Genomic DNA, 53,095 nt, shown 5'->3' on the forward strand with positions numbered 1-53,095 from the left:
ATCGAGTTCCGCATCTGGATTCTTGCTCAGTGGGGAGCCTACTTCTCCCTCTGCCTTCTGCTCCCCCTGCTTATGTGCTCTCTCTCTGACAAGTCAATAAATAAAAATCTTTAAAAAAATAAAAATATCGACAGAGCAAAAAGAATTTAAAATGTGTTTTAAGGGGTGCCAAATTTCTAACCTCCTGCAGCATCTCAGGTGTCTCCCTGCCCCGGGGACATGTCCATATGCCGCAGATGCTCTGGGTAGCTGTTTGCGTGCCCTCCCCATGACCACCTAGGGGCACGTGGACAGCATCTGACTGCCACTTTGCATAAGTGAGCTTGACATGCCTGCAGAGCAGCCCTTAGCCAGTGACAGTGGGGGCTGGGCCACAGTCAGCTCCCTGTCCCCTCGGGTGGACCGGGCTGCGTGGCTCACACTATCTCCCAGAGGTGCCACAGCAATGACCTGCTCACCACCCCTTAGCTTCCTTTCTTTCCCTGGCTAAACTGTCTGCTTTGTCATAGTGCTTCTGGGGGTCACCTCTCAAACAGAGCCCTCACGCCCACGTCCTTGTCTCTGGCCTTGCCTCTGGGGACCCAGCCTCAGCCCTGTGTGTGTGAGTGCTGGTATGTGGGTGTCCCCCCAACCCGCACCTCCTGCCAGCTCCTCTTGTCATCATTCCATGATAACGCATTTATTTCTGCACACCTGTTCCTCAGTGACAATCGTGTTAGTGCTGGTATCTGACAAGTCTGTCATTACTATTGACAGTGAGTAGATAAAGGGGGTCCTGGCTGGGACAGAACTTAAAGGTAAACCAAAGGCAGGGCAGCAGTAGAAAAGGTTTGCAGGGAAGCTATGGGAGAACTCGAGGAGGCTGAGAACGTGAGGGTGAGCTGGGTCCTGGAGCTGCAGGGTCCTCCAGGTGCATGGAGGGGAACTGGGAAGATGCCTCGGCAGGAGGAGAGCCCAGGCCCCGTGGGGGATGCCCATCTATGGGATGAATTTGCCCAGAGTTCCCCAAGCACTGGAGTCACACATTGCCTCAAGGATCCAGGTGGGGCTGAAGCATGGGTGAAGCAGTCTGTATCAGACAGCTGCAGAGGTGTAACACAGAGGAAGGCCTGGTCTCTGTGTGGCCAGCTGCAGAACAGGTGAGTTGGGAGAAGGCAGACACAAAGGGCAGGGCTTGTAAAGATTGTGTGTTTCTCAGTAACACTGTGATTTGGGTCATGGATATTCCATTTACCTAAAAGATAGCTTTTACTGTTTTATTTCAGTGTATGCAAAAATACACAAAGGGTTCTGTTTGCCCCCTTTGCCTGGAGAGGCCTATAGGTTACTAGGCTCCTGTTTTATCAAGAGGTTTGCATGGAGCCCAGCCCTCGGAGGTGGGGAAGAAGCCATGTGAGGGCCATTCTCCACGTGGGCAAGTCGTGGTGGGGAAACCACCACATCTATTCTGCCTGTGAGATTCAGGCATCCCCGTGCCACTTGAAGGAATGCTGTCCCCATGCATATGTGAGGGCCAGGAGATCCTGGGAGCCCTGTCGCCTGAAGGAGGAGAGGGGGGCAGGGCTGGGGCTGTTTGGAAAGTTTGTTTGCAGAACCAGAAGTGGGGCTGGTGGCACAGGGGGTCCACTGTGGGCTGCACTTTAGGGTCTGTCTATGTGCTACATTACCCCCTGATTAGCCCACCTCTAGACTGTGCCACTGAAATCCAAGGTCAAAGCAGACTTGTCTCCCTACTGCTGTATTTCCTGGGAAGCAGTAGTAAAGTTTCTGGAGGATCAGGAAGTTTTTCCTAATTCTACCAGGACACACTCAGGTGGGAGGGAATGTTCAGGGGGCTTCGTGGCAACTCTGTGATGTGCATATTAACAACCTTCATGTGGTGAGGCTCAGGGAGTCTACCCATGCAGGCCAGAACCAGGATTTGCAGCCAGGTCTGAGCGGGAGTCTGCTCCTTCCCTGCACAGTGCTGACTCCCACAGTCTCATGTCTGGTGGGAGGGAGGAGACCTCAGTAAAGAAAGCTATAAATAAAACGAAAGCCCTTTTTATCCAAGGTGTTGGACTCAGGTGTGCATTTACTCTCCTTCTGTCTCCCAGTCCCAGGGAAATGACAGGAGGGAGGTACAGAGTGAAGAACTTTAAAAAGCTGTTTGGGCCTGAGCAGTGGCCACAAACTGATGGAAGATCCTAACAAGATTCTGGGAGACCAGTCTCTGCTGGGAGCAGAAGGGTCACAGCTGAGGGAATGGGCCAAGGGAGCCCCGAGGTGCCAGGAGAGCCACCTGGGTTCACAGAGAAGAGGGGGAGGAAGGAAGAAGATGGAGGCCTGCTTACTGGTGAGCTGAGCTGGTTGCAGAGGAAACCGTCCAGCTCCTCTGCAGATGTGAAGTCTCCAAGGCAGGGTGGCATTGCAGAGGAAGTTCTCTTCATTTTGTCAGTGGGGTGAGGATCCTGGCTGCCCCATCCTGCAACCCTCAGTGAAGACTTCCAGGAGACACAGAGCCCAGGACCCACTGATCATGGCCCGCTTCTCTCTCAGCAGAGAAAACTGCCAGCTATGATGCACTTCCATTAATTAGCCAAGTCCCTAAGTCACATGTTCCAGCAGACAAACAAAGACCAGCTGATACTAGAGGAGAAACAGCAACAGCCAGGAGAAGGATTGAGGTAGAGAAGCAGAGTTGACTCCAAAGAAAATGGAGTTCACTCTGTTTTCAGAGAAGTGACCTAAAAACATAGTAATTACTCTCCTGGAAGGATTTGGCATCCATAAAACAAGAACTGGTTACTATAGGGAAAAAAAAGGAGTCAATTTGAGAACAAGAAAGATTTTTGGAAGAGTTACAGAGGATAAATTAAAAGAAAAGTCAAAGAGATCTTCCTGAGTTTAGATAGCCAAAGACAAAGAAATGGAGAGAAGGAGGTAGTAGAGGGGTGACAGCTAGTGACATATTTTGAATGTGTACCCTGTTCCAGGCACTATGTAAAGTGTTTTAACTATTTAATCCCAGGTGGGAATTATGATTATCTCCATTTTATAGATGAGAAAACTGAGGAATGAGAAGTCACCTGGTCAGAAAGAAAGTCGTAAAGTGGAAATGCAGGTTGCAGATGCAGGTTGTCTGGTCCCAACTCCAAACCCAGTGTGCAGCATCACCTAAAAGGATTTCCAGAAAAAACAACCTGAGTGGGCAGCTGAAATAGCATCAGGGGGAAGTCCAACTTTCTAGCACATATATTGAAAAATGGGGGAGGTCAATGAAACCCAAAAAACAGAGTAGAAATTATAAGGGTAAGAGCAGAAATGAAATAGGAAACAAAACAAATACTCAATGGAAAGGATCAACAAAACCAAATCTTGTCCTGTGTGTGTGTGTGTGTGTGTGTGTGTGTGTGTGTGTGTGTTTTAAGTAATAAAATTTATAACCTCCTGGCAAGACTAAGCAAGAAAAAAAGAGAGAAGACACAAATAGTGATGTCAAGAATAAAAATGGGGACATAACTATAGAAACTGAAGATAGTCAAGAAATAAAAAGAGGAGGGGCACCTATCTGGCTCAGTTGGTGGAGCATGTGACCCTTGATCTTAGGGTCACAAGTTCGAGCCTCATGCTGGATTTAGAAACTACTAAAAAAATTTTAAAAATATAAAAAAATAAAAAAGAGGAAATTATGAATAATTTTTGCCAATACTTTGAAAATTTAGACGAAGTGAACACACTTTCAGAGAAATACAACTTATCTTAGCTGACACAAGAAGAAATAGAAAATCAAAACAGTCCTGTAGCTATTAAAGAAAATGAAACCATTATTTACGCTTTCTCACAAATGTAACTCCAGGAATAGATTTTATCACCATTTAGGAGAGAAATGCCAATCTTACACAAAACTTTTCCAAAGAAGAGAAAGGGAGTAGGAACTGCCCAAGTCATAGAAGGCTGTTTTATGAGCAAAGTCCTTTGTGGACTTTAGGAAAAAGGGATTGCAGACCTAGTACATTTATGAACACAAAACCTCAAGCAAAATATTAGCAAGAATATAAAAAAGGATAAGATATCACAATAAAATTCTGTTTTGTCCAGTCATTCAAGGCTGGTAAAGTATTTCTAAATCAATGCATTTCTCCACATTAACAGAACAAGGGAGGAAATCATTTAATCATGTTAGTAGGAGCAGAAAAGTCTTGGTTAACATCAGCATTCATGCATAATAAATCCCTTAGCAAACTAGGAATAGAAGGGAACTTTATTAAGCTGACAAAGCATAACTACAACACACCTACAGAAACATTATTTTTAATGGTGAAATGTTGAAAGATTTCCCATTGAGATCAGGAACAAGATTAAAATGTCCATTCTCATTATTTCTGCATGACATTGAACTAGAGGTTTAGCCAGCACAGTGAGGCAAGAAGAAGTAAAAGGATTGAAAAGAATTAAATTTTGAAAAGGGTTGAAAAGGATTAGGATTGAAAAGGAGTAAATAAAATTTTTTTATTTCATTATTTGTATGTGATATGACTGAGTATGTAGAAAATCCAAAATAATCTACTGTGAGAATTAACAGGTGATTTTGGCTAGATCATTGTCTATAAGGCCAGCATAAAACATGATAAAAAAATAAGAAATCTTAAAAACAAGCTGATACACCAGCAAAGTGGAAAATTAAAACAAAAATTAAAGGATACCATTTTTAATATCAAATGGAAGCTATTTACACAGAAAACTATACATCATCTGGAGAAATCAGTGAAAATGTAAATAAATGTGGGGGACCCACATTCATGTATTAGAAGCCTGAAGCTCATGTCACCTTTCTCAGAACTGATGTATAGATTCAATGTGTTTCTAGCCAAGTTCACAAGGGGTGGGACTTGGTAAATTTATTCTAAAACGTATGCAGAAAAGCTAAGAATCAAGGATAGTGATGCACTCTTGAAGTACAGCATGGAGGCTTTATGGCATTGGATAAGAAATTCCATCATAAAGCTGAAATAACTAGGATGGGGTGGCATTGGGGCAAGGACACAGAAAAAGATCAGTCCAGACACACATATACATGCATATGGGAGCTTGGTTATGGCAAAGGAGGAAGGACGTGCCTTTCAAGTAAATGGCTTATGGGATACTTAGATATCCATAGATCCACATGGAACAAGTGAAACTTACCTCTCCTATGCTCGACACCCTAGTGTCATCTTGTGTAAAACATGAAATAGTCAAGCGTCAGGAAGCTAACAGGAAGGTAGGGAGCTGGGCCAGGAAGACATTTTCTAGATCAGACATGAAGACATGAGCCATAAAGGAAAAGATTGGTCAGTCGGGCTATCGAAACCAACCTCTCTGTTCATCAAGGGACACCATTTGGAGAGAGCAATGCAAGCAGCAGAGAGGAGGAAGGCATTTTCAGGGCATAAAACAGAAAAAAGCTCATTTCCATGGTGTGTAAGAGAGCTAGCCAGCAATGAGGAAGAGGTAGGTATAGGGAACAACCTTGACTTGAAGGGTATGCCCAAGGACGGGTGCCTAGAGTTTGATGAGCACTTGGAAACTCACCCGAACTCTGAGGGGCCGTGGAATTGCACACTGAAATCACCCTGCTCTGTACCCACAGACTCTCAACCTCCAGGCTGATCGCATACCTTGTGGCCGCTTAGTAAAACCACTCTGAAAACCTTGTTTTTCCACCAAAGCTGGGTACCCACATACCCAATGACCGACAGCTTCGCTCCCAGGCACACGCCCAACAAACCCTCACACAAGACACTGGACATGTACACAGAGTTGGGCATGTCTTCACAGCGTGGCCATGGTCCCCTGCTGGGGCAGCCCGGATGGCTGTCAACCAGAGGCCGGGGGGACGTGGGCCGGATGTCACCCAATGATGAAAAGCAACACTCCACCGTGACACACAGCAGTGTGGACAAATCTCAGGCTGAGAAGCCGAACCTCCGTGAGGACATGCTACGTGACTCCATTCACAGCTGTAAGAAACAGGCAAACCCCCCGCTCATGAGGAGTGTTGGGCACACCAGCCATGGAACACGAAGGGGCCTGAGGGGTGATTACCAACGAGCGGGGCTGCTGGGAGCCTCGGAGGGGGGGATGTGGCAGTGGGGAGGGTGCTGTCAGCACCACACCTCTCGACTTGGGGGTCGTGATGCGCACGTTGGCTTTCTGATGACCCTTAACAACATGGGTCCGACTGCAAGGGTCTGCCTAGACACGGAGTTTCTTTGAAAGACACGGAGCAGCGCTGTAAATGTATTTTCTCCTCCCTGCGACTGTCTCAGTAATATTTTTTTCCCTCTAGCTTATTTTATTATCCGGTATAAGACATGTGTAACGTACAAAATATGTGTTCATCTCTGTGTTCTGTTATTGTCAGGCTTCCGATCAACAGTAGACTATCAGTAGTTACGTTTTGGGGAATCAGCGCCTCTCACACCCACTATGTCCGAGGGTCAACTGTACATTCACAGGTTCGGTTTGGGCGCTTTTCTGTGCGTGGGTCACACTTCACAGTAAAAATGATTTTGAAGAAAACAAAAACGTTGTGCGCATGTCAGCCCTTCCCTCATCATCCCGCCCCCACGCTCCTTTGTGAAAACATTTCCTGGAGGAGACATTTCAACCCAAATGAGAAAGAAATGTATAAAAGAGGAGGAAATTGAATCCAGGAAATGTAGGTATCATCCTGATGTGCGGAGTGAAAAGAAATGTCCCCAGGTAGGTGTCACACCAAAAATGGGTACAGCTGAGAGCCGAACAGTTTTGTGGATATGTGTCATGTACGTGCAAATGTGCCACGTGCTGACGTCAGTGTTGGAAGGTTTGGCTCCTGCTGGAGGCTCCAGGGCAGAACCCTTTCCTCCAGCTTCTAGAGGCTCCCTATGTTCCCCAGCCCCTTCCTCACATCCCGCCAGCTTCTGCTTCTGTCCCTACGTCTTCTGCTCTGACCATCCTGTCTCCCTCCAGTCGGGACCCTGTGACCCCGGGTCCTGCTTGGATCATCCAGGATAAGCTCCCGTGTCAGGAGCCTTCACTTGACCATGGTTGTAAGGTCTCCCTGGCTGTGGATTGTTATACAGACAGATGGTCAGTGAGAACAGAGCCTGGGAAGCGTCCAGGTAACGGCTGGAGAAAGCAGGTGGAGTGGAAGGAGAGAGTGCAGAGCTGGATTCCAGAAGACCTGAAGACTGTGGACCAAGAGCAGGGCAGCTGGGGGACAGGCGTGTCCACATAGACATGGGGCCAGAGCAGGTGTCCCCAGGCACTGTTCAAGCCAGGGTAACAGTGGCAGGTGTCCTGCTGTTTCCCTGGTTCTGACCCATTCCAGAGCTTCCATCTCTGTCATCCGTGTTCTGGATCCAGTAATCCCCTTGGGGGTGGGGAGGGGCCCTGGAAGGAGGAGGAGGCCGTGACCCTCAAGACCAGCCCCTCCTGGAGATCCTGGCCCAGCCCCACGAACTCAGGCAGCGGATGTTGTCCTGTGCAGCTGTGGCCACAGCTGTCTGCTCCAGCCCAGCCCTGGTCCCCCAGAGGCCAGCCGGGAGCTCACATGTGATCCCATGTCCTACTCTCTGGGGCTCAGTTCCCACCCCTGTCCAATGGGGCATTTGGAGCCAGGGACGTGTGATACTCCTTCTGGTCCTGTCCTTCCTGGGTTCCAGGTGTTTACAGGGGCCCCCGAAGCTGGAACGGTTGCTTCTCCCTGAGGGCCCTGCCCTTGTCAGCACCCCGTTTACAGCTCCCAGGACAGAGAGTGGAGGGGTGGCCTGTAAATCCAGCCACTGGGGCTTGCGTCAGGAGCCTGCAGGTTGCACAACATCTCTTGGCAGCTGGCAAGGTCTGGAAAAGTTGTTTTTAGCTGGGTGCAGCTGGAGGACCATCAGGGAAGTCGGCTTCTCCCAGCTGGGGGGTGGGGGCAGGGCTGGGTGGCTGGCGGAGGACAGAGGGCTTGAACACCACAGAGCCCAATTCCACTGCTGCAGGCCCCGCATCAGGGGAGAGCGCCTTCCTCCCCAGGGAGCGGCAGGCATAGGCCTCCCTGAGTGCAGCAGCCCAGAGCTGGAGTCCCCAACACGGGTTGGCCAGAAAGGGCAAAGCCAAGACCACAGCCCAGGCCTGGCTGACTCCTGAGCTCAGAGACCCCCACATCCCACTTCCCACTTCCCAGATGGATAATCTGAGACTAGGGGGGATGGCCCTGGTCATCCATGGGGCTGATGGCAGGGAGTGAGAGGGTGGGAAGTGACATTTTGGGACACCTTGAGTGTCCCTGACACTCAGACCCTGAGTCGGGAGCCTTGATGTGACTTTTAATTCAGTGTTAATTGCAGCAAAGCAAGTGCCTTCTGGCCGAACCCCGTTCTTCTCTGGGCAGTGGCCACCCCCTTTCTGGGTCCTGCTCCTGCCCCCTTTCTTTCTTTCCCCTCCAGACTCAAGGGTTTCAGGGTGGCAGCAGTTGGGGAGGGGTGAGGCTGACAGTTTAATTGCCACTGAGGCCATTTTCAGGGAGCCCAGTCCATCCCAGGTGCAGACCTTGGGGCCAAGGTCCTGAAATGCCCGAGATCCCCAACAGCCAGGGATGTTGGTTCCCTGCCTGCAACCCACCCCTCTGCCACCTCTGAGGTCTCCTACAGCTGCAAGGGACAGTTGTGGGCTCGCTATCCGTGGTAGCTCATGTGCCCGGGGCTCTCTGCCCCCCAGCCTGAGGGTTTTCCTCAGCACAGCACAAGGTGGCTAAGCCTTGCACAGGCCAGCCGGGTGCAAGGACCTCACTCCCCCCACAGTAGACCTGCAGCCTCATGGTAGCCTGGGTGTGGAGAGAAGTGCTCAGTGCACATGGTAATTGGAGCCCAAGGATTGCGAAACTGGGGTGTTGAACCACAGCACAGTGTCCTCATTAAAAGCTGCTTGCGACAGTTCCTGGTCCTTTTCTGGGTGTGGATGCCACGTGCCCTTTGGTCTGATTCTCCCCATCTCACTGGCCCACCGCGGGGCACACACGCGCAGCCTCACAGATGCCTGGTATGCCCATCTCCAGGAATGTCCCATGAGCCCCTCTAGGTACCACACGGAATTCCCACTGCTGCCACGCTAGCTTAGGCCACCTTCCAAAACTTCCCTGTGGGGGGCCCATTTAAATCTGGACCTGTCAAGCCTCAGGCTCTCAAAGTGTGGAAGGGCATGAAGACTGGCAATTGTCCACCCCTCCCTAAGGGGAAGGTGGCCAGTGGTCACACGGCTCACTGGGGACAGACCCTGTTACCCTGTGAGGCTTAGATCAGGGAGTTCTCTATCTTCCTGGACTCGAGGGTCCAGAACCCAGGCCTGGGCCTCTCCCTCTCAGATCAGCTAGGTGCCCCTCACCCTCACCCTGGCACTCCCACTTGCTTCCCCGGGGGTGGGGGCAAGCGCTTGCCCTGGGCAAGTCAGAACTCTCAATGCCCCCTGCCCCCGGCTGGGTCCTGGGCAATCCACTTTGTCTCTTCCTGCCTTGTTTCCCCATCGCTGGGTGAGGTGACCTGTAGCAGACACAGAGAAGCTTTGGGGGATATGGAGCACGGCTTAGCTGGGGCTCGCTGCAAGCCGGGCACCTTTTCAAGCACCCCCCACCTCCCGCCTTGGGGGCGGTGCTATCTGCGTCCTGTCTACACCCGCAAGAGGATAAGGCCAGGGCAGGAAAGCATCTTGCCTGAGACCACAGACCAGGAGAAAGTTGGGGAGCTGGCCCGATGCCCCTGTGCTCAGCGTGGTTTCCCCTGGCCCTCAGCGGGCTGATGTGTCAGTTCTCCATTCAAGAGAAGCTGTGGCTGGTGGGGGTGGGCTTCCCGGAGCGCCCCTGCTGGCTAAGGACCATGTGCTTGTAAACTTTAATTTCCATACAGTAGAGAAACATACAGTACAAGCAACACAGGGAATCCATTGTACAGCAAAGCTCACATGTACACCTCAACACACACATGCCCCCCTGCCGCTCTAGGGGTGATTCCGTGAGTCCATGCCCCTGCACAGAGCAGCACAGGGGAGGCGAAGCCGGCTCAGTCCTTGCAACCCCACCCCTGTCAGGAGGCATCCTCTGCCCAGCACCCTCTGGTCACCTCTGGCGGGGGACAAGCAGCCTTCCAGATGGTGTCAGACACTCTGCTCCTGGCCAGTCTCTGTTCCACCCCAGAAGGTGACATCATCACCAGCCACAGGGCTTGGCTTGGGAAGCCAGGGGACATGCCCTCGGGGCCTGCTCTGAGCCAGGTGCCCACATTTGATTCCCCAAGGTGGTCAGACATGGCCGCCCTCCAGGGCTTCCAGCTGGTGGATGCCACAGCCCTGGTCATTCAGTGTGATGGGCACCATGGGGTCTGGGGCAGGAGCTGGGAGGCCTTCCAAGGGGAGGATGGGTTGGGGCACTGACCTGAGCAGGAGACTCGGAGGGGAGGGTGGGGTAGGAGCAGGTTGGGCATTTAGACAGAGGTTGGACAGGTGTAAAGGCTGGGACTTGCGGGGAGCTCCAAAGGAATGTTCAAAATATCCTGGGCACTTGGAAGGTGGCCCTCAGGAGCATCTGTATGAGGGGGATATCCTGCTGCCCCGTGGTACTGTGATCTGGAAGCCAACTTTCCCGAAGGCTGAGGTGGGTGCCTGGCCAAACCCTGCCTGTGACTCTGCCCCTGGACAGCCAGGAGGAGGCCAGCGGCTCTGTTGAGGACCATCCATGGTCCTTCGTCCTGACCCTGTGGGAGGCAGCAGCTCTGGATGGGACCTCTGGGTTAGCACCTGTCCTGGAATGCAGGCTCTGGCACTCAGCGACGTGGGCTCCCACACTCACAGGACCACCTCTGGCGCGATGCTGAACAGGAGGTCATCATTGCCCCTCCGCACCTCCAGCAGCAGAGGGGACTCAGTCAGGACGGCCTCCTGCAGCTCGCTCGAGTCTGACAGAGGGCGCCCGTTGACCTTGACAATGATGTCGCCATCTTGGATTCCCCCTCTGCCAATGGAGAGACACCCAGTCACCGCACATCCCTGCGAGGCCCAGACCCCGCTCAGGGGACAATCTGATCGAACAGGAGTGGTTTAAGAAAAATCACTTCAATGGGTAAGAATTACATCCTGACTGCAAGGTGTTTATACCAGCCGGAAACCCATGTCCTACCATAGGCTAGTGCTTTGTAAGCCTGCTTCTTCTCTACATTATGAGGGTTGGGTTCAAGTTCTGGCTGCAGTCTTTTTGGCTGGGCTGCCGCAGGGCAGGCCTTGGCCCCTTTGAGCCTTAGTTTCCACCTCTACAGTCCCACGTGGGAACACGCTGCAGATTCCAAGGTCCAGGCTGCAGTGAGGGCTGACTCATTAGGCAGCCTTGGTTGGCAGCGGCCACCCTTGCCACTGAGCCCACCACTCTGGCTCTTAAGGAAGCCTGCCCATGGTCCCTCCCCATAACTGCTGAAACCCTGAATAAGGGGACTGAGTTTGGTGGCTATTCATTGGTTCACAGACCTATGTTTCAACAACTCTACTACAGGCCAGCTGCGGACCGAGCACCTGTGCTCCAGGGTCCACCTCTCCCCATACAACCTCTGAAGCAGCACCACAGAAAACAGGAAGAGGGGTCCTGCTTGGTGGAGGGGGCCCTGTGAGGCTGGAGGCCGGCCTGCCTGGCTCCTCTCTACCCCACTCCCTGCCCTCGCCCTTCACGGACCCCCGAGCACGACCTCCAGCTCCGGGGATCTCTATGAAGACTGCTAACTGCAGCCCACCCACCACTCAGACACAGAGCTGGGGCCTGGATCAGCTGTACAAGCATGAAGTATCTGCACTCCATGGGCTGCCTCAGCTCATGGTGCTGCAGACAGTCAGCTGTTCTCTGGCAGTTTCAAAGAACATGGTACTTTGTCTCATTTGATCTTGACAAAGCCTCCTCAGTGGAGGAAGAGTAGGCCAACTGCCCATTTTGCAGATGGGGAAACAGGCATAGGAAGACCCAGGTGGGCCCACTGCGCTGGTGGAAGTTGGGCTGGATTGGGGTTTGAGCTCTAGGAGGGGGGTGCTCTCCAGTACTCTGTCTCTCAAGACCCAAAGGAAAGGACATGCTGGGCTAAGGAAGGGCACTGCCAATTCTCTAAGGGGGTACATCATCTCTCCAGCCTGACTCTGGCTTAGGTGATAGACCAGAATCCCACCTGCCATTTCTGTGCCATGTCATGTGCTGGGACGGGGCTCAAGGTCATGCAAGGTCACCGAAGTGGGCCCACCCTAGGCCTCATGCCCACGAAACCCCACCCTCCTCCTGTCCAGTGTCCATGCTTCCCATAGGGAGGCCTACCTCTGGGAAGGTGAGTTTGGAACAACCTCTTGCACGTAAATCCCACTGCTGACTGATGGGAAGTCTGGATTGCTGGCCTTTAGTTCTTCCACCAAACTGAAAAAGAAGTTTCACAATGAATGCACTTTTTCTGAGCCTCTAAACTAACTCTGTGGCACAAAACTCTGCCGTTCTCCCCGCAACCACCCAGGCCAGAAGAGGCATCTCCTTTGGACCCTGACACTACTCTGTTTTACCACTGACCACTCTGGGTTGTCACTTGTTCTTCTCAGTGTTGCCCACTTGACATGGGCTCCTCAAGAGAAAGTCTACTGAAGGTGGTTGATTAGAAATGTGGATAGGGGAGGGTGTTGGATAGATGGGAGGGTGGGTGGAAGGAGGGATGAGAAAGAAGGAAAGGTAGAAGAATGGATGAACTAATGGATGGATGGATGGAGAGATGGGTGGATGGATGGATGGACGGACGGTGTGATGCATGCATAGACAGATGGTGTGATGGGTGAATGGATGAAAAGACAGAAAGAAAGAACACATTTAATAGAAAGTTTGGTATATTGGTCTGGATTACAAATGGCTGTCAAATTTAATTTCTAGATTAAGAGTTGATTAAATGGGAAGAATGATCATTTTAGGGACTGTATAGTTTTGAGGGTATAATCAATTGAGCATGCTTTAGTTCTCCCCACAGTGCACAATGCTCCTCCTCCTTCTCCAAATCCTTGGACTTGACTTGGCAAATTTTTCTCGCCTTGCTTCCCTTCCTTCTCCCTCTCACACTCCACCCTTTATTTTACTATCAGTGTTTCCAGCCACCCACTCTGCTACAGAGGTGATACCAATGAGTAGGACACAGTTCTCACTCCCAAGGAGTTCAGATTCAAAGTTGAGGGGAGCAGGGCACAACAGGTAATTCTGTCCCCTGGGACCAGTGCAATGCTTTGAAGGGAAGCACAGTTATACAGGGGGGAAAGGTGGTACTCCTCCCACTTGAGTTTCAAGGGGAGTAGAACAGTGTTCCCCCAAAATTCGTGTCCACTGAGAACCTCAGAATGTGACTTTGTGTAGAAATACGGTCTTTAAAGTTCTATTGGTTATGGATATCTAAGTAGTGTCATCCTGACTTAGGGTGAGACCTAAATCCAAGAACTGGTGTTTTTATAAGAGAAAGAGGCCACGTGTGGATGATTGGGGTGGTGTGACTACAAGCCAAGAAACACCTGGAACCCCCAGAAGCAGTGAGAGGCAAGGAAGGACTCTCCCCACAGAGCCTCCAGTGGGAGCACTGACCTGCTGATGCCCTGATTTTGGACGACTAACTTCCAGAATGTCAAAAGAATGGATTCCTATTGTCTAAAGCCACCAAGTCCATGGTAATTTGTTATGGTAGCCACAAAGGCTTGCTTCCTGGAGGAAGGGGCACCTGAATGGATTCCTGAGGGAACTGAAGGAACCTATTAGACAAAGTGGGGAAAGGTATTGCAGGCAGAGGGCTGGCCTGAGCAGAGGCTTGGGAATCTGAGTGTTCTGGCCCACAGAAACACCTGTAGGCAGCTGGACATAGCTGGGCGGGGTCTGGGAGGAGAGGGGAGGGATGAGGGTGGATGGGCAGCAAGGCTGCATCCTCAGACACTCACTTCGATGTGATGGTCCGCATCCGTATGCCGATGAATCGCTTCTTCCAATCTGGGAACAAAACATGACAGGACCCTGTTAGAGGTACTATTAAAGCCTCTGCCCTCCCTGAGGGGCCAGGTGGGATGGGAACCCCCCCCAGGAGCAAAAAGCAGCAGGATCCATCCCATGTGGTCACAGGCATAGAACCGTCTTTGTCCTCCAGGCTGCTGTTGATGGGCTCAGAGATGTCCTGCCTAGTCTGGTGACTTCCTGCTCACCCTTGCCCACAGGCCCCATGCAACCACAGCAGCTCCCACAGCTGCTCTGCCACTGAACCCCACACCCAAACCCCAGCAGCCATTGGAGGTCTCCTCTCCAGCCTCCATCTCGCAGGCTCCCCAAACTTGCCTGTTCAGATATGAACTTGTTACCTTCTCCTGCCTTCCCCATAAATGATAACATTAGCCAGTAATGCCCAGTGAGCACTGGCCATGTGCCAAGCCCTCCAGTTGGGAGACTTAAACACACAACTTCCCAAGCTGGCAGCTCTATCCCCTTGGCTCTGCCAGTCTGTGACTTAGGAGGTGTCTCAGCCCCAGAAATAACATTTTCATATTTGGAACCACAAAACAAGTCTCAACATAATTAAAATGGCTTATCATGAAAATCAGTAATAGAAGGGTATCTAGAAAATTTCCAATAACTTAGAAATGAAATAACACACTTCTGAATACCTCGTCTTCAAAGAAGAAATCAAAAAGGAAATTAGAAAGTATTTAAAACTATATAAAAATGAGAAAACAACATATCAACATTTGTGAGGTGCAGGTAAAGCAGCACATGGGGGAAATTAATAGTACCAGAGCGCCAATATCAGAGAAGAAGAAAGGTCTCACATCAGTGATTTCAGCTTTCACCATAAGAACTAGAAAGAGAAGACTGAATGAACCCAGTGTAAGCAGAAGAGAGGGAATAATAAAGACTAGAAATCAATGAGATAGAAAACAAATTCAAAACAGAAAATAAATGAAAGGCAGAAGCTTATTCTTGGAGATCAATAAAATCAATAAGGATTCAACCAGACTGATTAGCCAAAAGAAGAAAAAATAAAAAGACAAGACAATTATCCATTTCAGGATCAGGCATGGGAGAAGAGACATCACCACAGAGGCTACAGTATTGCAAGGGTAAAAAGATGTAATTATGAAAAACTGGATGCCAACACATTTGACAACTCAGATAAAATGCACACATTTCTTGAATTTTCCAAACTGCCAAACCTCACTCAAGAAGAAGCAGATAACCGCAGAAGCCCCATCTCTATTTTGTAGTTAAAAATCTTCCCACAAAGAAAATGTCAGGGCCAGGTTGTCCCACGGGAGAACTCTACCTAATGTTTAGGAAAGAAATAGTATCAGCTTTGCAGAAACTCTTCTGGAAAACTGAAAATGAGTGAATACTTCTGTGATGCTGTGATTTATAATAAGAAATATATGTTTTGGTTTTCATTTATGGTTCCCAGCACATGGCCCCTAAAACTTCTGTAATTCCCTGTGACAAGCACTCTGGGGACATATGTTTGCTGCCAGCTCCTGAAATAGCCTCACGGTGATAAATGTGCAAAGGGTGTCTTCTGTTACTCATAACACAAGCCCCTTTCAACCACTCCCAAGTGTATGTTACTGAGGTGATTTTGAGAAGACCTTAAGGTTGGGGCTGGTTGCCAGGAAGCCTACAATGTGATTAGGGGGTTGAACTTTCAGCCCCAACCTCCATGCCACCTCTGGGGAGAGGTGAGGGACTGGAGGTGAACATAATCACAAATGGCAGTGATTGAACCAATCATGCCTACACAGTGAAGCCTCCATACAACCCCAAGAGGGAGAGTCAGAGAGCTTTCAGGTTGGTGGACATGGAGGAGCTCTTTGTCCTTTCCCAGACCTACCCTGTACACCTCTCCTATTGTTCTTGAATTCTACCTCTTTACACACAAACTGACAATGTAGCAAGTAAACTGTTTTCCTGAGCTGTGTGAGCTACTCCAGCAAATGATCAAAACCAAGGAGGAGGCTGTGGGAACCCCACATCTCCAGCTGGTGGGCCAGAAGCACAGACGAAAGGCTGGACTTGTAATTGGCACCTGAAGTGGGGGTGGTTTTGTGCAACCTTAGCCACGGGTTCTGACACCCTCTCCACATAGACAGTGCCAGACTTGGGTGAAATGGTAGGACAGACTGCTGGTGCAGGGGATCCTTTTGCATTTGGTCACCAGAATGTCAGAAGTGAAGCTGTGTTATAGCAGAGAACTGAGGACAGACAAGAGGCACAGGAGGGGTGTTCTTCCTAAAAACCACCCAACCATCATCCTGTACCCAAAACTGCGAAAGAATACTAGACCAACACCCCTCATGAAGATGGCTGCAAAAAACACTTAAACATTTTCAGCAAATCAAATCCAGCAATATATACTAATGACAATACATCAATATGGGGGAGCTTTATCGCAGAAATGCAAGGATGGTTTAACATTCAAAAATCAGCCAACGCAATTCACATTAACAGACTACAAAGGAAAGCCATCATCTCAAATGGCGCAGAAAAGTGTCTGACAAAATCTTCTAACCCCATCTTTTCCTAGGAAAAACTATGAATTCAAGGGGACTTTTTCCATCTGATGAAGGACACCTTCAAGAGACATTGAGTGAGCATCCTACTTGTGGGTAAGAGTCTCGAGACTTCTCCCCCAAGGGCAAGAAGGACGCCAGGCATCCACTCTCACCACCTTCCTATTCAATATCTTAGGAAGACTCCAGCCAGTCTAGAAAAGGCATCTAGACTGGAAAGAAAGATGCAAAACTCTTTCTGTGCGCAGACTGCAGAACCATCTGTGTGCAAAATCTGACGGAACCCACAGGAATTCCTACCAGCATAATCTGTCAACATCATGGGATCTCTTATGATTAACTGATATATGAAAATCACCTTTACTTGTATATCCTGGTAACGAACAATCGGAAATTGAACTTTAACATTGAACAACTAAAACAATTGAAATCGAAATCAGGAATTGATAAGCTGATTCTAAAATCCATTTGGAAATGCAAAACCAAAACAATGTTGGAGGCAGGACAAAGCGGGAGGACTGTTGTCGCCTGACCTGAAAACACAGCAGAGAGGTGATATTCAGGACAGACAGACAATTGGGACAGAAAGGGCTCATTCTACTTTCTACAAAGGAGCAAAAGCAATTCAGTGGAGAAAAACACATGATGTTGGAATTGACTCTCCAAGGCAGAAAAAAAAAAAAAAAGAAGGAGAACTTTGATTCATACTTTGCACTCTTAAAAAATTAGTTAAAAATGCATCATTGTCCTAATGTGAAGACCTCAGAAAGTAAACTGCTGGAAGAAAACGTAGAATATAGTCCTGACCTTTGGCTAGCCAAGATTTCTTAGATAGAATTCCACACACATTAAAAAAAATTGGCAATGGAGACTTCATAGAAATTGACAAAACACCCCTCTTTGAAGGCTCCATCAGGAGAATGAAAAGCAGGAGGAGACATTTCAGCTCATCTCTCTGACAAAGGCTCCCATCCAGAATGCATCCAGACCCTTCTCAAAACCTGGGAAAAACACAAACAACTCAACTTTTTAAAGTGGGCAAAATCTCAACTGACATTTTTGCACAGAAAATCGATGGTCGATGGTTGGGATCGATGGCCCCGAGTGAGAGGAGGCTAGGAGGTTTGGGGGTGGGGAGGGAGGGGAAGCTGCCAGCTGGCGGCTCTGCTGGATTGGTGGCTCTGGTGTTTACCCCCAGCAGGTACAGCCCCAGGACACTTCCCAGCAGAGATGGGCCCATGGTCTGCCCTATATTTTGAAAGGACCCCTTGGCTGGGAAGGGTCTTTGAAGCAAAGGCAGCTGCATAACCTGGTGTAACACTCCGCAATGGGGCCAGGCTGGAGATTGGAATCTGGGAGTCACTCCCTAAATGGCATTTTCATCCACAGTTAGGGTGAGGTCCTCAGAGGTAGGAAAAAGACCCGGGCAGAAGCCTTGGTGCTGGCCCCTGGTCAGCATTGCCCAGAGCCCCAAGGTCACGCTTCAGAACAGGAAGGAGCCTGAGCTTCCAGTGCTTGTGCGTGAGCAGCACCCTGGCCAGGCCAAGGTGCAGTCCTGCCCCCTGTGAGGCAGAAGCCATCCCATTAGGGCCTTTGTTTGGAAGCCCACTGCACACCCCAGAACCAGCAGGTTTGGCCAGATGTGGCTTCTCCAGAAACTCTGGGCAGTAGGGCTGGGGCACGGTGGCCTGATGGAGTTTCTGGGTCAGCAGACAACCTTGCATCTCCTCCTTCACAGGGAGATCACTCAAATGTGGAGGGTCCCGCATGCTGGGCTGGGAGCCTGGAGGTGGTGGGCTGGGGGGCCTGACTTTGTTTCCTGTTCCACATGCTAGGGACTGGTGTGTGGTTCACAAAGCCAGGGAACGCTTGCCACTGGTCCCGACTGCTGGGCTGGGGCGAGCCAAGCTCAGGAGAGCCTCCGGCACCTTGGAGAAGAGACAGTGGGCTTCCAAGCATGGGTGCTGTCCCCTCACACCCGTGCCTCTGGCTGCTGCCTCCTGGTCCAGGGGAAACAATCTCACCCGCCGGTGTCCCCAGTCTGCCCGATCCTGGAGGCCAGGGAATGTGCTTTCCAGTGCCTCCCCACAGCTCTCCCTGGGCACACATGCCACAGAGACCCCCAGGGCAGGAGACAAGTCATGTTTCCACTCCCCAGGTTGGATGGGACCCCACTGTTCACAGAGGGCCTGACATCCATAACCACCCAGCCCCACTGACCCAAACGCCCCCGGGGGTGAACCCCCAAACCCTCCTGGAGCCTGAATCTGAGGTTCCCTTGGACCATCATGGTGTTCCCTCTCCCCTCCAGAGACCCCCGGAGCCCTCTGTGCTCCATAGCCCTACACAGGAACAAGAAACTCCCCTTAATGTCTCCTTGGTTTAACTTAAGCATGCCTTGTTTTAAAGAACTTTAGATTAACCTGGTTTAAGTATTTTGATGATTTTATTAAGACAAAACAGCAGAAGCGAACACCAACTTCAGAAGGGCTTTAAATTATAGATTCAGTCGTCCAGCTAAGATTTGTTGGGCTCTCTGACCAGTCCACATGTCCTGGGGGAGGAGACAGCTCTGGGGACAGGGGCTGAGTCTCCCAGGGTGTCTGGGGTGAGGTCAGCACTGACAGGGAGAGTCTCTGCCCAACAAAGGAATGGGCCCTGCTGGCCCCTGGTGGGTTCTAAGAGGGGAGAGGAAGTGAGGCAAGAAGCCAGGGGATGCTATCATCTGATTTCTAACAAATAGTCACCCAACATCTCAGTCTGTACAAAAGGCAGAGCCACCAATTTCCTGGAAGGGAGCCAAAGTCAAGGACACCCTTATGGGGGAGGATAATTACACTAGAAAAGCTCAGTTATTAGAGAAAGCACCAAGGCTATGACAGGTAGGAAGATGCAACCCTGGGTTAAGTTCTGAGCTTCCTAGCAGCCAAGGAGAAAAGATGTGGGGTTAGATGCCCCTCCCCCACCCGTCCAAGAGAAGAAACGTTCAGCTTCTGCAGGGAAGACTGGCTCTCCAGGCCATCTTCACATGAGGGACACCGATGAGCCCAATGGAGTTCTCAACAGGGGTTCTTCACGTGACCAGTCCTCACGGCACTGGTCTTGGCTGCACTGGGCTCCATGCGCTTGGCTGGTGGGATCCTGGAGGATCAGGCAAGCATGGGGAAGCCCCCTGCTCTCAGTGAACTGCTGGTGAAGGGGCTGGGAGAAGACATGGAAGCAATCTGAAGGTGGCACTAGTGGAGTGGCCCAGGTCTGGACGCTGGCCAGGTGGGCACGGGATACAAAATGGTGGGAGGGAGACATTCACTTGGGCTAGAATGAAAGGCAGGAAAGTGGAGGGCAACAGGACAGCTCCTGAGATCAGGAGACATAGGACCCTCCTCTGGAAGGCAGCTGTGACCACCAACCTTAAGAAGGTGATGGGCAGGCCCTCACTGGGGAGAGTCAGCCATGCCTGGCCTAAGCCTCCCCTCAGGTGGGTGCTCACGGCCATCCAGGCCTGGCTAGGGAGAGCCGGACATCCCTACGTGGACAGGGAGATGGAGCTGAGTGGAAGATGCTTTCCAAGGACTGGGGGCTTGGGTTCCACTCCCCTGGAGGAGAGACTGTCCTCCTGGACAGGCTGTATGACCAGCAGGCGGAAAGGGGGAGTTCTTGGGGATGAGCAGAGTGTCGGGTGGTAGGAAGGAAGGAGGGAGGGGCGACGGGTGAGTGGCTGGTAGAAGGGTGGGAAAAAGGGCAGATGGGTAGATAGGTGGGTGGGTGCATGCGTGGATAGAGGCAAGGGTGGGTTGATAGGTGGATGGATGGAAGGAAGGAAGGGAGGAGGGAGAGAGGGAGGAAGGACACACCAATTCTGTCTGCAGCAGCCCAGAGAAGTGGAGCCTGGTGGCCCAAGCCACTGGAGGTGGGAGGTGGGAGGTGGGTGGGAGGTGGGTGGGAGACCCCTCCCTTCCCCGCTAGAAAGGGAGCATCGGGAGGGACAGGGGTGCCCGGGGCCAAGAGGTAAGGGGAGGAAGACAGAGGCCACAGCTGAGAGGTACGGGCTTCTGGGGACTTCAGGACGGGCATGGGGTGGGCAGGGAAGGAAGGGGTTCCCAGCCTCAGCAGCCCCCAGAGCACCACTCTACCTTTGACGTGCTTATCCTGGAACTCTGCGAGGAAGCGCGTGATGCGGTCGGAGGGGATGGCGAAGGAGATGCCGGCGGCCACCTTGAGCGTGTTGATGCCAATGACCTCGCCGTCCTGGGCGGGGAGGTCAGAAGAGCCGTCACCCCGGAGCCCGAGTACCGAGTACTGTGTCCACCCCTGGCTCCCAGGGCCGAGCCGGTCATCACTGCCCCTGGAGGAGGGGCTCCCAGGGCAGTGCTGAATCTGACCTGGAAAGGCCCTCTGGGGTTCACCTCACTTCTCTCTCCAAACCCGGCCCGTCCTCTCCCTGGCTCAGGGAGCTCATGGTCTGCCCCTCAAGTAGTGCCCACTGAGGAGGACACCCCCAACCCAGGGAGGGGGTGATGAGGCCCCTGGGACCGGAGCTTCTCTCATCCATCCTTCTAGAAGTGGGGCTAGGAGTGTGTGGCCAGGACAGCTCCCCAGTCCCCCACCCTCTCTGTCCCCCAGGAACTGGCCTCCCACTCCACACTTACCTTGCACCCCCTCAATGCCACAGCCTGGGTCACCAGACATAGCCTTGTGTGCACCCGTTTTCCGTCCTCCAGCATGAAGCCCAGGCACAGAGAACACCCATGCTGGGGCTGTGGTTCCCACTCAGCGCCTGCAGGCCGCTCAGGGACAGGGTGAAGCACCCTCTGAACCCTCCCACTCCGGCTGTGCCTTCTCCCCAGACTCGCTTTCTCCTGCATGTCCCTTCTCCATGGCCCAAATGAGGTGTTCCCGCCTCCAGGAAGCCTTCCCTGCCTGGGTTCCTCCAGAATCCCCTCATTGTTCTGCATGTCATGTGGGCACGCTCACATCTGACACACTGCAGCATGGACAGGAGCTCCCGGGGTGGGGATGGCACACGAGATTTTGGGGCCCCAGGAGCTGAATGGATTTCTGACCTGAACTCCTGGTATATTCTAGAAATCTCACCTGGGATGAGAATGAGCCTGACCTGGCACCCAGGGTGGGCATGGGATCATTGGGGGGGGGGGCCCAAGGGGACTGGGAAAGGACAAGGATACCCCTCAGCACACACGTAAATGCAAGAATGGGGGACCCAGAACAGTGAGCAAGCCTGACCTGTGTGTCCCCTGCCCCAGGTCCTTACTGAGCCCGTGGCCCTGCCTGGCCACAGTTCTGGGTCATCCTCCTTCCTTGGGCAGCCCAGCTGCTCTGGGGGCCTCAGGAGGCCAGGGCAGCATGTGCATGGGGACACATCCTCCTCCCGGGCCTCCAGCCCAGCCATTGGGTGTACAGATCCAAGGCCCCTCTTTAGGGTTCCATCCCTGCCTTGAGGCTGTGCTGTCATGTGAGCAGAGCCCCAGAAAAATAGAGGCTTCTGCCCTTGGGGACACTTACCAGGTTCACCAGTGGTCCCCCGGAGTTCCCGTACTGCAAGGGGAGGAAACTTGATGTGAGCTGAGCCCTGAGCCCACCCGAGGGTGCCTGAAGTTCTGTCTTCTGATCCTCGTTCCAACCGGCACAGAGATGGGTCATCGAATTTCACCCCCAATGGCAGGGAAAGGCCTCACTTCACCCCCATTTCACAGGTAAGGGAGCTGAGGCCCTAGAGGCCACATGGATGGCTGTGGGGTGACCTGTGCACCCCACACAGACTAATAGGCTCACTCCAGGCTCAGCCACGAGGGGCCTCTGCAAAGGCTCCCATTTCCAGAAGGGCCCAGAGCTCGGCAAACCCACAAGGCTTGGCACTCTGTGAGCTACAGTGACGATAATAACAGCAACAAAAGGAATGCTGGGGTTTTGGGGGTGACTTGGGCAGAGAATCTGCATCTCTGAATGTCTCAGCTCAGGGCAGCAGCTTCTAATGCCTCTGGCAAACCTGGCACCCCCGTGCAGAAGTCACAGGGAGCCCGAGATCTGCTGAACTTAAAGAAGGAGCGTGGTAGCAAGCGGAAGTGCCAAGTGATGGGTCAGTCTCTGGGGACAGGGACTCACGTTGATGATGGCGTCCGTCTGGATGTAGTCCATGTCTGAGTCCCGGAGGCCCAGCTCCTTGCCGTCCCGCTGGGCCGTGCTGACGATGCCTGTGGTCACGGTGTTCTGCAGGGCAAAGGGGCTGCCGATGGCCACCACGAACTCGCCGGGCCGCAGGTCTGCAGAACGGCCCAGCAGCAGTGCCGGCAGCTTTTTCTGGAGGGGAGACATGGGGAGGGAGGCTCAGCTGTCAGCCTTCACTGGGGCCAGAGCCAGATCGACGCCAGGCCCCCAGCGGGGTGGTCCCAGGATGGCGGGAGCAGCTGGACAGAGCTGTCAGGGGCCAAGGCCAAGGCAAGTCGCCAACTCAGAAAGAGGCCGGGCTGGCCTCCAGCTGACCCACAGTAGGAGAGACCCAGGCCAGGGTCCTTGCAATGGAGGCTCAGCTGCTCTGTGACTGACCATGGGTTCCCCAGGCAGCTGTAGGGGTCACACACAGGGAGGGTGCCCGGAGGGTCCAGCTGGGCATGGCCTCTGAGGTGATGGAGCCTAGTGGTTCGGTGGTCACAGGTCCCTCTGAAATCTGATGAGCTCTGTGAATACCATCCAAAACGTATCACACACAGATTAAAGCGTGAGACTGAAAGTCCGGCAGGAAGTCTGGAGCCCAGGTGAGGACATGGAACCCTACTGCTGGAATCCTTGATTCAACTCAACCTGATCTCTCAGGGGCCGAGAGGCAGATCCTGCTTCAAGGAGAAGTGTTAGCTGCTGATGGTGCCTGCGGGCACCAGGGTGCATGGGCCTTACTGATTCCACCGGAATCTGTGGCCCCCGAGGAAGGCCGGGGTGCACCCCGCCCTAGGATTCGGCCACAGCCCTGGGAACGGGAGAGACCTAGCAGCAGCCAGACCCAGGGTCCTCGGTGGGGGAAGGAGGGGGTATGCTGCATTCTGTGGCCCTTGGGGTGTTTTGTAAATAAAGTTTTATTGGCACACAACCCTGTGTTTGTATCACCTGTGGTTGCCACAGAGCTGGAAGGTGTCCACATAGCGCTCAGGCCCCACAAAGCCCAAGAGCATTTCCTACCTGGAGCCTCACTGCAAATACTGCCACGGCCTGTCCTTGAGCATACTGTCCCCCCCACACACACACAGCCTGACTACCCTTATCCCTAGAACAGGCATGGCGTCCCCCGGCTCAGTAACTACTGTCAAAGTGTCAAATGTGGGGAAGGGTCCATGCTGGGGTAAATCTCTTCTCCCTCCATCAGGTAAGAAGGAAACTCCTCATAAACGATTCATTATCACCAAAACTCTCTGGTTTCATTCAGAAAGAGCAGAAGCCAGATTCAAGGTCATGCCAAAGTCACCAGCACAGACGGCCTCACGGGTTGCCGACCTCGTGGCGGGGCTGGCCTGTAGCGGCCCTGTCCAATGGTCCTAAGTACGACACTGGACAAGCTCTGTCTTAGGTCAGCATGATCTTGGGAAGTGGCCTAACCTCTCTGAGCCTTTCCCTTCTGAAATTGAAGGACACTGACATCCCTTCTGCCAAGGGCTGTGGGACCTTCTGGAACAGCCGGTGGCATGGATGGGGGATGATGGTGGCCCCGCTGGGGGCTGCCTAGCCAGCTGGGGGGACTGGATATAGGGGGACCAGGGGCCTATGTCCCAGTGCTCTCCACAGCCTCTGGTGGCCATGCAGGGACAGTGGCATCTCCCGCAGTAGGCCCAGGAGGGACACTGGGAGTGTCCCTGGGCTTTGGAGGATGCCCATCTTTGTGAAAATGGTAGGAGCATGGCAGCCCAGCTCTGCCTGCACCTGGCAGCTCCGGGAAGCAGGGTGGGGGGCCTACACCCTGTTTCTGATCTGACTTGGGCCCCTTCTTCCCAGTGCCCCCCAGGAAGGCTGGGCTGACACAGCTCTGGGCCCTGGGGTCTGGGGAGGTGCCCCCCACACACTCACTTTTGGGTGGATCTTGATGGTGGCGATGTCCGACTTCTTGTCGATATCCTTGATGGTGGCCTCGTAGCTGTCACCGTTTTGGAGCTGCACCTTGAGCTGCTGCCGGCCAGAGACAGTGTTGGTGCTTGACACCACATGGGCGTTGGTGACGATCAAGCCAGCCTCTGACATGATGAAGCCCGAGCCACTGGACAGGGGCACGTTTCGGCCAAACAGAGGGTGTCTGTGGGGAGGTAAGCACATGCGGGCAGTCAGGGTGGGCGGGGGCCCGGACACAGGAATCTGCACACGGGGCCTGGACGCGGGGACCTGGATGCAGGAACCTAGGGGACCTAGACACAGGGCCAGCTGCAGCCATGCACCAGCTGCTGGGGAGCAGAGCCCAGCGTCGGGTGAAAGATCATGGCTTTGGAGTCTCCGGGCCTGGGGCCAACCCCAGCTCTGCCACCTCCAGCTGTGGCCTTGGCCAGCTCACTGACTCCTGGACTCATTTCACAGCCAGCCAGAGGGGATGACCATCTGTGACTTGCAATTTTCTGGGCGGAGATGGAGGCCCATGCGCATTAGGCCTGTTGGGACAGGCAGGCGTGCTCAGCCCTGACTGCTCAGCTCCGGAGCCAGACAGGCCAGGACTCTAATCTTGGAACCATCCCACTTACTATCTGCGTGGCTGGGGTCAGGCCTCAGTTTCCCAGCTAGGAAACGGGGACTGTACCCTGCTGAGTGTGATGCCTGGAGGCAGGAAGTCACTCAGCAAACAGGATGGCTATTGGCACTAATGGGCACATAGCTTTTGCGGGGGCTGTCCTGCGGCAGGTCCCCATGGGGGTGACTTCCCGGGCGGGAGGACGATCAGCCTACACAGGAAGAAGATGGCACAGGGCAGCGTGTGCCATCCCAGTGTGCTCCCCCAGTGCCTGTGGCAGGCTCCACTCCGTGAATTCTGCACCGGCACCGTCCTCCAGGGGACTCAGGGCAGGGAACACTGGACCGTGGCAGGCACGGTGCACGCTCAGACAGGCGTCTGCTTCCGTTCATGCGATCTAAAGGTCTGAGGTCAGAATTCATGGATGCAGGACAATGCCCGAGCCTCCCCAGAGCCGAGAGAACCCCGGGGCAAGGCCAGGATGCCAGGAAGGAGGGACACCAGGCACAGCTCGGGACCCTCTCCACCATTCCAGAGGGGCCTGGATGGAGCGGGTCCTTAGTGCCTGAGGCCGCTTAGCAGAGGTGAGGGAGAAAGGGTAGCCCAAAGGGCCCGGGACTGTGCAGGGGAGAAAGAACAAGAGATGGGGGGATGTCTCAGAGAAGTGAGGGAGTGCAGAAAGGCTGCCTCGTGGGCAGGACCAGTGGCAGGCTCACATTACCAACTGCTCCGGGCCAGACACAAGTGATTTAGTGCTCACGATCCCCCTATGTGGGAGCAGGCTGTGTGTTTACGTGTGCAGATGCCGTGGCCTGGGACACGAAGGACTGGGCTGGGTCAGGCAGCCGGGCCACTGGGCCCCGGGGGGACCATAGCCTCTGTGCATGCTTGAGCTCAGTTTCCACCCTTGCCCAGCCCTGGGCGGGGCTGCACCTGACCTCCTCCTGCGCCCACAGAGCTGTCACTGTCTGCAGGAGGGGCCCGAGGCAGCCAGCGGCCTCCTCCCCTCAGGTCAGGGGTCACAGTGGAGGCTCCCAGGCTCCATGAGCATCTCATCTGTGTCTAGGATCTGGCCCACTTGGTCTTGCCCACCCGCCCCCTGGGACATGGGCCTCCAAGTCTGATGTGGCAAAGGTATCACCATCTGACCAGGCTGGGCTGTAGTCAGCAATTAGCTGGCTCGGAGCCCGGTGCCCAGAGCCTTCTAGAAAGACACTGGCCCCATCTAAGCCACTGGCAAGGCCAGAGACGTGCCACTTAGTGTGTCCAGTTGTAATTTCCTCAATGACATGTCTCGGGGTCCGGAGCCTGCAGAAAGGGCAGAAAGGGGTCAGCTCTGGGGCCTGAGAGACCTGGGGTCAAATTCTAACTGGGCCCTCAGCAGCTCTGGGAGCCTGGAGAGGATCCCTGGCCCTGGGTCCCCACCCAGGAAATGGGAACCTCAAAGCCTAGCATGAGAACCTAGCCATGCGTGAGAGTGGAAAGGGCCTTGGAGTGCAGGGTGTCAGTCAGTAAGGAGGGCTGGACCACCCCGGTCCTGACTTGGGGTGAGTCCTGCCTGTGCCTGGCTCTTTCCTCTAAGAGGTGGACACTCACTGAGGCTGTTGGGACACAGTTTGGCACAGCAGCCACCAGGGCTTGGAGCGCACAGTAGGTTCAAGGGCATTGCTGTTCTGACAGGGGACTTGGCTGATGGCCCCATGGAGCACCAGCAGGGGTGAAGACAGTTCCTGCCCTCCAGAGATGGGGGGCGGTGACGCCCCATGACAAGGGCTCCCACTGCACAAATGCCATGCCCAGTGAGCAGGGAGCCCTGTGCTGGGGCCAGCGATCAGGGCTTGAGTGATTCTGCCCTGTTGCCCTGCACCGCCCCCCCAGGGACGCCCTTGGGCCTCAGTGCCAGCTTTTCAACACCAGCCCACCTCCACCACCCAGGGAAAGAGCTGTGCAAACACACAAGGCCCCAGCACCCTGGACTGAGGCCGCTGGGTGACCGTCTACTCTGGGGCACGTGGGCCTGGCTCCCTCTGCTCCCCATCAGTGTGGAGGGGTTCAGACCCTGCACGCCTCATCAGGGTGGTTTGGCGGCTCCCTCCTCGCACATAGGGGCCAACACGTGAGGTCAGCCAGAAGGAAGCAGCACTCTTAACTTGAGACGTCTTGCTGCCCGTGTCTTCTCTTTGGGGAGTAGATGTCGCGCTGGGAGGGAACTCCAGGATTCCACGGCCGATCGGGCTCCAGGGCAGTGGTGCTTCCCAGCTCAGACACGCACCCCCTCCCCTCCCCCATGGGACACCCTTGTTTAGCAAACCTGCAGCCCAGGGGGGCTCCCCTTGGTGAGCAGACCAGAGGCAGAGAGGGGCGTCCCTCCCCAGGGGGAGAGGGATATCCACAAGGCCCACCCGCACCACGTGCACCTGGCTTCGCCCACCCTAGGGCTAGAATGGGGGGCCGCTGGGAGGGGCTCATGCACCTCAGGAAGAGCTCTATGTGGACCACGGCCGGCGCGATCTTCTCCACCACGTCCGCGATGAAGTTGAACTTGTACCGCGGGCTGGTCAGCTGGTGGAGACCTGCACTAGCAGAAAGAACCAGGTACCTCACTGAGACACGGACACCGCCAACGGCACCCTGAACCCCCACCCTGGGGGGGCACTCCACCAGGGAATGACCCCACTGGACTCAGAACCCCTCAGGGACACCCCACACTCAGCAGCACAGTGACACCCGGACATTCAGGAGAGGCCTTCCTGCTGAGCTCCCTCTTGTTACCTCCCTGATGCCACCAGGAGGGCTGGGACACTCGCCCTCAGCTGCCAGCTGCGACCTGACATTCTGACATTGGAGCTAGATCTTGGCCAGCCCCTGGGGCCCTGCCCCTCCTTTCTCAGATAGACAGCAGTGCTGTGGCCAGAGGCAACCATCCTCTCCCTCGTCCCCTGCGGCTCTGGCCGGTCCCTCTAGCCCTTGGGCTAGAGCAGTGATCGGGCAAGGGTCCAGCAGAGGCCCCTGGCTTGTCCCCCAGTCTGGCCACAGCGTGATCCCCTCCTGGGCCCTGCGGGACTCCGGATGTCTGAGTCGCCAGGGCCCCTCATCCAACTTGGCCATGCCCCAGTGCGACTTGCCGGGCGGTTCATGAACTCCCCTGGAACCCTCACGGGCTCAGATTTCTGCTGCTGTCAGCAGCAGGGGTAGCGCCTGCCAGGACCGCAGGCCTGAGAGATGTGGGTGGCACGGGGCCTACACCCCTTTGGTCTCCCTTGTTCGGGAATGTGCCGAGGACTCTTGGGTCCCCAGCGGAGACTGGTGCCCCCTGGAATCCACGCTGCCCAGCGCTGCTTGTGATTGGTCCCCGCGTGAGTGGACGGCTGGAGGTGGACTGGGCTTGGCCGGGCACCCTGCCTCCAACTGTGTGGCTTTAGGCAAGCCACTCACCCTCTCTGAGCCTTGACTGCTGGTCTACAAACAAGATGGAGGATGCCCCCCTCCCCAACCGCCCCCACTGACCCATGGGAACTGGGTATGAGTGTGACTTGCAGGGGTGAGGCTTCTGCCTGGGGGGGCCCACCATGCCCCCAGCACCCGTGTGGGGGAGCCAGCAAGGCTCAGCCTGCGAAGTCTATTTCTGCAGCTGAGGCTGTTCTCAGTCTCTGGGAGGCATGAGGATCTAGTGAGACTCTAGTTGTTGGTTTTGTCCAGAGGCTTGGTAGCATGCCCACCCCATGTGTCCCATAAACATGTGTGGGTACATGCAGGCCCCCCACATCCCGACCATTCTCCCCATATTGAGGGGGGCAGCCAGGGCGGGGGTCCATGCCTCCCCCTCACAGGTGGGGTGACTGTGTGGCTCACTGAGATGCATCCTCCTGCTCGAGGATGCAGGTCGAGTTGGAGAAGCATGTTGTGAACTCTGGCCAGAGGCTCTTCCCTTTAGGGGCCCCTCACCCATCCCCAGTGCCCATCCCCATGCCCGACTCCCCATTATGCCCAGACTGGGACTCTGGGTGGGTCAGGAGAGGGTTCCCCTTGGGCTCCAAGGTCAGGGGTGGAAAGGAGACCCCATCCACCTATTCTGTGACATCTGCCTCTCAGCTAGGGACTCACACACAGGGGCCCAGGCCACCGCGGTCAGCCTAAACCAAAGGTGGCCTGTGCGGGAGTGGCAGAATCTTGTCTGGGAGATGGGACCTGTTGTCAGCCAGCCCCTCGCCCACCCAACTGCAGGCGGCCAGGGGCTACTCTGCCTGGGAGCCTTCCCCCACAGTTGGCAAAACCCTTGGAGGGGCGGGATCTGCGCTTCAGGGCTCACAGTAACAAGGGCTCCAGGGGCTGTCCCACGCATTGATTTCCACGCAGGACTGCCAATCGTCCCCGAAACTCTGCAGGCGAAGCTACCCATCAGCTGTGGGGGCTAAGGCCAGCTCTGTCCCCCTACCCCGAGGCCCCTGGAAGCCCAAGTCCTGGTCTTGCTTCCAGGCAGAGGGAAGGAAACCAGCCGCAGAAACTGCTGGCTTGTCCGGGTTCTGGTCTCTGACGGGACCGGGACACTCCTCACCAGGTCATTCCTATGGCCTCAGGCACAGAGGATCCCTGCCCCGGGCCTTTCTCCCTTCCATGGGTGGGCGCTTGGCAGGGTCTGCATCTCTCCCGTGTGTGCTGGGCTCACCCTGGTGGAGGCGCGTGCCCACCATGCTGTGTTGGGGCGGGCAGTCCCCGAGGGCCACGTCAGATGTCACCCATCCCCTGCCCCTTCTGTGTAACCCGTTGAGCCATTTACTCTAAGTCTCTGCTCCATCACCTGCCTCCCTGTGCCTCACCCACACAGACCCTTCCCCATTGCTCCCTAGCAAGATGCTCCAGCTTGTCTGGGGGAACAACTCAAATCCCACCTCCTCCAGGCAGGCCCCCAGCACAATGAGTTTCTCCCTCCCAGAGGGTTTCCCAGCACAATGCCCTGCCCATGGCACGCCCTCTCATGTGGGGCATTCAAGTGACCAGCCAGGCACAGCCCAAGGGTGACCGAATGGGGCAGAGGGAAGCCCAGCGACGCCTTGAGCCAAGTTCCAGGGACTTCAGAGCCTGAGCCTGACCTGAGCCAGGGCCTGGGGCACCCCGGTGGGGCTCCAGGGTCAGCCAGCTGGGGACCTGGGCCCAGCCAGGTTCTGTCCCTTTAAGCAGACCTACCGTGGTGGGCGGTGGGGAGGGAGGTGGTGGGGCGGGGCAGGGCCTGTTTCCTGGTCCTCCTCCCCACACGCAGATGAATCACCCCATGAATCAGTGGGCAGGGAGGACTCGGTTCCCACCGCTTCTTTCCACATGAAAACCTTAGGCCCCACGGCTGGAAAGCAGACTCTGTTTATTTGGGGTTTTGACAATCCCTCCCCCACCCCATCCTCCAGCCAAAGTTTTGAAGTCAACAGTCAGTCCCGACCAGATTCAGCTGTTAGCATTTTGTTTTGTTTTGTTTTCAAAAATAAACTGTAATTCACAGGCTTTGGAAGTTCTAGTCGGGAGGAATTTGACACAGGGTGAAGCAATCAAGGCCAGGTGTCCTGTGGCGCCTCTGGGGGAGAGGAAGGGGCACAGCCAGGATGGGAGAGAGCCTGGGACCAGGGGCGGCAGGGAGAGAAGCTGGGCTTCTGGGCTCCGCCCCAACATTCTTGCACCCGCAGAGCTCAGGGATAGGCTGTGCACTGCGCAAAACCATTCTTAACAAAGATCACAGTGTGACTGGCTTCCCTTGGAGTTGTGCAGTGCACAGCCTGCCCAACTGTATGCACTAGCCCTCCAGCTCATAATCCACAGCATGGACTAAGACCCAATTCTGTTACTCTAATTCTGAGGTAACTGCCCTTATTCTATCAGAAAAAGCCCCCACCTGTCTAACCAAGTAGTTAGCTATGAACTGGGATGGGAGGGCCGTCTGCAGATGACCGCAAAGCCCCACCTGTGCCCATCTGTCCATAATGCTAAACAGCCTGCACACCAGATGACAACATCTTATCAGTGTGTTGAGGGACCCAGGCATCTGGCTTCCATCTGCATCTGCAGCCTCCCCTGCTGCCCCTCTCCCCCAGACCCCCAACTCCGGTTCCCTCTGTCAGGAATGTCCCTTCCCTCATCCTTCAAGCCGGGGCCAGCACACCTTGTCTGGGGAGACTGCCCCGACTTGGCAGGCTCAGTGACCACTCTCACTCCTCTGGGTCTCACAGCCCCTCATGACCCCTCCCAAGGCGTGTCCCTCTGACGGTCCCCATGGCCTGGACACCCCCATTCCAAAGCACTGAGCAGGGAGCAGCAAGAGAACACATGAATAAGCAAGGAGTGCATGAAGGCTCTGTGGGAACAAATGCACCATCTCGGGGCCCCTCCATGGCCCCCAGCGCCCCCCGCAAAGGCCCTACTCGCCCACCAGGGGCAGGCTTTGAAGCCCCAGGAGCCGCCTCCCGGGTTTAACTAGTTCCCAGAACAGTTCCCTGTGTTTTTCTTGCTCTTGAAAACTTGCCTGGCCCAGGTGACAGTCTCCCCACCCAGCCAGGAACAGGGGTCTCAGATCCCACTGTGGCTCCCAGGGGGCAAGGTGCTGCTGTCTGTGGCCCTCGGCCCCAGGCTCTGGCCCTTGGATGCAGGGCTCCACCAGCATGAGTCCCACCCAGCAGCCACATACAGGGAGCTCCGGGCATTTATGAGACCAGTGAAGTCTCAAAGCACTTATGCGAGGCAGGATCTTTGCCCATTTCACAGACCAAGAGACCCACACCCTAAGGCCCAGAGCCAGGTCCTTTGATGCTGACCCCAGGTGCCTCCTCTGCTCCGGGCTGGTCCTCTTTAGTCAGTGATGGGTTGTCCTGCCCAGGGGCGCCCAGCTTGTCCAGACTTCGACTTGGGGTCGGTCTGGATCTTCTAATGTGCCAGCCGCATGGAGGAGGGGCTCTGCCACCAGCTTATCTGACCTTTATCGAAAGGGTACCCAGGACTCTGGGTAACCTGGAAGCCAAGGTGGGGTCAGCCTGTGGCTCTCCTCTAACAAGAAACCCTCCCTGCCCTAACTGGTCCAGTGGCTGACTCTACTGGGCCCAGGCTCCCCGGCTGGGTCGTGCACTGAACAAGGTCCGTGGAATTCCCTTGGACACAGGGCAGGGGCAGCCCTTCCACGAACACTGCCTTCCAGCACATTCCTTCCTCTGCTATTTCTCCTCTCCCACAAATTCCATTTATGTCAGAAACACCCACTCATCAGTATTGAGGTCTATTCGTACTCAAGTCTGTTAGCTTTAATGCCTCACCTCACTGATTGTCCAGTGACCCAGCCAGAAAGGTCCCATTTCACAGATGAATCTGAGGTGCAGAGAGCTTAGGAGACTTGCAGATGGGGTAGCTGGGACTCACTGCTGAGCACTTGGACATGAGAACAGAACTGAGTCTCAGTTCTGGCTCTGCCTACCATGCACTACAGGGGCTGAAGCATATAGTTGGGCACGCTGGGCACTACATAACTCCAAGGGTTCTCTGGCTCCTTCTCACACTAGACATGGTGTTCGGTTTAAGGCACATTCATGTATGTCCCAGCCACATCTTCACTGCGCTGAGGACAAGGTGTCTGTGACTTTATTCTCTTTCTTTCCATTTATCTAACACGGTTATCAAAATCAAACAGGAAAGCCACTTCCTCAAGGTGCTGGAGGTCGGCCCTGTGTACAGAGCCGCAGATGGAGACTCAGGGGGCCTGGGCTCCAGCAAAGCTGTCCCTCCCCACCTGGGGTAGGACTGGCCCCGGCTGAGCTTTTTCTTATAGAGGGCCATGACAACAAGACCTAAATAATGCACATGTAAGGTTTTGATGGCCCGAAGACAAGCCTGGTGTCTCCCCCTTGACCTTGGTAAACCTGACGGCTTTTCTTCCTCAAAGCAAGGCCCGGGAGGAGGTAATACTCAGACCCTAGGGCAGGACATGCCACCCACTTAACTAGGTGCCTGCCACGGACACGTGGACGTGGTCGCTCACCAGCCAGTCTGTTGCCACGGACCCCAGGGTGCCCCCCCGTATCTGATCAGCCCCCCGACCAGCCCCTGTCAGACATCCTCAGGTCTCATCAGCTCTCCCCCCCAGGGCACTGGCCTCCCTCCCACTGGCTGGGCCCATCTGTATTCTGCACACCTATTACCCATAAACCTTCAGTGGCTCTTCGCCCCCTGAGAATGGGTCACCCTCACAGCGTTTCCTGCCATCCTTCTCTGCACAGGTGCTCTTTGTACCCACCTCTAAATGGCTGTCTATATGCCACCTCCTCCAGGAAGCCCTTTCCCCTTCTGGAGGTGGTGTCTCCCTCAGTGAGGTTCTGCAAATAGTCATCTGTCCCTCACAAGACAGGAGTGGGGATTTCATAGGGACCTGCTAACAGGGATGAAGCCAGGCAGGAAGGGGAGGCCAGGTGGCATCAGAAGTCTGTACCTGGTTGGTCTTGAAAGCAGTGGGAGCCATGGCTGGGCTTTGAGCAGGGAGATCTAAGTCTTACGACACTCCCCTTGGACTGCTGTGTGGAGGTGCAGGGCCCGGGAAGAAGTCTGAGCAGGCAGACCCCAGGGGTCATTGTGGGACCCTGGCCACCCCTCCAGGCTGATATCAGGAGCACAGAAGGTTGGGGTGCTCCCTGGGCCCCACCCCGGTCAGAGAATCCAGCTGCTCAGCACTGTGGTCTCCGCTCCCCTCTCTGATGGGGCTCCTGTCTCTGCCCTCCAGCATGTGGGCAGGCGGAGAAGGATGGGAAGCATCACACTGCCTGGTCCCCGTGGCTGAAATTCAAGACAAGTGTAGGAAGCTACGAAGGGGATTATAACACAAAAACTGTGCAAAGCTCTTAAATAAATAAAACAGGGAGAGACGCTGTCGGAACCTGCATTGGGCTTGCACAATCCAGGCAGATTATCGAACACCAGTTGTGAACTGCCCTCGGGCTCTAAGTTTTGAATTAATTGTGTGTGCGGAGACCTATGTGTCTGCAGTTGGGGGCAGGGAGGTTTTGTGGGTCACGGGGCTTTGCTTAGGGGAACAAGGAAGCCTCCTCTCCCTACAAACCCGTGGAGCACATTCGTCTCCATGTTTACCCAGCCAGTCGCCAGGCCGCCTGTGGAAATGGGGCTCCACAGAGCTCCTGGAAGGGTAGTGAGCCCTCTTCCCTAGGGGGTAGGCAAGGAGGGCTGGAGGGTTGGAGGGTCATAGGGGATTCACCTGTCGCACAATGATCCATTCACTCCACAATCCCTACTGTGTGCCAGGTGCTGGAGCAGGCCCGGTAAAGAATCAAGGCCAGACCCCCACCCTGTGAGGGTCAGAGCTGGTGAGACAGTGATACGACAGAGATGCCTGGTCCCACTGGTGAAGAGAGGGTCTGCAGGGACCCTGGGGTGGGCTCATGGGGCTGAGGATGTGGTTACCTGGGCATAGTGGTCAGGGAAGGTAGCTAGGGGGTAGTAGGACATCTAGGCCCAGAGAGATGAGGATGTGGTTCCATGAAGGTGAGGGAACAGGCATCTGAGGCTGCATGCACAGCATGTGCAAGGGCCCTGTGGCAGGGAGCAGCTGGGTGGGCAGGAGCACGGAGGGTGAGGTAGCCCTATGGGGTGGGAGGGGCCAGACAGCACAGGGCCTCGTGGGTCATTCAGCACTGGGGAGCTGCTGAGGGTGGTCCTGCTGGGGAATGGCAGAATGGATTGATCTAGGTTATTGGGGCCACTGTGTGGGAGGATGAGGGAGGTGGGGCAAGAACGGCTCGGCATCAGGTTCCAGGGGCAGCTGAGGGCTCGCCTGTGGGTGGAAGTAAGGAGCCAGGGAAAGGTGACATGACAAATACGTCTGGCCTAAACTTGCCGGCTGAGGACCACGGCCAGCAGAGAACAGGATTCCTGCCCAGAGACAAGCCAGGCACTGGGGACTGGACCCCCATCATCAGCGCCTGGACACCCAAAGGTAGGCCAAGGTGAAGGATGGTGAGCCGGTGGGAGTTCTATGCGGGAAACCCCTGGGATGGGCAGCCCCTGCTGGACACTACCTGTGATATGACCCACCGACCTCCGGCCAGACCCTCGGGAGGGCAGGGGCAGAGTGGACGATGCTGCCAGTGATACTTGATGGAGGTTGAACCCCATGGAGCCAGCGACCCCGGCCTAACCAGGACTCTGGAGCTTGGGGATCCTGCTGCCCCCATCTGCAGAAGAAAGCCTGGGCCCCGTGATAGTGCAGCTTTCAGAGCCAGCCAGAGCGGGGTCCTGGCCTAACTCGGTTGCTTCCTGGCCCGGTGACCTCACACCGATCACCTGACTGCTCTTTTCCTCCCTGAGTGCATCTGTGCTGTGCAAAGGGCCAGACTGGCAAAGGTAGGTAAACAGCGCAAGCCAGAGACCCCGGTGCAGCAACCATTCCCTACAGACTGGGTTTAGTGCAGGGAACTGGCAGAAACCTGGTATCTGTGGTCCTCGAGCATGGGTGATGCTGACAGCACAAGCCCCAGGAGTGAGGGTGGGCCCACAGAGACCAGAACGTGCCCCACCAGCCTCTCGCAGGCCCCAGATCCCTCCCAGGGCCCTTGCCCCTGGGGCTCTGGCCAGGTCAGGGCTGTGGCCTCCTATGCCTGTGAGGCTGGTCTTTCTGTCTCTGCTTTGCTCCGGTCCCTCCTATCCGCCCCATCCTCTGCCGGGAGAGCTCCAGCTCACCTTCCGCAGCTCAGCACAGAAGCCAACCTGGCTGGGTAGACCAGACACGGTGGGGGTCACAGATAAGTCATCTGCCAAGGGTGCTAATGTACCCACAGGGCTCATGGTCCCTGCCACGGTTCTCCCCGGCACCTGTCACTGCAGGAGAGGAAACCGGGGTGCACAGCGTGTCTAAGGCCCCACGTGAGAGCCCCAGCCCGTGACCTTGTGCTGTCAGCCCCCTCCTGCTTGCCGAATGACCTATGCACTTGTCTGGGGTCAGGCTCCTCCCGGCTTCTTACCGCCCCCACGTTGAGGTTGTCCCAGGCACGGATGGGGCCCTGTGTCGCCAGCTGGACACACAGACAAGGTGCTTTACAAATGGGGCCTCTATCTTTAAGAAATGTGGGTTCTGAAATGCTTGGGACCTTCCCTTCCCCAGCCCTGGAGCCTTATTCCAGTAGTGTCCCTCACATGAAGGAGTCAGGGTTGGGGGCCCCATGGACATAAGCAAGCTGTCTCTCGGAGCTTTTTTGCCTGAAGTGGGGCAGCCGGTGCCAAGCCCCTGGGCAGATGGGCCACAGCGGGCGCTCATTCAATGCCAACGCCCATCTCAGACACTCCGCAGGGCACCCCGCCTCCACCCCTCGCTCTCCAGGGCACAGTCTAAACACAGATCTGACCCTATCACCCTCAACTTCCTCAAAGCCCTTCACTGGCTCCCCCAAATAATCACACTTAATCCTACACAGTCTTCCCATACCGGGCTCCCCAGAACCCCAGGGTCCCCGGAGGAGGGCATACACGTTTTGCCAGCAAAACCCTGGGTTTTATGATTCTCTGTGTGTGTCTGTGTGTTTTCCTCACTGCAGGTTCTCTCAGAACTTCTGACAGACTCAAAGCTAGTGTGAATCAGTACCGCATGGATGGTGTTTATGCTCCCAAACTTTTTGGGCTGTGAGACACTCATTTTCAGAATACCAGACCCAACCCGGGGAATTCTGGCCTACTGGATGGAGTCTAAGCCAATGACAGGACACTCGTGGCCGCTCGTCCCCCCATCCCCACCAGCTTGCCCAGCCGCGGCTGTCGCCCCCCAACCACCACCCCCACTCCACGCCAGCTGTTCCTGGCTCCATGCTCTCCACATGGGGCCTCACGCTCTCCCCCCTTCCTAGAGAACCGTTCCCTACCACTACCTGGAGGACCTGTCCCCCCTCATCCGTGGGATTCAGTTCAGATGTTCTTCACCCCCGAAGTCTTCTCAGCACCCCAGGCAGCTAGGCTCCCCACGGTGCTCCCGGGGCCCGGCAGAGCCAGGCCTCATAGTCAGCGTCTCCCCCCAGCGGCTGTAAACTGAGGGCACACACAGGGCTCTACTCATCTTCATGAACTTGGGGCTCAGCACCCAGCACATGGTGACCGTGAATGGGTCCCTATTGAACTGACTTCCTAAGAGGTGCCCTCAACCAATAAAGGGGCAGCAGTGTTTTCTAGCATTTTCTTCCAGGCTCAGGGTCCAGCGGTGCGGCAAGAAGCAGTCCTGGGTGAGCTGTGGGTGGGGGGAGGCTGTCCCAGGGTCTGAAGGGAAAAAGGAAGTCCCCCCTCAGCAGCCTGTCCCAGGAGGCACGAAGCCACCCAGAGACCCCACACAGCCTTGCTCACCATTCCCAGGCAGCCCCCTGGAGACTTGAACTCTAAGTGCGCTAAAAAGAAAGGAAACACTGGATGCTGCTCAAGAGAACATCCGCTCTGGGTTAGATTCAAGCCCAGGAAAGATTTTTTCCCAGCCAGCACCCGGACAGAGCAGGAATATGGGACCAGCCAAAACCAGACACAAGACAGGTATGTTTTGACCAGGCCAGAGAGACACAGGGAAGGAAGGAGCTAGACCAGACCCCTTGGGTGATCAGGAGGGCACCGGGTTTCACCCTTTACGACTTCTGTGACTTTGGGCCTCAGTTTCCCCACTCGCAAGGCCAGGGATCTGGTTAGATAATTTCTGCCCATCCTGCACAGCCAGCGCGGACCTCGAGGTTCCTCCCCAGCTCTGCGCCTCAGTTTCCTCGGGGGGCACGTTTAGTCCCCCCCGCCCCCCCGCCCGTTTCCCCCCGCAGAGCGCTTACCCGATGGGCAGGCGCCCTTCTGCAGCTGGCGCACGGGGGTCCCCGAGAGCTCCAGCGCGCGCCGGCTGGCCGCCTGCAGAGCGCATACGTTGGCGTAGGTGTGCCCGTCGGTGCCACACACAGCGTGTGCCCAGCGGCAGCGGCACACGCCCCGCGTGCACTCCAGGCTCTCCCCGCAGGGCGAGTCGAGAGGGCGGCCACACGGCTCGCCCTCGCTGGCCGCACACACCAGGCAGCAGTTGCACAGATCGGGGACGTAGCCGCCGGGGCAGCGGGGACTCGGGCACCGCGACACGTCGCAGCGCGCAGGACACGGCGCCGCTGGGGGCTCCCGGGCCAGCGCCAGCGCAGCCAGCGCGGTCAGGAGCAGTGCGCGCGCCGGCATAGCGGCGGCACCGGGGGCGGGCGGCAGCACTGGGGACCGGTCGGGGCCGGGCGACAGCCGCTTGCGGAGGGGACAGGGCCGGGCGCGCGGCCACATGCGCGGGCGGCTCAGGCGGGCGGGCCGCGGGGCCACAGGGACATACCCGGCGCGCGGACCTCTGAGGCGCCCGCTCCTTCTCGGCAGCTCTCGGGCCCCAGCGCATTTAAAGGCGCGCGGCCCGCCCTCGCTGAGAGGGGCGGCTTGGCCCCTCCGCCAGCCACGCCCCGGGCCTTCCCGGCCTGGACCCACCCGCCCAGAGGCAGTGGCGGGACTGGCCTGCCTGGTCTGGGAAAGGCGGGATATAGGTCAGCTGGCGGGCGGGGCTGAGGGGACCCCAAGGCACAGGCCTCGGCCCCTCCCAGAGTCCTTATGCCGCCCTTTCCGTGTCCAGGGTTCCAAGGACTGGAGCTACTCCACTCCCCAGGGACCTGGGCAAGTCAGTTCTCCCTGCTCCTCCTCCCCAGTGCGCTCTCCTCCCCCAGCACCAGCACTGGAGGGCAGATGTCACCCCTCCTGGCTTCCCACCTCCACTGGGGACAAAGTTTCCAGAAGGAACGACCTTGTGCCTGACTTTTGTCCTCACTCTTTACAGCTTGGAGGATGTGGCCGTCTGTCTGCCATGTCTCACAGTTCTGTCTGCCTGGGGATTCTAGTTCCAGCTCTCTCTGCTCTCTGACCCTGGGAGTGGGTTGCAGCTCTGTGCCTCGGTTTCCCCCTGCACAGAAGGGCAATGAAGAGGGCTTAGCTCCTTCCCAGGATTGCTGGGAGGACCCCAGGGAAGGGGTGGGCGATGCAGGCAGCAATGAGGCTGGGGACTGGCAGAGGGCACCCCAGGAACTGGCCACCACCTGGTTAGAGGCTCCGAAAGCAGAGGCAAATCAGAGTGGCGACTCATTGCACAAGAGAAAACATATATGTGCAGACCCTGGACTTGGGGGTCCTCACCCTGTAATGCCTGGGAAGACTGGCTCGCAGCATGCTTTTTATTTTTTAAATGCTTAAAACAAACTGCACAGTGTTAGAAGGGATACAATACTACCAGAACACGAGAATTAAGTACACAGAACGACAAATCAGTCCGTGATATATACACGGGCTTCTCGGTGAGTGTGTTCAGTGACAACATCTGGCCAGTGACGGGTCACCAGCCAAGATTTCCAGGCAGTGCTGAGCAGAAGGGATTCTTGGGGGGAGGGGGTGCTGCAGCAGCCAGCATGGCCTGGACATAAGCATTCTCTCGGTGACAGTCCCGGGTGGCTCTGTGGCTCGAGCCTCCTTTGCCAGTGAAGGAAATGAGATTCAGGGGGAGGCGTTGGTGAAAATAAGGACATGTGTTCTCATCCAGGTTATGGACACCCAGGTTAGGAACCTCCTCCCAAAGGAGGGACAGGCAGCAGGGGGACAGGGATGGGGCTGGGGGTGGGTCCCATCCCTAAGGACTGGGCACCGCGGACAGGTCAGGAGGGATGAGGCCCTGCCAGACAGGTGTGTTGGAGGGAGTGGCTCCGACTGTGAAGATCGTGGGGGCAAGAGCTGGGGGACCCAGGGCATGAGCACCCAAGGGGTCTGGAAGAGGCAGTGGCCTTAACCATGGAGGTGAAGGACAACAGGGCAGCGGGTGCGAAGGGAGGTGGGGCTTCTCCTAGTATAAGAGCAATACGACACATATATTCTGCTTCAAGAAACCTGGAAATGCATTTTGCCTTAAAGACGTGGAGCACCTCGGGCCCTTCCCTGGAATAAGCTAGAATGCCAGGGGTTGGGGACCCCAGGCTGGACTGGGCCCAGCTGGCCCCACCCCTGGCCAGGGCTCCTGGTTTGCATCTCCTGCAGGGTGGACTCAGGTCTCAGAGGTAGAAGGAGAGGCCCACACAAGGGGGACATCATGACCCAGAGTGCGCCCTTTGGGGAGTTGGGGGACATATCACACTGTAGACGCCCACCCCTCAGGGCAGGGCTCTTGGGTGCCTGGATACCACGGTGCCCAGAAGAGCAGAGACCTTCAGGTGGGGCCAAGAACTCATTTCTCCTCTCTCTTTTGTGTATAGATGGAGAAACCGAGTCTCCAGAGGGGCTCCAGGGCTGGCTACTGCTGCAGACTGGAGTTGTACGACCCCCCTGTGGCTTACAAGTGACAGCCACTGGTTCTTCTGGGCCCTGGAGGACCGTGCCTGCCTCCATTGATTCAATATTCACACACCTAGGAGACTGGTATTAAGGTCCTTTGGGAAGGCTGCAGAAGGTAAAGGTCACAGCAGGCTCGGACTCAGCTCTGGGCCTTTCTGCCAGTCGGGTCCAAGCTCTTCCCTCGAGACCACACTGCCCCCAATGGCCACCTATGTCCTTTACAACCACCTGGCCCATGGGCTATCTATTACTTGTCCAGATGGGGAAACTGAAGGCCTGAGCTGAAGGACACATACAAACTTCCCTCCCGCACTTGGAAGCAGGATGTGGTCCCCGGGGTTGTCTTTATTCTCCCCTGATGTGGCTGGGCTCCCGGAGGCCACAGTGAGCAGGCGCTGGCGGGGGGCCCAGAGTGCTCTGCAGGCTTACAGCGGGAAGTCCATTTCCAGATGTCAGGGGCAGCTGCCAGGGAGACGGTGCGAGCAGCGCCCCCTGCTGCTCCCGCTGCTTCCCGCCTCCTGCTCCACAGACCAGGACTGTGGAGTGTCTGCGCTGTCTTGGGAACCCCCTCCCCAGAATTTGAGTCTCTCCCGGAGCCCTGTTCTCCTATGGGTGCATGTTTCTTGAAAGGGGACGCTCTGAGGGTTGGCGGAGGCTCTGCTGCCATCAGGACATACGTGGGACGGGAGGCTCCTTTCCTTAGCCCAGGTTTCTGGACTGTCGGGCCCGGGCACCCAGCCAGGCCCTCTGCTTCGCTCCAGCCGGCCCCTCCAACATCTCCTGCAAGGGCTGGGAGGCCATTTTTTCTGCGTAAATTTATCATCTGTTCATGTCTATTTATTCCTCCTTACCCATGCTTAAGGCTCTTTACAAACAGGGACAAATAAAAAGGAGAAGAGAGACACAAAGCAAAGCAAAGCAAACCAAAACCAAAACAAAAACAAAGGGTGGAAAAATAATGGAGAGCCAGAAGTGAGATTGTACAATTGATGCAAATTCTTACCATGAAATGATATTTTTTGGTGTGGGTGCATAAACGTGGCTCTGAGCTTCCTAGTAGCCAGGGCAAAGAGGGAAATATGGTGTCCATATGATTGAAAACAAGCCCATTGCTTCAAAGCAGCCCATCATTTCTCACCATTGGGAGGAGAGAAGGGTTTCCAGGGAGCCTCAGAAAGAAGATGTGCAGCCAGTGTCCTGACAGCAAGTCCTTTGTGGCTCCCCATAAAATACTCCTTGGAGGGGACCCAGGGTAAGATGGCCTGGGGCTTCCACAAGAAGCTCTGCTAGTCAGCAGGTGTGCGTTCGCTCTTCTGTCAGGTACGGGGCAGGGGAGCAACTGCTTCGGCACTAGTGCCTGAGCTTGGCAGAAAGTCCTGGAGCCTAATTCGGGAGCAGGGGCCGAGATACTGAAGTAGGTGGAGAGCTGCCTGACCCGCTCACTCGTGAGCGAGCCTGCCACACACCAGGCCTCCCCGGAGAGCATGACCACAGGCAGAGAGCTCAATGAACCTTTGAATCCAGTGACTGGGCTGGGGTCAGCCCATGTGACATGGGACACACAACACAGCAGGGCCAGAGGGTTATAGAAGGGGGGGGATAGGATCTGTGGGGACTGGAGGCCCTCAGAACCATGTAACGAGGACCCCAGACCCTGCCATGGGCGCCTCTAACAAAACATAGCCCAGGAACAGAGGCATGTCAGCTTCTCGAGGGAGGGGGGCCCGGCATCATGGCAGGCCAGGACAGCAAGAGCCAGCAGAGCGCATTCTGGTGCTGCACCCTGCCTTATCCATGCATTCAGCACCAGCACCTGCTGGGGGACACCCCAATATTCTGAAGCAAAGGGGATACTTTCCGTGGAGCTCCAGGTCCTGCACCTATGCATGGGGCTCTGGCTGTGAATGGTGTCCTTGCTCTGGGTTATACTCTGACTGCCATCTAGGTCATGCCTGACCCGGCTCCAGATGGCAGCCCCTTGCCAAGAGGGGACAGTCTCATCTCCCCAGGGTTGGTGCACACTGGGTGTCAGACAATGTCATCTACAGGGATCTGAATGGAATTGAGTGCATCCGGGCCGGATCTGGGCTGGGCCGGGGTCGGCCTCCCCTGGGGTACCCCCACCCCACATCTTCACCTCTGCGGGGAGCCGAACGGTGACGCTGGGCCCTGGGCCTCAGGTCAAGCTGTTCAGACTCTGGGCAGGCTCTGCCTTGTCACCTGACCCTTTTTCAGGCCCAGGCTTCCCATCGGATGAGGTCAGAACTGATGTCACCCGGGGACCTCAAAGACCATCCCTGGCCACACCTAAGCCTGCAATAAGGCTCATCAGCCCGCATCAGTGGGTGACTCAGAGGATGGGGTGTGAGGGGGCAGTGACGTGGGCCACATCTCTCTTCAGCCCCTTCCCCTGGGCATTCATCGCCCTTGGAGGCTGTGAGTCCCTCCAAGGGGGAGACTTCCCTCCTCACCCCTGCCCGCTTCCTTCTTCCTCCTGTGACATGTGGGGCCTCCTGGCCTCCATGGGGAGAAAGGGGATGGGCAGTGGCGGCCAGCACCCAATACTGCCCTTGGGGACCCTGTGACATCGGTGCCATTAGGATCCCATTTGGCAGGTGCAGCAGCCAAGTCACAGGGAGGTGGAGTAACATGTTCAAGGCCACACAGCCTGACTGAGGCAGGCCCATGGCAAGCGTGCTGGGCCATGAGAACAGTTACAACAGGGACGCCTGGGCAATGTGGGGACAGAGGGGAGCCTGGGTCCTAGCAGGGGGCCGCTCCAGGGCCCACAGGAATGCAGGGCCTTCCCCTGTGGGGGCGTCCGAGAGCTGCTCTGACAGCTAGAAAAGGGTTTGCGGGACAGAGCAGAAGACAGAGAGCCCAAGGAGATGGTGCAGGGGTGCAGAGGGGCCTCTTCAGGCAAAGGAGGGCAGAACTTTTCCCCAACAAATGGGGTCAGCTGTGCTAAGACAGCTTGTGCTGACACACGAAGGCTGGGGCTAAGTGGAAGGGGTGCACAGAAGGTGGGGGACCCTGAGGGACGGCTGCTAGCATTCAGGAGCAAGACAGTGCCTCAGCTCCAGGTGCTTTGGCACAAGTGACAGAAAGCCCAGCTTATAATGTCCTCAGCAGCAGGGGGTTTCCCTCCCTGACTGGCACAGAGTCCTGGCATCAGGTGTGGCCTGATCCAGGGACCCCGATGTCCTCTGGCCCCACAAACCAGATGGACTGTGCTCCCATAGTGCTGGTTGTGGGATGGCCGCCAGCAGTACCAGGTGGCCCCCTTAGAGCGGATTCCTCCAGCAACCCAGCAAAGTCTAAGCGCATCTTACAGGCCCTGGTGGTTCTCACATCCATCCCAGACCCAGTCACGGAGGCCACGGAGTCAGGAGCTGCGTCTGGGCCAGCTCTGATCCCCTGCTGGGCTCCGCATTTTCCAGCAGGATGATATGACAGAAAGGCGTGTCTGAGAGACTGAGCTAAAAGAAAACTCATGGGGACTGGCACCAGCAGACCTGGGCTCCCCTTCACAGGCTTCCCAATGGGCCAGCCAGCCTTCACTCATACACCTCTGATGATGGGACGCTCACTACCCATCAGTGCAATCCCTTCAGTTGCTAGAATGTTCTTCCTTTGAGTTAAATTCTGCCTCTGTGACTCTCCACTGTGGACTCTGGTAGACCCCAGAAGGCTATAGAGAATACAGCAGTCCCCTCATCTACAAAAGAAGGCTGTGCACATCTGAGGCTGGCCCCCAGTTGTTTCTTCTCTAGGCATTTGCTGTGTGACCTGGAGCCCCAGTTTCCTATCTACTGGAGGGTGAGAAAGAGACTTCCTCCTGGGGCTCCCAAGGGCCCCAGGAGGCAGGATGCTAGGATGTCCCCCAAGATTCCTGACGCCCTGGTATGCACACTCCACATAATCCCTTCCTGAGTGTGGGTGGGCCTGGCCTAATCAAGTGAGCCCTTAACAGAGACTAGTCCCTTCCTGAAGTCAGATGCTTGAAGTGTAGAGAGCATGGAAGTGTGAAGGGCCCATGAAGTGGGGCCATGGGGCAAGAACTTGGGGCGATGTCTTGGAGTTGAGGGGCCCCCGCCTGACAGCCAGCAAGGAAATGGGAACCTTAGTCCTACAGCCATAAGAAGAGAATTCTTTTGACACCATAAGTGAATTCAGTGACACCCCTGTCACTGAACCTCCAGTCCGGGGTGCCGCCAGCCAACCCCCTGAGACTGTGCGTGAGGACCAGCCAAGTGTGCCACCCCTTGATCTGTGAGACAGTGAAACACTAATTGGGTGTTGTTTTAAGCCACGGGGTTTGTGACCATTTGTGACATGGCACAGAAGACCAACATGGGGTGAGGGCTGAGTGAGCATATGGTAACCCTAAAGGCACAGGGGAGTGAGTTGGGGGAGGTATGGGGGGCAATGGCCCAGCAAGGGTGGGGACAAGGCCTGGAGGAGGGGAGGGGCCCCAATGCCATCAGGATGGGTCGATCCACTCATCCAGATCTGCCCTCTCTTGGGACATATCCTTAAATTCTGGGAACAACATCATAAGGGGTGCTGGTTATACCCATTTAGTGGATGCAGGAAACTGAGCTAGGAGAGTTTGAGCAGCTTTCCCAAGGCCCCTAAGCCCCTGGGTGATGGAGTCAGGACTAGAAAGCAGTTGAGTCTGACCCCAAAGTCCATGCTCTCTTCCCAGCGCTATACCCCTGCTCATACCCATTCTACAGAAGGGGAATCGAGGCTCAGGAAGGAGAGATGGGTTGCTAAGACAACCAGGTTTGTGGACAGGTCACCTTGACCGAGCCTCTGCCACATAGCAGCACAAACCATTACCAGGTCCTTTGAAGAGGCTGCTATTACTGACATGCTCATTTCACACATTTAGAAAACAGGGCACAGAGAGGTGCAGTGACTCACCCAGGGTCACACAGCAAGTGAGCCACAGAATCAGGATTAGAACTCAGGCAGCGGGACTTGTGCCTCCTATGCAAAAGCTGGTTTGGGACTCAGCTGGCTGGGAGGCTCGGTCGGGAGAGCTGAGACAAGATGGGTGGGGAAGGGGTCTGGCTGATTGAAATGATGAGATCAGGACTGCCGGGACAGCAGGGCTTGGTTTCTGTTAAGACAACAACCTTCAGCTTTGACTGTCTGCAGCCCAGGATCTTCTTGGAAATCGCTGCACCCCACCCCATCTCCGATGGGGGAAGTTGGACGTGACTTCTCTCTTGGGAGGGGACATCCTGTCTGCTCAGTCTCAGGATGGCCAGCCCTACCCACTCAGCTGGCCGCACCACAGCTCGGAGAAGCAGCCAGTCCTTCAGTCCCCGAGGCCCTGTCCCATCTTCACAGGACCTGGGGGCCAGTTGATGTCCCCAAATGGTTGCTCTGGCCATCCAGGCTGTGAAGCATAAGCCAGCTTGTCAGGAACAATGGGCAGGGGTCCGGAGCCCCTTTCTTCTTGCCATGGGCCAAGCTGTCCTTCGGGTCCCCTAAGTGGTGTCCTCAGGGTCCCAGGTACCTGCTGTGCCTCAGATCTGAGGGTGATGAGGGCACTAATGGCTATCTGGGGCTCCCCTCCAAGACTTCATGCTGTGAGGGGACACAGGTGTCCCCAGGCCTGGCCCCCCACAACGGTCCCAGAGCCAGGACATGTCTGGGCACCTGCCATGTCTCCTGTAGTTTGAGTCCTCATGTACCCCCTTGGAGGATTTCTCACCAGCCCCATGTCACAGGGAAGAACATGGAGGTTCAGAGAGATGAAGTGACTTGCCCCAGGTCACACAGCGGGCCCTGGTTTGGGGGGTGGTGTGGGCTGGGAATGTGAAAGATGTCCATTTGGAGGTTTTGGCCACACAGTCAGGAGGAGCCAGAGCTAGAAGCCCGCCAGGCGTCATCCCAGTGGGCTTGCACAGCTTCCGGGAGGGGCACCCCTTTCACACACCCACCGGGGTAGCCTTCCCGCTCTGTCCCTCCAACCTCCTCTGTCGGCCGCATCCCACACTCCATGTGGCCCCTGCCAGGCTGTGACCCCACAGTGACCTGGGCTTCTCAGGCTGCACCCAGAGCAGACCTCCCAGCCAGCGTCTACCCTGCATTGGTGTCTGGCTCCGGACACAGATCCTGCTATCTTCCTGGAATTGCTCACCATTTTCCCAATCAAGAGGCACCAAGTTTCACGGCCTTCTTGAAGCTCCAGGGAACTGACCCCAGCACCACTGGAGGGTGAGCTCTGAGTGACCCAGCCCATCAACAGGTCCCACCCCCTTCCAAGGTGATCGGTTCAGGGGTGGGTCCTCTAACCCATGAGAGCCAATTTCACATAAGGACCTGTTTGCTGGCACTGTGGAAGAGATATTTTTTCCTCCAATTCAGCTTTTTTCTTTCCTTGGCTTTGAGAGACAGGAAAAGCTGTGACCAGCAGCGTCTGATGATCTTGAAGGGACTGTCTATCTTGGAATGAAGTCATGTGAAAAGTGGAACTGAGAGAAGGAGAGAAAACAAGCAGGTCTGGAACCTGGATCATGCCATGCCTGAAGCTGTACTCTGTTCTCAGTAGATTAAGCCAGCAAACTCTTCTGCCACTGAAATGTGCAGGGTTGGGTTTCCTGTGGTTATCTGCAGCTTACACTGTTGTGCAGAGGCTGTCCTCAGCCAGACCCCTACAGTAAACTTCGATGAGAAGCTTTCAGCCCAGGAGTGGGAATTATGCACCTATTATTTAAAGAGTTCCCATAATGTGCCTTGTACAGGTCCTTCATGCCCACACAAAGTCCCCACCTCACAGGTGGGACATGCAGGTAAGAGCAGTGGAGTGGCTCTCCCAAGGCCCATGGCTGGGATTGGAACTCTGGTGTGTCTCTCCCAGGGCCGGTGATGTTCCCTCTCTGCAGGCAGCCCCTCCCCAGCGCTGCACGTGCCTGGAGCCCAGAGCCTGGCCTCCCTGGACATCTGGACTCGGGGAGCCTCTGGCTGCAGGTGAGGAGCCTGGGTGTGACTGCTGCCTGGTGCTCTGAGGGAGTACACAGTAGAACCATGAGTGAGCTTTGTGACCCCAAGGGCTTAGGCTCTGCCTTGTCTTACCATGAGATTGTTGCAGCCCTGTTGTTCCTCCTTCACGTGGACACTCTTGGCTCCTTCCCTCTGGTGTTCTGCTCCTTTCCAGCCCAGTGGCTGACAGGGGATCAGCTGACCAAGATCTGGGACCCTCCCCCCCACTCACAGTCTGAGCCCCTCCCTCCTTAGGGCAGATGTACCCCATGCTGCCCACCCTCCTGGATGACGGTCTCTGCCCTCCACCCACCTGCTCTCCCTTTGGCTCTCACCCATTTCCCTGCCAACACCTCCTGCCCCGACAAGTCCTAGGCAGCTCATCCAGTGTCCCTGCTCCCAGGACCCTCCCCACAGGGACTTCCTCCTCCATCCCTGCTCGGTTCTGGATCCACACCCCAGTGCTGGCATCTCCAGAAATGACTGCACTTCCAAAACTCAGCCTCCAACAATTGACCCCCATTCCGTTTTGAAAATGATCACAGCTTCACTGACATACAATTCACGGGTCATACAATCCTCATGACAAAGCATATGATCCCATGATTTTTTGTAAATTCACAGAGATGGGCGACTGTCACCAGAATTGGTTTTAGAATGTTTGTATCTCCCCCAAACAAACCCTGTACCTGTTAGCAGTCATGGTCCTTTTCCCTTCTCCCAGCCCCGGCAACCAGTAATGTGCTTTCTGTCTCCCTAGGTCTGCCCATTGTGGACATTTCATGCAAACAGAATCCTATGAGAGTGGCCTTCTGTGACTGGTTTCTTTCACTCAGGGTGATGTTTTTGAGGCTCACCCACGTGGATGGACCTGTCCGTGCTTTGTTCCTTTCTAGAGCTGAGTCACATCCCGTGGTGTGGACACACCACACTGTTTACCCAGCTGTCCCTTGGTGAACGTTTGGGTGGTTTACAAGTTTCATTTTTCCAATGTTCATTTATTATGAACATTTCTGTACAAGCTGTACATGGTCATAAGCTCATAGTTCTCTGGAGCACAGACCTAGGAGCGGAATTGCTGGGCCATGTGGTGCCTCTGAGTTCAACCATTGGAGGAACCGCCATGCCGTCTGCCCAGGTGATGACAGAGCCTTGCCTTCCCACCAGCAGCAGATGTATATGGCTCCTGTTTCTCTGCATTCTTGCCCACTCTCATTATTTCCACTCTTTAAAAAATTATTAAATAGTCGTCCTAACACATATGCGGGGGCATCTCTTTGTAGCTTCAATTTGCATTTCCTGGTGATGTACGATGTGGAGCACATTTCCACACACTCTTTGGCCACTTGTGCGTCTTCCTTGGAGAAGCATCTTTCTGATCCTCTGCCCATATTTAACTAGGGTTGTCTTTTTAAATTACTGAATTGCAAGTGTTACTGGTATATTCTGGATAAAAGCCCCTTCATCAAATATATGATTTCCCAATATTTTTCTCCCACTCTGTGAGTGGTCTGTTAACTGGTGTCCTTTGAAGCACAAGAGTCTGATTGTGATGAAGTCCAATCTGTTTCTGTGTTTATTGCCTGTGTTTTTTGGGTTCATCCCTAGAAGGCCTCACCTAACGCAAGGTCACAAAGACTTACTCCTGCGTTCTCCCCTAAGAGCTTTATGGCTTGAGCTCTTCCCTTTGGGTCTGTGACACCTTCTGGGTCATTCCCGTGTGTGGTGTGAGGTAGGGGTCTGGCCGCACTCAGCTGTATGGAGACATCCAGTTGTCCCAGCACTGCCTTCTGAGGACATTGTCCCTTCCCCCACTGAACGGTCCTGGAGACCTCCCCTCTCCCCACATGGATTAACACTCTGTCTCTCCACCAGCATGCTCACATGACCCCTGCATGTGTCCCAACTCTCTGACCCACCTTCTGGGTGGCAGGCCTCACTGCACTCTGCCTGCCTTTCCACAGGTGGCTCAGATCTTAGCCATCAAGACGTCCTTGCAATTCAGCTCCTTTCTTCCACTTTCTGTGTCTCTCTGTCTGTCTCTGTCATGGTCATCTGGTAACCCCTACCCCAAGAACCCTGACCTGCCTCCCTTTCTTGCTGTCTCTCTCTGTGACTGGGAACTGAAGACCACCCAGGATGGTCACCTTGTTGAAGCCCCCCAGAGTGCTCATCTCCCCATCTGCCCCAAGCCTCCCCACTCTAGCCACTCGCTCAGTGGATGGCCCTGCCTCCCTCTTGTCACAACTCAGGGACTCACGCCAAAGGTGACCCCATTATTCCTCAAGCCTCTCTTGCTGGGCTAGACCTGTCCTTCTAGACACTCACCTTGCCTGATACCCCACAGAGGTGTAGAGGCAAACACTCTCTGCCCCCAACTTCCCACCAGCTTTGTACCACCCTTGGAGCACCCCACACCCTGCCCCACTGAGCACCTGCACTCCTGTGGCCCCCTTGCCCCGACCGCCGAGCAGGGGTCCCCGACTCCCAGCCAAAGCCTACTCCCACTGCATTTCCTTCTGGTGATGCCACCTTCATCCACGTTTATGGGCTTCTTATTTTGAGACTATTAGATTTGAAGAAAAGTTGTAAGAACAACATGAAGGACACTGCACACCTGGCCCAGATTCCCCCAGTGTTTCCACCTCTCTCCCTCCTGCACATCTTCTGAACTGTTTGAGGGTAAGTTGCAGACACATTGTCCCTTTATCCCTAAATTCCTTAGTAGGCATGTCCCAAGTACACCCCCGTACAGATCCAAACACAAGACCACAGTCAGACTCAGCTCTGCTTTGGAGGAAGCCAAACAAGGTGGGGTGAGGTCAGGCAAGTGCACGGCCTGAGAGCCTGCAGTCAGGCCGGAACCCAGGTAGGAAGGAGCCATGGAGACCAGGACACGTCTGGCCCTTCTGCGGCTGTGGCTGCAGCCAGCACGGAGGAGGCTGGCTCATCATGGGTTCTGCATTCAAGGCTTACAGAGTGCTGCCCTGGAGGGGACGTGGGTCCAGAGCAGGTTCTCTTCCCAGGTCCAGCCAGAGGGCATGGCCCCAGCCGCTAGCCCTCAACACATTTGGAATGTCCCAGCCCTGGGAAGGCGAAACGGGCTAGCCAGGAGGGAGCAGCTGAGGGAGACTCTCTGTGGCTGGAGTCTGGGAGGGAGACGTGCAGGGAAGGGTGGGTGGGCTCAGACCAAGGATGCCAGACCCCAGTGGGGGGCTTGGATTTGATTCTAAGAGTGATGGGGCCACTGTGGGGCTGGTGAGCGAGCTGTGTGTCCATCAGCTTGGCACTGGCTGCGGGCAGGGGACGGCGAGGCCAGAGGCCAGAGAGGACAGCATCCACCGTGGGTGAGATCCTCTGTGGGCCTTAGGGTTTCTGGAACAATGCCCCCTCAGTCTTCATTGCTCCTGCGTGGATGTGCTCCCTGGAAGCCCCCCAGGCAAGTCCCGGGAGGCAGCCCATGAAGGATCGTGCCCGTGGCATGTTTCCAGCCAGCATGTGGCAGGGCCCCTATAATTACCCTGCACCGTGGGCAGGAGGGTTCAACCACCGGCCACCACGGTTCCATGCCCCAGGGAGGCCCAGCCATGTCACCCCCAGCCCAGCCATGGCTTTGTGCAGACATGGTACTTCCGTCCCTGCCCTGGCTACAGCCTGCCTCGGTGACCTCACCCCGGAGCCTGTCCCTTGCCACACTCTTACTGCACCCGTGTTGTACCCCTGCTGACAGGCCTACACGAGGCTACCCCAATGACCCCGTCTCTACCCTGGGCCTCGCTGGGCTCCCTGCGTGGACATTTCCGTCTCCTCCTGCCTCCAGGCCTTGATCTTGCGACTGTCTCCTAGGATGCACTCTTTTTTGTAGACAGGTGGGGGCGTTGCCTGTATTTTCCCGGCCACCGCAGCCAGGCCTGAAAACTGGCCCACGGTCAATGGACCCGAATCCATACTTTGCAGATGCTGACTCAGAGGACACGTCTGGAGGTCTGGGGACAGACACCCTGCCACCTGTCTCCCCTGAGCCTGCGGGACAAAGCCAAGACTGAGCCCGGGACACAGGGTGTGTGTCCTCGCTCTTGGAGGACGGGGTGTCCACCCCTGAGACAAGGATGTGCAGGAGGAGCAGGTGGGGACTCCTGCCTCCCTTGTGACCCGCTGTCACCCATCCTCTTGTGTCTCTACAGTGAGGATGTCGGATCTCTCTGCAGCTCACATGTGTGGGACTATGTCGTCACCCTGAGCCATCATTCCTCTCTGAACCAAGGTTCCTGCCCTTCCACTGGCATCTCCCTACATACCCCTCCCAGCCCTGCAGCCTCTGCTCTGGTCTCTGTTTCTGGAGCTCAGCTGCTTTGGATCCTGCATGAAAACCTGTAGTACCCGTCTGTGCCTGACTCACTTCATCCACGTGGTGCCCCCAGACTCATCCGTGTGACTGCGAATGGCAGGATTTGGCTCTTGCTAATGGCTGAAGAACACTCCCTTGTCGGCACGCACTGCATCTTCTGGAGTCCCTCATCTCTCGGTGGACACTTGGGGTGTTTTCTACGTGTTGGCTGTTGTACAGACACAGCCGTGAATGTGGGGGTGCCTGTGACTCCTCTGTACCCTGTTTGCGTGCCCTTGGCCTCGACACCCGAAGCTGGATCATAGGGAATCTCTATCTTTAGTTTTCTGAGGAGCCTCCATCCTATTCTTCAGAGTGGCTGCACCAGCTGCGTTCCCACCAAAGTGCTCGAGGGGCACTTTCCTTCACGTCCTTGCCGAATACCTTTCTTCTTGTCCTGGATACCAACCCTTCTGACAGAGGAGAGGGGAGAGCTCCGCGTCATTTGGGTTTGCATTCCTGATGAATAATGACGTGAGCAACCCTTCTCATGCCCATTGATCATGCGCATGTCTTCTTCAGAAGTTGTAGGAGTTCCTTTTCTATGTTGGATATAAACATCTTATCAGATAAGTGCGTGGGAAATATCTTCTCCCACTCTGTAGGCTACCTTTCATTTTGGGGATGGCTTTTACATTTTCCTCTTTGCGTCATCTTGTCAGGTGGAAGCACAGGGGCGGCTGGGATGTGTGCAGATGCTCAGCAGCCAAATGCACACCGTGTGCTGGTTGGTAAATGATTCTCTGACCTGCTCTGCGAGGCTGGGCTAGTGTTCCACAGGTGGAGGCTCTGCACACTGGGGTTCTTCACATAGGGCTTTGCACTCACCTTCTCTGACCTGCTCTGTGAGGCTGGGCCAGGGCTCCACAGACAGGGGCTCTGCACACAGTGTTCTGCACACAGGGCTCTGCACTCACCTTCTCTGACCTGCTCTGTGAGGCTGGGCCAGGGCTCCATAGGTAGGGGTTCTGCACACTGGGGCTCTGCACACAGAGCTCTGCACTCACCTTCTCTGACCTTCTCTGTGAGGCTGGGCCAGGGCTCCACAGGCAGGGGCTCTGCACACA

At 55.6% G+C, this 53,095-nt stretch overlaps 1 protein-coding gene across 3 annotated transcripts; it reads right to left on the reverse strand.

Annotated features, from left to right (window-relative positions):
• Nucleotides 1-9,838: 9,838 nt before the first annotated feature.
• On the reverse strand, nt 9,839-38,778 carry HTRA3 (HtrA serine peptidase 3). 3 transcript variants are annotated; one of them, XM_059380117.1, is made up of 10 exons: nt 38,092-38,777; nt 27,750-27,849; nt 24,631-24,853; nt 22,684-22,878; nt 22,084-22,116; nt 21,210-21,347; nt 20,694-20,808; nt 13,957-14,005; nt 12,323-12,418; nt 9,839-10,990 (listed from the first exon to the last, which is right to left on the reverse strand). In XM_059380117.1, the coding sequence occupies exons 1-10, from the start codon at nt 38,570-38,572 to the stop codon at nt 10,825-10,827; spliced, it is 1,596 nt and encodes a 531-aa protein (XP_059236100.1). In that variant the 5' UTR covers nt 38,573-38,777; the 3' UTR covers nt 9,839-10,824. The 3 variants fall into 3 exon arrangements, with proteins under 3 accessions (XP_059236100.1, XP_059236108.1, XP_059236112.1); XM_059380125.1 differs by lacking the exon at nt 21,210-21,347 and having other exon boundaries at nt 9,840-10,990; nt 38,092-38,775; XM_059380129.1 differs by lacking the exons at nt 9,839-10,990; nt 12,323-12,418; nt 13,957-14,005 and adding an exon at nt 18,990-19,761 and having other exon boundaries at nt 38,092-38,778.
• Nucleotides 38,779-53,095: the final 14,317 nt, after the last annotated feature.

Source organism: Mustela nigripes, chromosome 1 (genome assembly GCF_022355385.1).
Source record: "Mustela nigripes isolate SB6536 chromosome 1, MUSNIG.SB6536, whole genome shotgun sequence".
NCBI lineage: Eukaryota > Metazoa > Chordata > Mammalia > Carnivora > Mustelidae > Mustela > Mustela nigripes.

What these genes read in the sequence shown, in the direction of transcription:
- HTRA3 (XM_059380117.1), bottom strand. Translation starts at nt 38,572, where the DNA reads ATGTGGCCGCGCGCCCGGCCCTGTCCCCTCCGCAAGCGGCTGTCGCCC. An exon ending in CCATCAAGATCCACCCAAAA is followed by an intron (nt 22,879 to 24,630) that starts GTGAGTGTGTGG and finishes TCTCCCCTCCAG; the next exon opens with AAAAAGCTGCCGGCACTGCT. An exon ending in CCAGGATAAGCACGTCAAAG is followed by an intron (nt 14,006 to 20,693) that starts GTAGAGTGGTGC and finishes TTTTGTTCCCAG; the next exon opens with ATTGGAAGAAGCGATTCATC.